The sequence below is a fragment of the Lolium perenne genome, chromosome 6, assembly GCF_019359855.2.
Source record: "Lolium perenne isolate Kyuss_39 chromosome 6, Kyuss_2.0, whole genome shotgun sequence".
NCBI classification, from domain to species: domain Eukaryota; kingdom Viridiplantae; phylum Streptophyta; class Magnoliopsida; order Poales; family Poaceae; genus Lolium; species Lolium perenne.
This window is the reverse complement of record NC_067249.2, coordinates 100,635,258-100,707,346: the sequence shown is the minus strand read 5'-3', so window position 1 is coordinate 100,707,346 and position 72,089 is coordinate 100,635,258. Positions and strand designations below refer to the sequence as shown.

At 44.9% G+C, this 72,089-nt stretch overlaps 3 protein-coding genes across 15 annotated transcripts; 1 reads left to right on the top strand and 2 right to left on the bottom strand.

Moving 5' to 3' along the window:
- Positions 1–37,743: 37,743 nt before the first annotated feature.
- Positions 37,744–43,040, bottom strand: LOC127310356 (uncharacterized). Of its 2 annotated transcripts, XM_071821967.1 has the most exons (3): positions 40,363–43,040; positions 39,435–39,505; positions 37,744–38,075 (listed from the first exon to the last, which is right to left on the bottom strand). In XM_071821967.1, the coding sequence occupies exon 1, from the start codon at positions 42,872–42,874 to the stop codon at positions 42,152–42,154; it is 723 nt and encodes a 240-aa protein (XP_071678068.1). In that variant the 5' UTR covers positions 42,875–43,040; the 3' UTR covers positions 37,744–38,075; positions 39,435–39,505; positions 40,363–42,151. The 2 variants fall into 2 exon arrangements, with proteins under 2 accessions (XP_071678068.1, XP_071678067.1); XM_071821966.1 differs by having other exon boundaries at positions 39,435–43,040.
- Positions 43,041–44,232: 1,192 nt separating this feature from the next.
- On the top strand, positions 44,233–50,627 carry LOC127307421 (uncharacterized). 9 transcript variants are annotated; one of them, XR_007855546.2, is made up of 9 exons: positions 44,233–44,319; positions 45,470–45,726; positions 45,825–46,054; positions 47,558–47,725; positions 48,233–48,360; positions 48,478–48,551; positions 48,746–49,180; positions 49,251–49,328; positions 50,178–50,627. XR_007855546.2 is itself a non-coding variant. In XM_071821965.1 (6 exons), exons 3-6 carry the CDS (start codon positions 48,246–48,248, stop codon positions 50,248–50,250), a joined length of 336 nt encoding a protein of 111 aa, XP_071678066.1. In that variant the 5' UTR covers positions 45,352–46,054; positions 47,558–47,725; positions 48,233–48,245; the 3' UTR covers positions 50,251–50,627. The 9 variants fall into 9 exon arrangements, 2 of the variants coding, with proteins under 2 accessions (XP_071678066.1, XP_051194108.1); XR_011747106.1 differs by having other exon boundaries at positions 45,470–46,054; XM_071821965.1 differs by lacking the exons at positions 44,233–44,319; positions 48,746–49,180 and having other exon boundaries at positions 45,352–46,054; positions 48,478–48,547.
- A 266-nt stretch (positions 50,628–50,893) lies between these two features.
- LOC127307420 (uncharacterized) lies at positions 50,894–54,706 on the bottom strand. 4 transcript variants are annotated; one of them, XM_051338143.2, is made up of 3 exons: positions 53,143–54,706; positions 52,881–53,004; positions 50,894–52,310 (listed from the first exon to the last, which is right to left on the bottom strand). In XM_051338143.2, exon 1 carries the CDS (start codon positions 54,432–54,434, stop codon positions 53,265–53,267), a length of 1,170 nt encoding a protein of 389 aa, XP_051194103.1. In that variant the 5' UTR covers positions 54,435–54,706; the 3' UTR covers positions 50,894–52,310; positions 52,881–53,004; positions 53,143–53,264. The 4 variants fall into 4 exon arrangements, with proteins under 4 accessions (XP_051194103.1, XP_051194104.1, XP_051194105.1 ...); XM_051338144.2 differs by having other exon boundaries at positions 52,946–53,004; XM_051338145.2 differs by having other exon boundaries at positions 52,881–52,981.
- Positions 54,707–72,089: the final 17,383 nt, after the last annotated feature.

Genomic DNA, 72,089 nt, shown 5'->3' with positions numbered 1-72,089 from the left:
ACTTTTCAAATCTTGCAACCTTTTGAACTCAATTGAATTTGAACAAAATTTGCAAATTCCAAATATGGAATCAATGCAACACTATTCCAAATAGTGATCTACTCACCCCTAACCTTGCCCATTTCACTCCCTCTAGTCCCCTTGTCCCCTCTCTCACTCATGCGCAGCTTGGAACCCTAGCATGCCAAGCATAGCTTGCATGCACACACCATGCCGGCCATGTCGCCACCGTGTCGAGCCCCCTCTCTTCTCCCTTCTTCTCCACACTGGCCCTGGTGCCAAAGCTTGCCACCGTGCTCTTCTACTTCACCTAGCAACGACAGCATCGAGGTAGACGCCGTAGCCACGCCGGAGAATGCGTGCCCGAAATGCGCCAGCATGCCGCTCACGTCGCGAGTGTGCATGCCGTGGATGTCGCTGGCCACGCGCCACCTCACCAGCACGCCATCGCTCTGGCCCCTCCAGCAATGAGTTGAGCACCGCAGCGCCACCTCAGACCCACCAGACACGCTCACAACCAGCCCCTGGACCGCCGCCGCCGGAGATGGTGAGCAAGATCCCGTAGACGCCGCCGCCAGACATGGAAGAAACGCGAGCTATCTAGCCGCCGCCTGTCACTACCGTTAGCCTCGCCTGGACACGTAGAACACTGCTGTGCCATCGCCTAGCCCCAACACTCGCCGGAGTCATCGCGAGCATGTCGACCTCGCCACTGCCCCGCAGCACCCAAGCTTCTCTATAAATAGAGTGTTCCCTGGACGCCATTGAGCACACCAATCTCTTCTCCTCCCATCTCTGCTTCTCCTCGCACCATTAGCTACCTCACTCGAAGCCGGAGCAGCTCCAATCGAGCGATCGGAGCCGTGGAAGCCCTGGTGAAATCGCCATCGATCCAGGCCTCCTCGAGCTGTGCCACTGCTACAGGCTTCTTCCCCTTCATCGACAACCTCGAACGGAACACCGCCGCCACTCGCCGGACCCACGGTTAACCCTCCGACCCCCTAGGCTTGCCGCCAGAGCGTTGGGCTCTCGCCGGAGAAGACGATGCACTGGCACCGTCCGATCTTGTTCTAATCCAACGCTTCTCGTTGATCCATACCGATTCGGCTTTGAAGAGTCGCTGACGAGTGGCCCCCACTCTGTCAGGTGGCCCACTCGCACGAGCTGCGTTGCTGGGCCGTTTCTCTCTTTTTCAAACGGTTTCGGCCCACCTCGTTTTCCCGCCGGCCTGTTAATTCAAATTTAGTTTAAATCAATTCAATTCAAAATCAATACTGGACCCAACTTAGAAATTAAATAGAATCTGTTTGGTTTGGCCAAATTTTGCAAATTTTATATTGTTGGAAAGCTAGTAAAAAGATCTACAACATGCCACTGGTCACATTTTGGGATCTGTGGTAGAATTAAACTGATAAAAAATGAAGGAAAGGACTTTTTCACATTCAAATAAATTTTAAAAATCAACCAAAAGTGATAATTAGTTAATTCCAACTCCAATAGCTCACATTTGACTTACACTAATTGTATCTGCAATAAAATGGTGTGGTCACTTTGCATGATCATGCCCTAGTTTAAATAATGGACAATATGGCTAGTTTACTTAAGTGATATTTTCCAAAACTATTATGCAAATTATATGAAGTGTTATACTTCATTTAAATCTTGTCTCAAATGCATTCATATGAAGTTGGACCCCTGGTCAATTAATCTCATATGAAATTCTTGGAGAAATTAAATCATAATAGGCCTTATTAAATAGTATGAGGTGGTCTACCTCATTTAAATCATTTTCTAAAATGATGATAATGAATGGTTGACGTAGGTCAACATAAATTCATGTATGATTGTTTGAGAAATTAAATCTTAAGAAGATTTCAATGAGAGGAAATTATTTCTCAAGAACCCTATGGAAACTATCATTTACATATTAAATGAGAGGAAATTATTTCTCCTCAAGCAACACAACCAATGCACCCTAATTATATTAAGTTTATGCTTAGAATAGTTTGTGTGAATATATGTGATGTTTGGAATAGCCATTAAATTAGTTGAGTGATTATACTCGTATTCAAATTTAGACGCTAGCACCGGAGAATACCCGGAGGAAGAAGGTTGCTACCAAGAAGAGGAGGAGGAGAACTTTGAGAACTACCAAGGCAAGCTAATATTCTTTCAAAGTGCAAAGCCCTTTGGGGAAAGGCACCATAGTCTTACCTTTTCTACCATAAGCCTATCCCAAGTTTCTACCTTACAAGTTTTACTTGTTTTTTCAAAGAGTTACTTTTATAGTTAACTTTGGTCTAAGTTAAAGAAGGTTACTAGAGTAGCAAAGTTAGTCCCAAGCTAGCCAAGCAAGATTAGCACCCCTCATGATTAGTGCTAGTGCTAAATATTAAAACTTGACTACTCTAGATGGGAACATGTGACTTGAACTGAATTTGAAACCTTGGAATGATGAAGCATTCCATTGAATGAATTTTCAAGGTGAATATGACCCAGAGAAGATGGTGATTTTTGATAAAACTGATATTGGTTTGAATGCGATACCTTTCCAATATTGAGTACCCCCACAATACCTGATTATGGGTAGGGCTTAACTGGAAGTTTATGCATCTTAGTATGGGTTCCCTCTGAACACACATCATAGGGGTTATGCTTGAGGCTGCCTCCGTTGTTGAGAAATGATGTGAAATTGAGGTGAATTGTACGGCCAAGCCCTGTGCAGTTCCCAGGTTGACAGTTGGTCTTCACTGGGAGGCCAAGCTCATGGGGAGAGGTGCTCATACTAGGGTTTGTAAGTGAAAGGTTATGGTTGATGATCCGCGTACTGTGTTATGATGATTCGGGGTAATCCCGACGGATGAAATCAAATGTTGTGGCACAAGTGTGCAACCTTTGCATAGTGTAAATCTATTCGAATAGCCGCATCCACGGTTACGGACGGTTGGAAAGGCCATACAGTTTCCGATGTCAAATTCTTGAAAATGATGGTGAAAGGAATGGTGAAGTGGTGAATTGAATTGAAATCACCACTTTAAGGGTGGGAATGACACTAATGTTCCCACTTGAGTTAGTTAGCACATGAATAAGGCTTTTCTCAAATACTTGTGAATTAAAATTGGCTTTATGGAAATAAACTAGAGCTTAGCACCCTTACTAGAATTGTCTAGCACTTACACTAGTATTAGTTTGCGAGTACTTGAAGTACTCACGGCTTTGTCCCTGGCTATTCAAATGGCCAGAGTATGAAGATGAACAAGGAGATGACCAGCAGGACGCCTACGACAACTAGGAGTCTTCCAACGTCAAGCGTTGGCCTGTGGACTAGAGAGTCCATTTATCTTTACGCTTCCGCTATGAACTTGTGTTTGTTCGATGATCATTAGATCATCTATTCGTGTAATATGGATCATGTGATTCCAATTGTAAGACAATATGGTTTGTAATGAATGATGATTGTGATACTTAACTATTATGCCTCGCAACAACAATATTCCTGGGATTGCGATGTATGACATAATAGGCATCCGGATTTAAAAATCCGGGTGTTGACAAGTTGGTATCAGAGCCATTGTTTGACCTTAGAAGACCCTAGTTAGAATGGACGTTCAGAAAAACTTAACTTTGAAATCAAATGAAGAGAATATTTGTGAAAATCTACTTACACTCTTGTCTTTGAGACTTTTTCCAAATTTGATGAATCATGTCTATCTTATTTTGAATCTACTTAAAAAATTTCCACACTTGTTCACTCTCTAACTTACTCATCCATTTAGCTTTCAGATGGAGCCGAATGAACCCATCAACACCAAGTTTTACCAGCTTGGGAATGGGGGAAGTCTGATCTTCGAGCACGACCTCAACGCCCTCTCGGACTTCCTCGAGCGCCCACACCCTGAGTTCCACGGAATTCAGGTGGACGACACTCCTGGAGGAGAGTTGCAGTGGATCATCACTGCCGACTTGAGGGGCAAGATGGAGCCTCCCACCTCGAAGAGGATCCTCTTCTCCTTCCGCGAGAGCAACTGGCTCGATGGACTCGCACGTGGCCTTCAGGAGGCACTTGCGCGTCTCTGTGGACAAAACGTGGTGCGCATCCTCGCCTCTCGCTTCACGCATCTCGTGAGGCGTGATGCCATGGGAGTGCCTATGGAGCTGCAGCCGCACCCGCAGTTGAGGCACCATGCTGAGCACCTGGACTTCATGCTCTACCAGACTCAGAAGGACCTCGACGCCACTCGCGTTTACGCGAACCAGACCCACGCTCACATCATCGAGCAGGGTGAGGCGATCAAGCTCCTCAACAACGACCGCAAGGCCCTTCGCCAGCAGCGTGCCAAGAAGGACGCTAAGATTGTGCGCCTTCGCGCCAAGATAGCATCACTTGAGGCCACTATCAAGGCCCAGGAGGATCAGCTTAGAGAGCTGGAGGACGACGACGGAGGTATCGACCTTCACGGAGGAGGAGCCTTCCTGAGCGACAACGACGAATTTGAGGAGGACGAGTTCACCGAGGAGGAGGACTACGAGTTCCTGGAGGCAGGACCTGACGACTTCGTCCCGATCGACGTCGAGGATGAGGAGTAGTTACACTAGTTTCACTTATGTAGGTGTGATTTGTATCCCGCCCCTTGTATCGTAGCATGAGAATGGTTCTTAAAACCATTGGAGTATGAGTGTGTTAAGTTTGTAATGTGTGTTGAAGGAATGAATGAATGTTGTGTTTGTCATGAAAAGACTTCAAGTTTCAAATGTTATGAACTTACTCAAAATAAACCATAGAAATTTCCCTCTTATCTCATGATCTTCTCTATATTCAGATGGCCCCTCCCAATCGCACCAACAACGATGCGATGATGCAACTGCTGCAAACCCTGCTTGCTGACAGGGAGACTGAAAGAGCTGAACGCCAAGCCAACATCGCAGCACTGCAAAACCTTGCAAACCAAGGCCATGGAAATCATGATCACCCTGGATCCAAGCTCAAGAACTTTCAGAACACCAATCCTCCGGTGTTTAGCAAGACTGAAGAACCACTCGACGCCGACGACTGGCTCGAGACCATGGAGAACAACTTGGAAGTAGCCGGAGTGGAAGCTAGTGAGATGGTCTTGTTTGCAACCCACTATCTTGCTGGACCAGCCCGCGCCTGGTGGACTAGCACCCGTGCCATAAACGGAGGACAATTCATGACTTGGGCAGAATTCAAGCTCAAGTTTAGCAAGTACCATGTACCCCCAGGTCTTATCAAGAAGATGAGGGATTAGTTCCGCGAACTGAAGCAAGGTCGCTTGACGGTGGTAGAATACCGTGATAGGTTCCTTACACTGTCAAGGTACGCCCCCGATGAGACCGACACTACTGAGAAGAGGCAGGAGAGATTCCTGAATGGACTGCATGATGAGATGCAGACTGTCCTCGTCAACATCCCCTTCGCCGACCTTGAAGCCCTTGTGGACTCCGCCATCCAGATGGAGGGCAAGTTGAACCAAGACAATGAGAACCGCAAATGTCGCATGATGCACAAGAGTGGGCCTAGCAATGCCCCGAAGTATCGCCCCAGCTCAAGCGGAGGTTTCACTCCGAGAAACAACAACAAGTCCCAGATGCAGAACTCGCGCCCCGGTTATCAGAACCGGAGTGGAGGAAACTCCAAGCCAGGAGGCTACAACAACAACAACAAATTCAACCGCGCTTTGCCCAGAGCCCCCAACAACAACAACAGCAACACCAACACCGCCCCCAGAACCGGAAGCAACGCCATCCCCTTTGCGACCAAGGACAAGGCCACCATCACTTGTTACGAGTGTGGTGTAGTGGGACATTACTCCAACGAGTGTCCCAAGAGGCTCGCCAAGCTCGCGGGCAACACCGCTGCACCTGCTCAGTAGCAACGCCGTGTCTCCACTGGCAAGAAGTTCGCCCCCAACAACCCCAATAGCCACAATGGTCGTCTCTTCCACATGAATGCCGAGGAAGCCCAGGAAGCACCAGATGTTGTACTGGGTATGTTTTCTGTCAACCACATCCCTGCCAGAGTATTGTTTGATTCCAGAGCATCTCATTCTTTTGTCACCGAAGACTTTGCATCAACAAGTAAAATTCAACCTCTCAGTTTGAAGCATGTTATGATAGTTCAAATTCCCGGATCAACCACCAAAGCCAGAAAATTTTGCAAAAATGTACCCATCAAAATCCATGATGTAGATTTCTATGCCAATCTGATAATTCTGGGAACCAAAGGTTTGGAAGTCGTACTAGGAATGGACTGGATGTCAAAACACCATGGTTTGATTGACTGTGCAAAGAAAGCCATCACCATGACTAGCAGCATCGGTATCCTAGTAGAACATGTCTCTGAAAGACTACCCAGAAAATTCACCTGCAACCAAAGTGTAGCCAAGCCAACTCTGGATCAAATTAGGGTCGTTTGTCGATACCCTGATGTGTTTCCGGATGATCTACCCGGTATGCCCCCGGATCGGGATATCAAATTTATCATCGAATTAATCCCCGGAACTGGACCTATAGCACAGAGAGCCTATAGCATGAACCCAACAGAGCTTGTGGAGCTGAAGAAACAGATAGATGATATGTTGGCCAAAGGTCTGATTAGACCTAGTGCATCCCCCTGGAGATCACCAGTTTTGTTTGCGGACAAGAAGGATGGTGCCACTCATTTATGTACGGACTATCGTAAGCTTAACGATGTCACCATCAAAAACAAATACCCCCTACCCAAGATAGAAGCTCTGTTTGATCAGTTGACAGGAGCCAAAGTTTTCTCAAAGATAGACCTTAGAACTGGTTATCATCAGCTGAAGATCCGAGCCACCAACATTCCAAAGACTGCCTTTACCACCAGATATGGGTTGTATGAGTACAACATCATGTCGTTTGGATTAACCAATGTCCCCTCTTATTTCATGAATCTCATGAATAAGATCTTCATGAACTTTTTGGACAAGTTTGTCGTTGTCTTCATCGACGACATTCTTATCTACTCCGAGTCCGAAGAGGAACATGAACAACATTTGGAGACTGTCCTAGAAACCCTTAGACACCACCAGTTGTATGCCAAGTTCAGCAAGTGTGAGTTTTGGTTGGAGGAAGTAGGATTCCTGGGACACATCTTATCTGCAGGAGGAATTGCCGTAGATCCCGCCAAGATCAAAACTGTTATGGAATGGCAAGCCCCAACCACCCAAACCGAGGTCCGCGCTTTTCTTGGATTAGCCGGATATTACCGTAGATTTGTAGAAGGCTTTTCGAGCATCGCTCGACCAATGACGCAACTGTTGAAGAAGGACAAGAAGTTCGAATGGACTAACAAGTGTGAAGAGAGTTTCCAACAACTCAAGAGTAGACTGACCTCAGCCCCAATCCTGATCATGCCGGACATCACCAAGCCCTTTGAAGTCTATTGCGACGCTTCCAAGATTGGTCTTGGATGTGTCTTGATGCAAGAAGGCAAAGTGATATCATACCTGTCAAGACAGCTGAAGCAACATGAGCAGAACTATCCAACCCATGACCTCGAGCTTGCAGCCGTTCTCCTAGCCTTGAAAGTTTGGCGTCATTACCCCATGGGTAATCGATGCGAGATCTACTCCGACCACAAGAGCCTGAAATATATCTTCACCCAGAAGGAGCTAAATATGAGGCAACACCGATGGATAGAATTGATCAGGGATTACGACATGGAGATTCACTACCACCCCGGCAAGGCCAATGCGGTAGCGGATGCTTTGAGTCGACTGCCATGTCAGTTGAACTCCATGATCGCAATCGAGCAGCCCAGCATGTTTCAAGAGTTTGAACAGTTTCGACTTGAACTTGTTAGTGAAGGATTCCTAGCCAGCATAGAGCTTCAACCCACCTTGGTTAGCCAAATCAAGGAAGCCCAGAAAGGAAACGCTAGCATCGACGGGATCAAGAAACAGATAGCCGCCGGAAAAGCCCCAGGATTCACCATAGATGAAGCCGGAGTTCTTTGGTACAAAGAACGCGTTTGTGTACAATCGGACTCAGACTTGAAGCAAGTCATCCTGAAAGAAGCCCATGACACCCTTTACTCAATCCACCCCGGAGGTAACAAGATGTATCAAGATCTGAAGGAGCAATTCTGGTGGCATGGAATGAAGAGAGAAATCGGCAGCTACATCGCCAAGTGTGACATCTGTCAGAGAGTCAAGGCGGAACATCAATGACCCGCAGGACTTTTGCAACCCCTACAGATTCCAGAATGGAAGTGGGACTCTGTAGGAATGGACTTTATCACAGGTCTGCCCAAATCCAGCAAAGGCAATGATTCAATATGGGTAGTTGTCGATAGACTGACCAAGGTAGCCCATTTCATCGCCGTCAAGACCACATACCAAGGCCCAAAGTTAGCTGAACTGTACATCTCCAGAATAGTCGCCCTGCACGGAACCCCAAAATCGATATTGTCAGATAGAGGATCACAATTCACCTCAAGATTCTGGCAGAAAATGCACGAAGGACTAGGAACCCGTCTGAATTTCAGCACCGCCTATCACCCTCAGACTGACGGACAGACTGAGAGAGTCAACCAGATATTGGAGGACATGCTGAGAGCATGTGTACTAGAATATGGATCCAAGTGGGAAGACTGCTTGCCTTACGCAGAATTCTCTTACAACAACAGTTATCAAGCCAGCCTATAGATGGCCCCCTTTGAAGCATTGTACGGAAGGAAATGCCGTACCCCCCTGAACTGGTCGAAAGTTGGAGAAAGCCAAGTCTTTGGTCCAGATGTTCTTCGTGAAGCCGAAGAGAAAGTGCACAAGATCCGCGAGTACCTCAAGACGGCGCAATCAAGACAGAAGAGCTACGCCGACAAGAGACGCCGGGAGATGACCTTCGAGATCGGAGACTTCGTCTATCTCAAGGTATCCCCCTTGAAAGGAATGCAGAGATTTCAGCTGAAAGGAAAGCGCGCACCCCGATATGTCAGACCCTTCAAAGTTCTCAGCCGCATCAACTGGAGCTACCTGAAGAGATGTCGGCTGTGCATGACGTGTTTCATATCTCACTCCTCCAGAAGTGCCTTGAAGTCCCTGAGAAGACCGAAGTGTTCAAGAACATCGATCACCGATCGATGGATATCAACAAGGACCTGACGTACCGCGAAGTGCCGATTCGCATCCTGGAGGAAGCTTACAGAACCACCAGCACCCGAAGCATCAAGTTCCTGAAGATTCAGTGGAGCAATCATACCGAAGATGAAGCCACTTGGGAACGTGAAGACTTCACGAAGAAGGAGTACCCAGATCTCTTTAGTACCTAACTTTCTTTTAGATCTCGGGACGAGATCTTTTGTAAGGGAGAAGGGTTTGTAACATCCCAAATTTCAATAAAAAGAAAGTTAGAAGAATTCCAGAATTCAAAATTTAGAGCCAACAAAAACTTTTCTTTGCATATAGTACCCTGCATAGGACTTGTGCATTTGAGTGATATGCCATGATGATTGTTATTATGTTTATGTGATAAACCCTAAAACCCTAATGTGATCAAGTGAAGATCACAAACCAAATAAATCAAAAAGAGAAAGAAATCAAATAAGAGAAAAACCCTAAAAACCCTCACATATGGCTTATGCCATTTTTTATAAACTTTTACCCTAGGCCATTTTGGTCTTCACCATTAGTTGAATAATGTTACTAAACACTTATTACAACTTTTGGAATCCAAGAAACACAAATCAAATAAATTTCAAACTCAAAATGGGATCACATATGATAATGGTCAAATCTGCCATTTATAGTATGATCCCTACTTTGAGCCTTTGCAATTCAAAATTTTCAAACTAGACTTGCTCAATTCTTTGCACCTCATCCAAGAGCACATCAAGGTGAACAACTTTGGTAAAGACCACCATGCCAAATTCACTTTAGATCAAATGCTATGCTCATGCAAAGTTGGAACTTTTTATTATGTGGAACAATCTCACACTTAGCAAATTTTGCAATTCTTTGAATTTGGAAATTCCACCACCACACATCATTCTCTTTGGTCATTTACAACTCAACCAAACACATACTTTTCAAATCTTGCAACCTTTTGAACTCATTTGAATTTGAACAAAATTTGCAAATTCCAAATATGGAATCAACGCAACACTATTCCAAATAGTGATCTACTCACCCTAACCTTGCCCATTTCACTCCCTCTGGTCCCCTCTCTCACTCATGCCCAGCTTGGAACCCTAGCATGCCAAGCATAGCTTGCATGCACACACCATGCCGGCCATGTCACCACCGTGTCGAGCCCCCTCTCTTCTCCCTTCTTCTCCACACTGGCCCTGGTGCCAAAGCTTGCCACCGTGCTCTTCTTCTTCACCTAGCAACGACAGCATCGAGGTAGACGCCGTAGCCACGCCGGAGAACGCGCGCCCGAAACGCGCCAGCATGCCGCTCACGTCGCGAGTGTGCATGCCGTGGACGTCGCTGGCCATGCGCCACCTCACCAGCACGCCATCGCTCTGGCCCCTCCAGCAACGAGTTGAGCACTGCAGCGCCACCTCAGACCCGCCAGACACGCTCACGACCAGCCCCTGGACCGCCGCCGCCGGAGATGGTGAGCAAGATCCCGTAGACGCCGCCGCCAGACATGGAAGAAACGCGAGATATCTAGCCGCCTCCCGACCGAGCTGTCGCTACCGTTAGCCTCGCCTGGACACGTAGAACACTGCTGCGCCATCGCCTAGCCCCAATACTCCCGAAGATGTCGCGAGCATGTCGACCTCGCCACTGCCCCGCAGCACCCAAGCTTCTCTATAAATAGAGCGTTCCCTGGACGCCATTGAGCACACCAATCCCTTCTCCTCCCATCTCTGCTTCTCCTCGCACCATTAGCTACCTCAATCGAAGCCGGAGCAGCGCCAATCGAGCGATCGGAGCCACAGAAGCCCTGGTGAAATCGCCATCGATCCAGGCCTCCTCGAGCTGCGCCACTGCTACATGCTTCTTTCCCTTCATCGACAACCTCAAACAGAACACCGCCGCCGCTCGCCGGACCCACGGTTAGCCCTCCGACCCTCTAGGCTCGCCGCCAGAGCGTCGGGCTATCGCCGGAGAAGACGATGCACTGGCACCGTCCGATCTTGTTCTAATCCAACGCTTCTCGTTGATCCATACCGATTCGGCTTTGAAGAGTCGCTAACGAGTGGCCCCCACTCTGTCAGGCGGCCCACTCGCACGATCTGCGTTGCTGGGCCGTTTCTCTCTTTTTCAAACGGTTTCGGCCCACCTCGTTTTCCCGCCGGCCTGTTAATTCAAATTTAGTTTAAATCAATTCAATTCAAAATCAATACTGGACCCAACTTAGAAATTAAATAGAATCTGTTTGGCTTGGCCAAATTTAGCAAATTTTATATTGTTGGAAAGCTAGTAAAAAGATCTACAACATGCCACTGGTCTCATCTTGAGATCTGTTGTAGAATTAAACTGATAAAAAATGAAGGCAAGGACTTTTTCACATTCAAATAAATTTTAAAAATCAACCAAAAGTGATAATTAGTTAATTCCAACTCCAATAGCTCACATTTGACTTACACTAATTGTATCTGCAATAAAATGGTGTGGTCACTTTGCATGATCATGCCCTAGTTTAAATAATGGACAATATGGCTAGTTTACGTAAGTGATATTGTCCAAAACTATTATGCAAATTATATGAAGTGTTATACTTCATTTAAATCTTGTCTCAAATGCATTCATATGAAGTTGGACCCCTGGTCAATTAATCTCATATGAAATGCTTGGAGAAATTAAATCATAATAGGCCTTATTAAATAGTATGAAGTGGTCTACCTCATTTAAATCATTTTCTCAAATGATGATAATGAATGGTTGACTTAGGTCAACATAAATTCATGTATGATTGTTTGAGAAATTAAATCTTAAGAAGATTTCAATGAGAGGAAATTATTTCTCAAGAACCCTATGGAAACTATCATTTACATATTAAATGAGAGGAAATTATTTCTCCTCAAGCAACACAACCAATGCATCCTAATTATATTAATTGTGTGCTTAGAATAGTTTGTGTGAATATATGTGATGTTTGGAATAGCCATTAAATTAGTTGAGTGATTATACTCGTATTCAAATTTAGACGCTAGCACCGGAGAATACCCGGAGAAAGAAGGTTGCTACCAAGAGGAGGAGGAGGAGAACTTTGAGAACTACCAAGGCAAGCTAATATTCTTGCAAAGTGCAAAGCCCTTTGGGTCAAGGCACCATAGTCCTACCTTTCCTACCATAAGCCTATCCCAAGTTTCTACCTTACAAGTTTTACTTGTTTTTTCAAAGAGTTACTTTTATAGTTAACTTTGGTCTAAGTTAAAGAAGATTACTAGAGTAGCAAAGTTAGTCTCAAACTAGCCAAGCAAGATTAGCACCCCTCATGATTAGTGCTAGTGCTAAATATTAAAACTTGACTACTCTAGATGGGAACATGTGACTTGAACTGAATTTGAAACCTTGGAATGATGAAGCATTCCATTGAATGAATTTTCAAGGTGAATATGACCCAGAGAAGATTGTGATTTTTGATAAAACTGATATTGGTTTGAATGCGATACCTTTCCAATATTGAGTACCCCCACAATACCTGATTATGGGTAGGGCTTAACTGGAAGTTTATGCATCTTAGTATGGGTTCCCTCTGAACACACATCATAGGGGTTATGCTTGAGGCTGCCTCCGTTGTTGAGAAATGATGTGAAATTGAGGTGAATTGTACGGCCAAGCCCTGTGCAGTTCCCAGGTTGACAGTTGGTCTTCACTGGGAGGCCAAGCTCATGGGGAGAGGTGCTCATACTAGGGTTTGTAAGTGAAAGGTTATGGTTGATGATCCGTGTACTGTGTTACGATGATTCGGGGTAATCCCGACGGATGAAATCAAATATTGTGGCACAAGTGTGCAACCTCTGCAGAGTGTAAATCTATTCAAATAGACGCGTCCACGGTTACGGACGGTTGGAAAGGCCATACAGTTTTCGATGTCAAATTCTTGAAAATGATGGTGAAAGGAATGGTGAAGTGGTGAATTGAATTGAAATCACCACTTGAATGGTGGGAATGACACTAATGTTCCCACTTGAGTTAGTTAGCACATGAATAAGGCTTTTCTCAAATACTTGTGAATTAAAATTGGCTTTATGCAAATAAACTAGAGCTTAGCACCCTTACTAGAATTGTCTAGCACTTACACTAGTATTAGTTTGCGAGTACTTGAAGTACTCACGGCTTTGTCCCTGGCTATTCAAATGGCCAGAGTATGAAGATGAACAAGGAGATGACCAGCAGGACGCCTACAAACACTAGGAGTCTTCCAACGTCAAGCGTTGGCCTGTGGACTAGAGAGTCCATTTATCTTTACTCTTTCGCTATGAACTTGTGTTTGTTCGATGATCATTAGATCATCTATTCGTGTAATATGGATCATGTGATTCCAATTGTAAGACAATATGGTTTGTAATGAATGATGACTGTGATACTTAACTATTATGCCTCGCAACAACAATATTCCTGGGATTGCGATGTATGACATAATAGGCATCCGGACTTAAAAATCCGGGTGTTGACATAATCCACCCTTTCTTAGGTGCTTTAATTTGCTCTACAACAGCTTGTAAGACATGCAATACAATATTGGTATTCACATGATGTTTTTCAGCAAGTTCATCCACTTTTCTTGTTGGTACAAAAAGCTTTAGTGAAGTAATGTTCAATTTTAGTTCCTTCTTCATCTCCTACATTACAAGACCAAGTTTCTCTACTGTGATGCACCGTATCTAGTGATTTTCATGCCCCGGTGATAGTATAATCTAGAAAAGATCCTCTAGAAGCAATGTCTATTTCATTTTTATTTGCGTCACTTAGTCCTCCATACAAAAAATATAAATCATACCAGTTAGGTAGATCATGATGGAGAAATTCACTAAGAAAATGGCTATATCTCACATACCATCTTAAAATAATTTCATCTAGTATATTTTAAAATAAGCAATAGTATGTCTTGCTCCATCCGTTTTACTCATAGGATAATAATACGACAAGAATGCATGTGATAAATTCTTCTAGGTGTCCTTAAATTTGTACACAAAGATGTATACCAAGCGAAGAGCCCTTTTTGAAAGTGTGTGATTAAATAAATTTAATTACATATCATCATAAGAGAAGGCTTTCTATTGAAATGCCTGACAAATACCATTAAAGTAATCAAGGTGTGCATATGGGTGATGCATGTAAAATGCGTACATGAACTTTTTAGTTTATTGATACATATTCCAACATATTTGCAACATATATGGTGGTATATACATGTTTTACATTGATTTATGGGGATTTACCAATGATCCCCTTTATTTAGGTTATAACTCTGCACGATAGGAAAACCCTGTTTTGTGTATTTTTTTACTTTCAGGGACCTAAATGGAGTCAAGTTGAGCTAAGACTTCGGGGATATCAATATTTCACCAAAAGAAGCATCTGCAACACTTGGATCTCACGAGAGGGGCCTAGCTAGAATGCCAAAAGGCATCAGGTGTCACGCCTAGGCAGGGTGGGTGCGCCACCCATGCTCTTTTGAGCCTCGGCCCTCCGATTGACCTGACTCTTTGGTCCAACGACTTGATTTGGCCTAAAACCCCTATACATATGACCCCCTAGGGTTCCCTCGAGGAGAGCACTGCACAAACACCAAAACACAAAAATAGAGGCTGAAGCAGCGAAGATTGGAGGGGGAAACTCCACCGGAGCTACCTCCGGGGGGATTTCCACCTTCTCCAATGTCTTAAACATTGTCACCATGATGAAGGGGAGTAGTCCACCTCTGAACTATGGGTTTGTGGCAGTAGCTTGATCTATTTCTCTCTTGTTCTTGATATATCTTGGTACCATATGAGCTGCATGCCCAACATAATTATTGTCATATATGTAATTCCTATGTTGTGGATCTTTATTCTATGATATTGAGATATGAGATTGGAATCTATTTTTGTGTAAGGAAGAAAATCATGTACCCTGTTCTTAAGTGCTTGTTCTGATCCAACTTGTGTGCAAGAACATTTGGAGGAAGAAGTGTGTATTAGATGGAGTAGCATGGTTTTAGTGATTGAATAGTGACAACAAATTCAAGATCTATTATAGTTTTACCTTTTTCGTTGATGCCTCACTAGGGATAAAGTGAATGCATGTGGTATGTTTATCATGTGACAATAGTGATAATTTTGTGTGCTCAAGGTTGCGTATTTGATATTTAAACATCATGTCAAAGTACACTACAAACAATTCGCAAGTCCATAACGAGTTTAGTTCGCAAGCGAATGTGCAAAAGCCGTCACGGAGACCTCATACTGACGGTTTAGAAGACCGTGGCGATCCTCGCGTCACAGATGGACCGGCTGGCAGTTAGATTTGGCCATCACGGATCCATGACGGATTTGTGCTAGCCCAGAGCCCGCCAAACCCAAGTCGTTGTGATGCAAATAACCATCATGTGCCGATTCCCCTCACCGGCAACCACCATGTCAGGTGTGTCAGGCCAATAATTACCATGTCGGGGAAATTATTGACTTGTGGAACTCTAAGATTTTTCATCTAGTCTGACATCAGCATCGTCGTGGCATGGGTAACGTGGCGCATTACAAAGCCAACACGTGTCGGTCTGATGACGAGAGGCTTACCAATTGAGGCATGTCACGTGGACAAATGGAATAAGGACACGTTAGCCAATAGCATCTCAATTCATGGACAAATAGTAATAGGGCAAGAGGACCAGTAGTATTTTGACACCTGTCAGTTTATAGAACGATATATTTTATTTCCAATGACACGTGGACATCCCCGTGACTAACATGTGTCGGTACTGACATTGCGCTTTCCACCAGGTGGATGAATAAGAAATAGCCACGTGTTTGAAGCCCGCAATGCGAGGCCTGCTTATAGCTGGGCCGGATTTGTAGTTCAGCCTAGTTAAAAATATGGCACGTCCCTTTATGAGATGAAACATTTATATGTTCATGGCTGGATTATATTCGGTCTAGTTTGCCAGTTTAGTACATGACACGGCATGCCCATGGCCCATCATATAAAGGATATCAGCCTGCTATGATAAATTATAGACCCAGGAATACGCATTGTACATGATATAAAACGGCCAAAGGGACTTGTTGCAGAAACCGAAGCCACAAAAGTAATAGGAATAATTACAGGCATATAATATGTACATTAAATGAGAATTATTACACGCATACACAGATCACGGTTAAACAAGTACAGTTGAAGGAACATTAGTTTAATGTGGACCATAACCATCAAACCATCTAAACCAACAGTTCAACATCGCACCACCAAAATAACAGTTCAGCCAATAACCAACCAACCATCAAAAGCAACCGTTGAACATCGCACCACCAGTCCACCATAGCCATTATATGGGTTAGGAAGTCTACCTTTACTCGTGAATGAACCTGAGCAAATCCTCCATCTTTGCATATATCCTAGAGTGCAGTTCTTCATTTTCCTTTATCTTGCTAGCCAACTGATCTATTTGATTGCGTTGGGTGTTGACAACATCCTTCATTTCTGCAGTTATCATCTTATCTTTCTTGAGCTCAAATTCAATTTTGCTACTGCTACGTCGAGAGGGCTGCTGATGCATGATCCCTGCAGTGTGCAGAAAACTAGGTTGGAAATTTCTCTTGGACAGGACATCATGTAAGCACTGGGCCTCATTCTTGCTTCCTCCATTTGATGTAGCTTGATACAGCTCATGTTCCATCTCGGTCTTGTTTTGCGATGAAAAAACATGGTTATTAGATACAACAAGATATAAACTTCGCCACATCAATGGGGACTCTTTGATAGAGAACTTACAATTACATCTTGTACAATAGGGGAGAAGCGCCTTTCACGGTTAATGTGGCACTCCTTGAACATATCCAATGGATTGAGTTCTTGATTGTTGGACTTGGCCTTATCAAAAGAAAAACATACGTGCAGCCAGCTTAAAAATTCTATGAGGGGAGTGTGGAAAGAGTTTATATAACTGTCATCAGTTAAATGTTGGTTTGCATTTGGATAAAAATTGAAAGCAATCTGGGCAGAGCATGTTGCTCGTAGACCAGATCAATGTGCTCAAAACTAATATAAAACAGCTAATCATCAAAACAGATTTATTTAATTTGCATGGACCTGTCCATCACATACATAAAAAAATTTATGTAGATGGCAAAGTTGGAATCATAAAATATGGTACACTGTCTGTATAGTAAGTGGCGTGGTTGACCCCAATAATTATTATGGATTAGAGATTCAGAGGGAGTACCTCGAATTGGATACACTACCACGAAATTCTTGAATACATATGAATACACTCAAGTTATCAAACTAGAATCATGCAGAACCGGCATTGAGAAAGAAAAAAACTAAATATCCATCAAACGTGAAACATCTGTCAAGCTTAATGCACTAGCCTACGCAACCAAAACACCAAACTAATCGAAAGGGCTAGTACAATCGACTTATACATACATCAAAAACATCCACTGGCGTTTATGTTGAGTATGCATCCTTACCAAGTTTCCCAAGTGACTTTCATAGCTCCTCGACCCAGTGGTTTGATGGAACAGAGCCTTAGAACGGTTCCTTCTGTTCATATCGTAGACCGCCTGCAAACATTGTCGACTCAGTAATGCAAAATCATACAAAATATAGCAGCTTTGATTTCTGAAAGGAACCAACCTTTGTCTTGGGATCCATCGAATGCTGCACAAGCTCATTCCACTCGGAGTTGTTCATAGAATGGACAGAACTTGTTTTCGGCACTTCATCAGAAAGATGGCAATCAAAATACATGACTTTCAACAGGTGCCGATGTTGCTGAATGCCTTTTAAAGATGCTTTCTACATGCTGCTTTACTAGTGAAACAGTTATGTCCATCTCAGGATCCCCGAGTCCTGCACCTCTGTTGGCCTGATGGGTTTGGTCATCAGGCTGAGGGTTCACATGATCTTCATCATTCATGTGGTTGTTGGCATCCATCTGGTCAGTGCACTTCACGAAGACATGCCATGTTGCATCATTGACTGTGATCAAGAGAGTAAGCCAGCTTATGTGGTCATTTTGAAACAAAAGCTAAACTAAATGCATGTAAGAACTTGACAACGCTACTTGATAGATGCAGTGTGCATTATGTGGTACAACTTGCCTTCAACAAGAGAAGGGTTCAGACGCAGGGATATCCATGGGGCTGAGATTGGACTTCCTTTGTGTCTAGGAGCTGGTGGGTCCGGTGATGATCTTTTCATGCCTAACTGCATCAAGGTTCTATCTGGAGGGGTTAGGTTTACCTTGTTGCTGGCCGTAGGAATCTTCTTGCGCTGGTAAGAAGCATGACATTGATTATTGTATAAAGGAACAATTGATTGGCATTCAGAATCAAACATTTATAGATGTGATAAGGCAAGATGAGATGGAGGAACTAGCACCTTAGCTGCCCGAGAGAGCATGAAAGCTCTCAAGCATATCATGTAATAAGACTGCAGGCTCATAGTCTCCTTCAGGTGGCTGAGATGCTGATATTCTATTGTTTCCCTTAGCAGTTGAGCCTCCCCTTTTACTCTTATTTTCCCCATTGAAGCATGTGATGCTAGCATCATCTCAATAGGAGAAGCTCCGGGAAGTTTTGCAATGGTCCTCGTCTTTTTATTGTGTTTTCCTTCCGCTACTAAAATAGCAAGGACAGACATTAAGGCTCAGTTTGGTAGCTTGGTATTATCTAAACCGAACTAATACTGATATATATATTTTTGAAACAAGACGCCCAACCATTGGGAGGCATAACTTATATTGAAATCTCACATGTTTTTACATACACACTGACGGAAGGAAAAAAATCCAGTAGCAGAGAACAAAGACCACTCACAAGTCACAACAGAGAAAGTAATATTGATAATTTAGTTTGCCGAAATGGTTTACATTGTGGAACACATGCCACACGGCTATATTTTATAACCAAAATATTCCAACGCATGCCTAATAAACACCAGAGTTTTCATTGTTTCTTAGTTTTACATAAATAATGTTAGAATTCTTTCTTGAATACTTAAAAAAACACAGTTATCAAGAATATTTTGGTTTTTGAATCAAATTATTTACAGGATCAAAACATCCGAAACATAGTTTAAGATGTGCAGATGTGTGGTATGTGTGTGTAACATGATGAAATATAGCAAAAATACTTGTATTTATAAGCCAGTAACAAACGAAATAATTCGGTATTCTCTTAGCAATCGATCGAACATTCGAGCACAGGCAAAACAATTGAACTAACTGGCTGCGAAAAAACAAGTATACCCATTCCTAGCCTCATATTGAGGGAGATGATTTGTCTCAATTGGCGTAGATGTGGCCCAAGACGATGGATCACTACGGTATGGTTGGAGCGCGGCGACGATGTGCAGGGCGAACTCCGGAGGGAGAAGTAGCCAGCGGGAGGGGGTGGATGTGGCCCGAGGTGTATCTAGGGTTTGTTGGGATAAGAAAACTGGATGCGAGACTCCCATGGTTGATCGGCTGTATGTGTTGCACTCCATCCGGTTCAAAATATTTGCCAAAATAATTCCATATGGGGACTAGTTATGGCGCCATTGAGTCACAGTTATTTAACTACCCCTGCCCTCACGCAGGCATCCGGCGTTATAGTTCCGCTTTACTAATGGGTAGAAGGGCCTTCACTGGTTGAAATTCTTTTGAGTGGGGTCAAATTTTGCTCTAGCGCCAATTAGAAATTTTCAGACGTGTGGGTCCGAAATCATGAAAGTGGGCTGAAGTTGGACTGCCAACGATCGTTATTGTTGATCGATAGACATAGCCCAACAAGTATTTGCTTCTTGGGTATATCAATTTCCTGTCCATTAATGAATCCTCTGTCATTCCGCTAACAAAAAGAGAGCGACCACAGAGAGAATTCACAGGCAAATCTCCAAGGGACAAATATTCATGTTATTATTAGTTAAAAGATGCAACACTTCACGCGAGCTGGTACGGCCTTGGCATCCGTTGTGTGGACTTGCGGATATATGAACAAACCCATGAAAAAGAACTTAGAACTAGATGCACTCCAATGCTCTCGTAACCTCAAAGAAAAAGGAAACAAGCAGCCATGTACCGTATTGGTTCTTACAAAATTAGAGCACAACCTGTTCGATACGTTGTTCGATACACCCAGCTAGCAAAGGGGTGTGCATACACGCTGCTCGATACGCCCAGTGATGGCGTGAAGTTGTACACCGTTGGGGAACCCCAAGAGGAAGGTGTGATGAGCACAACATCAAGTTTTTACTCAGTAAGAAACCAAGGTTTAATCGAGCAGTAGGACAAAAGCGTGACTTCTAAAGGTGTTGCTAGCTGACTATTGGCAGGGCGCACTGATATGTCTCAAACGTATCTATAGTTTCTTATGTTCCATGCTAGTTTTATGACAATACTCACATGTTTTATACACACTTTACATCATTTATATGCATTTTCTGGCACTAACCTATTAACAAGATGTCAAAGCGCCAGTTCCTGTTTTGTGTTGTTTTTGGTTTCGGAAATCCTACAAAGGAAATATTCTCGGAATTGGACGAAACAAACGCCCAGGGTCTTATTTTTCCACGGAGCTTCCAGAAGACCGAAGAGGATACGAAGTGGGGCCACGAGGCACCCTAACCATAGGGCGGCGCGGCCAGCATGGGGCCCGCGCCGGCCTATGGTGTGGGGCCCTTGTGCCGCCTCCGACTCTGCCCTTCCGCCTATTTATACTCTCCGTCGCGAAAACCCTATTACCGAGAGCCACGATACGGAAAAAGTTCCAGAGACACTGCCGCCACCAATCCCATCTCGGGGGATTTAGGAGATCGCCTCCGGCACCCTACCGGAGAGGAGAATCATCTCCCGGAGGACTCTACATCACCATGATCGCCTCCGGACTGATGTGTGAGTAGTTCATCCTTGGACTATGGGTCCATAGCAGTAGATATATGGTTGTCTTCTCCTCATTGTGCTATCATGTTAGATCTTGTGAGCTGCCTATCATGATCAAGATCATCTATTTGTAATGCTACATGTTGTGTTTGTTAGGATCCGATGAATATGGAATACTATGTCAAGTTGATTATCAATCTATCATATATGTGTTGTTTATGATCTTGCATGCTCTCCGTTGCTAGTAGAGGCTCTGGCCAAGTTGATACTTGTAACTCCAAGAGGGAGTATTTATGCTCGATAGTGGGTTCATGCCTCCATTGAATGCAGGACGGTGTGACAGAAAGTTCTAAGGTTGTGGATGTGTTGTTGCCACTAGGGATAAAACAGCAATGCTTTGTCTAAGGATATTTGTGTTGATTACATTACGCACCATACTTAATGCAATTGTCTGTTGTTTGCAACTTAATACTGGAAGGGGTGCGGATGCTAACCCGAAGGTGGACTTTTTAGGCATAGATGCATGCTGGATAGCGGTCTATGTACTTTGTCGTAATGCCCTAAGTAAATCTCATATTACTCATCATGATATGTATGTGCATTGTTATGCCCTCTCTATTTGTCAATTGCCCAACAGTAATTTGTTCACCCAACATGCTATTTCTTATTGGAGAGACACCACTAGTGAACTGTGGACCCCGGTCCATTCTTTTACATCTGAATACAATCTACTGCAATCATTGTTCTCTACTGTTCTTTGCAAACAAACATCATTTTCCACACCATATGTTTAATCCTTTGTTTACAGCAAGCCGGTGAGATTGACAACCTCACTGTTAAGTTGGGGCAAAGTATTTTGATTGTGTTGTGCAGGTTCCACGCTGGCGCCGGAATCCCTGGTGTTGCGCCGCACTACACTCCGTCACCCACAACCTTCACGTGGCCCTTGACTCCTACTGGTTCGATAAACCTTGGTTTCTTACTGAGGGAAACTTGCTGTTGTACGCATCACACCTTCCACTTGGGGTTCCCAACGGGCGTGTGCTTTACGCGTCAACACGCACTACCGGTGTCAGCAACAATGTGGAACCTGCACACAACACAACCAAAATAATTTATCCCAACTTACAGTGAGGTTGTCAATCTCACTGGTTTTGCTGAACACAAAGAATTAAATGTATCGAGTGGAAGGAGATGTTTGTAGTAATTAAAGAGAATAGAGCTTGCAGTAAGTGAACAGAACATGATTGCAGTAGACAAATTTATCAGTGTAAAGAAAAGGACCGGGGTCCACAGTTCACTAGAGGTGTCTCTCCATAAATATAAATAACATGCTGGGTGAACAAATTACAGCTGGGCAATTGACAGAATATCGACCATACATGAAAAGATGATTACTATGACATTTGTTTGGGCATTACAACATAATACATAGACCGTAATCCAACTGCATCTATGACTAATAATCCACCTTCTGGTTATGGTCCGAACCACTTCCCGTATTAAGTTGCTAGCAACAGATTATCGCATTAAGCTACGTGTGTAAAGTAAACAATAGAATTACCCTTGGATAAAACATTGTTGTTTTCTCCCTAGTAGCAACAACACATCTAAAATCTTAGAAGTTATTGTCACTCTTCCAGAAAACTAGAGGCATGAACCTACTGTCGAGTATAAATACCCCCTCTTGGAGTCACAAACATCTACTTGGCCAGAGTATCTACTAGCAACGGAGATCATGCAAGATCACAAATAACATATGATATGAATATATAATCGACCTCAAAATAGTATATAATATTCATCGGATCCTAGCACAAACAACATGTAGCATTACATAAAGATGATCTTGATCATGTAGGGCAGCTAACAAGTTCTAAACATGAGGCACAAATTGGAGAAGACAACCATCTAGCTACAGCTATGGACCCATAGTCCAGGGATGAACTACTCACGCATCACTTCGGAGGCGGGCATGGCGATGTACATGCCTTCGGCGATAATTTCCCCCTCCAGTAGGGTGCCGGGAAGAGCTTCAGAACCCTCCCAAGATGAGTTCTGCAATGGCAGCTACGACGGAACTTTTCGTTGATGGAGGCTTGGTATTCAGGGTTTTCCCGAGATCGTGAATAAATAGGCAGAGGGGCGATGTCGGTGGAGGACAGGGTGGCCCACACCACCCCTAGGCGCGGGCCAGGGCCAGGCCGCGCCTAGGGCTGGCGTGGCCGCCCTGCTGCCCCCCTTTGACTCCCCTCTGGACTCTATCTTCGTTACGGTAAAATATTGACTTCGGCTTTTGTTTCATCCAATTCCGAGAATATTTCTTGTACAACTTTTCTAAAATACAAAACAGCAGAAAATAGGGACCTGGCACTATGGCATCTTGTTAATAGGTTAGTGCCGCAAAATGTATAAAAGTGCAACGAAGTATGAGAAAAACATGCATAAATTGGTTTAAAATAAGCATGGAGCATCAAAAATTATAGATACGTTTGAGACGTATCACCCAGCTAGCAAGCTAGCCCAGGATCAATAATCCCTTATACGAACAAAAATCAGATGCCATGCCCTTGGATTGAACACCCCCCAAACACGACCTCAGTCGATGTGTCGAACTTGAACACCAACACATTGAACAACAGCTTGGAGACATCGTTATCTAACTTGAAAATGAGGGTGTCACCGCGCTGCAAGCTCTGCCTCCGAGCGTAGCGGTTCCAGACACTAAAGAAAACAAGTTCATCATCCATCCACTGGAGCTGAACATAGTAATCACACCATTTGGTCATCTTCAGTCACATTCTCCTTGGCTTCTTGTCAATTACTCGGATAGCCAAGAGGATAGCCTTAAACGCCGTAGGTATGACCAGAATGAACATGTCATCATTATCCAGCTGGACGTAGAAGCGTTGTGGCACGAGCTCGGTGCGCTTGTGCCCAATTATAGGAGGTCTACCAACAACGGAGTTCATCATCGACAACAACTCTACTGCCTCCCTCCAGCCATGCACCACAGTCTTTTTATGAGGTTATTGTAGGGGATAAAGTCTTCCATACCGGTGGGAGGTGGAAGAAAATTTGTTACGCACATCCTCGTGTTGATGCCAGGCTTCGGTCCCTTTAGAATTACAACACCCTGACATAACAATGAGGCAATAACGAAGGGAATTATTCAGTTAGCTAGCACTTCAATAGCATACAAAATACTAGTGCAATGCAGGCCCTGTGCGCAGTGGTGAGCAAGTGTCAATGCAAACAAGTGATGAGTATTGCAATGACATGCTGACCCCACACCCCAGCATTATTGCAGTGACATACACATAAATCAACAGATCTACGTGTCTATCGGCTAATAAGCAGTTGCTAGACCAGGCACATCAGTGATATTTCCCAAATGAGCCGATGATGAATAAACGGATCTACACGTGCCTCGAAAAGCCCTAACTGTCAAAATCAGTAGTCTAGTTTGATACCAGAGGCATAGTGGGGATAATACCCACCAAACTTTAAATCCCTACTCATTTCTAAAACCATGTTTGCTACTAGAGTATTGAGCGAGTTTAATCAGAAAGTGCTTTTAGCTCTTGAGCTCCAGGTGTGCCTATCATATAAAATGTATTTTTGCAAATTATAAAAAAATCTGAAAATAATTATGGAAATTGGCAGTAATATATCTCACAGTCCTGGAAAATCGCAACCCAAAATTATTTTTATTTTGTGCTACATAAAAAAGACAATTCTGATATGTTTTAGAGATTTGAAAATGTACTACTCAGATAAAAAAAGACAAAATCTGATAAAGTATTTGGACTTGATGTTTTGCGTGTTTGTGGGATATATCATTCACTACATACTTATTTTTTCCAGAATTTTTTGAAACTCTAGAATATATTTTCTATTTTTTAACCGAGATCACTGGTGCTCATGTGCACCAAATCTCTATCCGAGTTTAATCCCTGCTTATCCTCAGTTTTTTCCCAAATCTTAGTGTATTTTTCTCAATCCTCAATAATCTACCTCTACCTAGTGAATTGGGGATGGTGTTTGTGGGTATTGGGGGTTCACCCAATACTGTAGAGTAATATCTCTACTAATCCCCAAAAAAACTCTAGTACCAAACAAGGCCAGTGAGCTAGCATGTTTACTCACAGTGGAGGTCGATGCAGATGTTCTGGCCATCGCTGGAGTAGAAGAACGTGCAGGACAAGAAGCATCAGCTGCAGGAGATTCCATAGATGAAGACATTGGTTGATGTAGCCCCGCTCACCGACGACGCTACACCAAGACCAACAAGTCCCCCAAGTGGACCAATGACGCGAGCTCGAGTTAAAGCTCTACATGATGAGGTGAACTCGCTCCTCACCACCCTTGATCTTAGCACCCCTTTGGATGGAATACTACCTCATGTCGATGTGCTATGTGTCATTAGGTACAAGGCGCATCAAGACCCCGGAGAGGAGGACACGCCATGGTCAAGGGAAGGAGAGGAGCAGCGGGACATGGAGATGATCACGAAGCTGGACACGACGTCGCTCGAAGTGCTAAAAGAAAGGGAAGAACGCTGGCCAGTCCAGGACCCGGTCAGACCGGCCCCACAACCGGACCATCCGGTCCCAGCCCCGGTCAACCGGGCGCCCGACCGGATTCCCCTGCATCGTACCGGAAGGCAACCGGACGGGAACTTGCGAAGTTTCCGGTTGGCGCCCAGTCGACCGGACCCAGGACCGGACCACCCGGTCACAGGCCCGGTCTGACCGGCCCCAAACCGGATTTGACGGGAATGACTCACCAAACTGCCTAAGTTATCCACTTGCGTACCTTTTCGCCTTGCTGGCCATGTATGCCTATATAAGTAGCCTGGACCCCTCCTTTACCCCTTAGACTTGAATTGAGCTTAAACACTACTTTGAGCTTTGTCTCCCTAGGGTTAGCATCCCTTTGTAATCAAGGCACTCTTGTTGTTGATCTTGACATTGTTGAGTGAGATTCTAGTGCAAGTCACTCTCTCTCCCTCACCAATCTCGTTTTCTCCAACACCAATCTCTCACCGGGAATTCTACCGCGTGCCTCTTCCGGGTGATTCTATTGGCGTGGTCCATCGAGCCACGGGGGTAAGTATCGGGTGTATCGGGTTGGTGTGCGTGCGTGAGTACCGGCGTTCTTCGTGTTCTTCGTGTTCCTCGCGTTCTCCCACCTTTTTCCCCTCGATTTTGGGTCAAATCGCGAGATCGGGCCAAACCCTAGATCTCAGATCTCATTATACTTTATCAGCAGCTCTTGGTTACCGCGATTTTGACCCTCCACCCACCCGATTTTGTTTCTAGAAAATTTTCCACAAAATCCCCAAAAATAGCCCCAAATTGCCTCTTGACCGATCTGTGATTTGGTTGCGTTTTGAGTGGTTTTGGTCCGTGGATTCGGTGTTGTTGTGCTTGATCTACTATTTCCCCAACTTTTAGCCTCCAATTTCATCGTTTCCCGTCGATTTGCTCTTTTGGTTTTGGTTTGGGGAAGAACAGGAGAGAGAAACCGCGAAACCCGGTTGAGAAACCCGGTCAACCGGACCCCAGACCGGACCGGCCGGCCCAGCACCCGGCCGACCGGGCGCCAACCGGATCATCCGGTCCACAGTCCGGTCAAACCGGATCCAAACCGGGCGCAGCTCCACGCCCTCCTCCGAGCTCGATTTCGGCTACCACCACCACCACCACCACCATCATCGCAGGTATAACTTGCAGTTTTCCCTTGTAACCCTCTTCCTTTTGCGATCTATCATATCGAGCATTGCTTGTTTAGTGTTGCGAGACATTGCACGTGGCCCCGATTGTGAGGTGTGTGTGTCGTGTGGAGTAAAGCATACAAGCAAACACTCGTGTGGCAAGATAGCAAAAGCGAGGCTAACGCTAACATAGTGCGTGAAAAAGCCCCAAAAACACAAAAAGAGTGCAAGTAGCACCATACATCCATACATACAAAAGAGTGAAAGTACCACCATAGATACAAACGAGTGCAAGTGCCACCGTGTACAAAAGAGTCATAAGCTTTTAAGCAAACGAGAGAAGAGAAGAGAAGAGAGGCTGCGTGTGAATCTTGTTGTCTCTTCCTTTGCAACCAAAGCTTTGGCTCTCCTTGTGTTAGTGTGACACCGGGCACCTTTACATACACTTTTCCTCTCACTTTTGGTTGCACTAACCCTGCTTATCCCGTGTGTGTGTTACACAACTTTTCCGTGTTTATAGTGATCTTCGCATTGACATTTGGATTTTTGGACCTCGCCCACTTTTAACAACATACTCGATCTTGGATTTCATCTTTTGGCTTTCCACAACACTCACCTAACACCATATTTGCTAGCTTTTGCGTGTGGTTTTGCGTGTGTCCCCGATACACTTGATCTTGCTTTTGGCTTGGTTGATTGCCTCAATACTATCTTACCTTGGTAAGAGTGCGAGGTAGTCTCCTTCCACTAACATACACAACATAGTTCTTGTCTTTCCATCATGGATAGGAATGGAGATGACCCAAGGGATGGAGAAGTCCTCCGCAACACCGAGAGGTTGGCTACTCAACACAACCTATGGACGCAACGACAAGAGTTCAAGGAGAAACTCGCCCTCTTCGAGACGCACATCGATGAGCAATACGATGAAGTGGCACACAACTTCTCCGCCGTGAACCAAGACTTGGCTCTTCTTCGTGAAGCTACGGACAACTTGAATGGCCAAATGGCGGCCAATGATGCGAACATGGAGCGGCGCATGGATAGCCTCGAGCGCGCCATCACCAACTTGGGTCGTCATCGCCGACACCGCTCTACTTCCTCATCATCAAGCTCGCCACAAGATTACTACTCTCATGGTGGCCTTTCGTCCTCAAGCTCTTCCTCAAGGCATGAAGACCATCATCGACCTCATCGCCCACATGCTCGTCATGAAGACTCTCGCTCCAACTCTAGGCGAGGAGAAATCCATCGCCATGCTTGTCTACATGAGCATCCTCCACAAGACCAAGTCCTACAACAAGATCGTCACCAAGCGGATCGCCATGCCCACCATGGGCGTGACGACCAACCCCAAGACCAAGGTCCTCAAGATCCACCTCGGCGAGATCTCCGACGTCACCCTCGCCATGACCAACGTGGAAGAGGAGACCCACAACATGATCAAGATGAAAGGGCCAACAATGAGCATCGTCAACAACCTCGACAAGATCTTCAACAACATCATCACCGTGAACCAAGTGAAGCTAGTGTCCACCTTCAACGCCAACCCAATGCTATGGTTGGCCGTGGAAGATCTCCTATCCCACCTCAAGCCGCAAGAGATGAAGGCATCCATCCTCGCCGAAGAAACTTGGAGGATGAAGAAAACATGTTTGGAAGGCTCAAGTTCACCATGCCGAAATTCAAGGGTGAAGAGGATGCTGAGGCTTACCTCTCATGGGCACTCAAGGTTGACAAGATATTCCGCATCCACAACTACTCCGGTGCCAAGAAAGTGGCTATGGCGTCTCTTGAGTTTGAGGATTATGCCAACACTTGGTGGGAGCAAGTTCTCACTCTAAGGGAAGAAAAGGCTGAACCTCCTATTGACACTTGGGAAGAGATGAAGGAAGAGATGCATGCTCGCTTTGTCCCAACACACTACATGACCGACCTCTTCAACAAGCTCCAAAAGTCGAAGCAAGGCACCAAGACCGTTGAGGAGTTCTTCAAGGAGATGGAGCTCACCATGATGCGAGCCAACATCCAAGAATCCGAGAACCAAACCATTGCTCGCTTCTTCAATGGCCTCAACTACCCCATCAAGAGAATTGTGGAGTTCCAACCATACTCCAACTTGGTTGAGTTGGTCCACCAAGCATCCAAGGCCGAGCGCCAAGTGAATGAGGACATCAAGTACTCCAAGTCCAAGCAATACTTCGCCTCCAAGCTAGCTACATCAACTCCTACAACAAGTGTCAAGCCCGCCGTGTCCTCTACACCATCCAAGCAAACGACTACCCAAAGTCACATGAAGCAAACGGTGTCCTCCACCGCCTCCTCTAAGGCATCTACGGGACCCTCTAATGTCACTTGCTTCAAGTGTGGCACCCAAGGCCACAAATCGTTTGAGTGCAAGAACACCAAGGTCATGATCACTATGGAGAACGGTGACGTAGAGACGCTAAGTGAGGATGAATATGAAGCCCTTGTGCAAGCCGCCGTTGCAAATGAAGAAGCTTATGAGGAAGAAAGTGGAGAAGACCCTCTCTTATGTGAGCATGACCCAAGTCCCTCACTTGTGGTCACAAGGGTGCTAACAACTCAACCTCAAGCTATGGAAGACCAACGGTGCAACATCTTCCAAACCCGTGCCGGTATTGGTGGCAAGTCGATCAAGGTCATCATCGATGGTGGAAGTTGCCATAACCTTGCAAGCACCGAATTGTGTGAGAAGCTCAACCTCACTCTCCGCAAGCATCCTCACCCTTACCATATCCAATGGTTGAGTGACAAGGGCAACGTCAAGATACAACATACCGTCAACTTCAAGATTGGACCTTATGAGGACACTATTGAGTGTGACGTGGTGCCCATGACGGTGTGCCACATGTTGCTTGGCCGCCCTTGGCAATTTGACAAGAAGGCTATACATGATGGACTCTCCAACACATACACCTTCAAGGTCAAGGACAATAAGTTCGAGTTGCGCCCGATGACTCCTAGCCAAATCATCGCGGATAATGCGAAGGCTTTAGCGAGGGCTCAACTCCGCACCCACCATAGTGAGATGAGAGGAGAGGGAGCGACCCACCAAAAAGATAGTGAGCGCCACGATCCATATATGAGTGAGACAAAGAGTGTCCTACTAGCCACCAAGAATGAGTGGAGAGAGGTCCAAGAGAACCCATCCACCATATTGCACTACGTGCTCATATGAAAGGGACCATCATCGGCGACTAACGACTTAACCAACATTCCTTCGTCTTTGTTGTCTCTTTTGCAGGAGTTTCAAGACGTCTTCCCCGACGAGCTCCCTCATGGACTACCACCACTTCGCGGCATAGAACACCGCATCGACCTCATACCCGACGCTCCGCTTCCAAACCGTGCCGCCTACCGCACCAACCCCGAAGACACAAAAGGGATACAACGCCAAATACAAGATCTCCTCGCCAAAGGGTACGTTCGCGAAAGCCTTAGCCCTTGTGCGGTTCCCGTGATTCTTGTGCCTAAACCGGATGAGACGCAACGGATGTGTATGGATTGTCGCCCCATCAATGCCATTACCGTCCGCTACCGCCATCCCATTCCGCGTTTAGATGACATGCTTGATGAGTTAAGTGGTGCCATGATTTTCTCTAAAGTCGATTTGCGTAGTGGCTACCACCAAATCCGCATGGCCATTGGTGATGAATGGAAAACGGCATTCAAGACCAAGCTTGGTCTCTATGAATGGCTCGTTATGCCTTTTGGTCTTTCCAATGCTCCATCCACTTTTATGCGTCTTATGAATCACATCTTGCGTCCTCTCATTGGCAAGAGTGTGGTTGTCTATTTTGATGATATTCTCATTTATAGCAAAAATCTCGAGGACCATGTGCAACATGTGAGAGAGGTCTTATGCATCTTGAGTCTTGAGAAGCTTTATGCCAACCTCCCCAAATGCACCTTTGCTCAAAACAAATTGGTTTTCCTTGGCTTTGTGGTTTCCGCTAATGGGATTGAAGTTGATTCTTCCAAGGTGGAGGCCATCCACAATTGGCCTACCCCTACAAATGTTGGTCAAGTCCGAAGTTTTCATGGACTTGCCGGTTTCTACCGCCGCTTTGTGAAAGATTTTAGCACCATTGCTTGCCCTTTGAATGAACTTACCAAGAAGAATGTTCCATTTGTTTGGGGCAAGGCCCAACAAAATGCTTTTGATGAGTTGAAGAAACGCCTTACCAAAGCTCCTCTTCTTGTCCTTCCAAATTTTGCAAAAACTTTTGAGATTGAGTGTGATGCAAGTGGACTCGGTATTGGTGGAGTTCTTATGCAAGAGGGCAAACCCGTGGCATATTATAGTGAGAAGTTGGATGGCGCACGCCTCAACTATCCTATATATGACAAGGAGCTCTACGCTTTGGTTCGTGTTCTTGAAGTTTGGCAGCACTATCTTTGGCCAAAAGAGTTTATCATTCATTCTGACCATGAGTCCTTGAAATATTTGAAAAGCCAACACAACTTGAACAAACGACATGCAAAATGGGTCGAGTTCATTGAGTCCTTCCCATATGTAATCAAATACAAGAAGGGCAAGGACAATGTTGTGGCGGATGCTCTTTCCCGCAAAAACACCCTTTTGCTTACTCGTTTGGATTTTCATGTCTTAGGACTTGAAGAGATCAAAGAACTCTATCCTTCCGATTCTTTCTTTGCTCCGATATTTGAGAAGTGCTCCGTTGAACGAGGAGTGGATGATTTCTATTTGCATGATGGCTACTTGTTTAAAGCTAACAAGATTTGCATTCCCGAGTCTTCCCTTCGAAAATTGCTTTTACAAGAGTCACATGGGGGTGGTCTTATGGGTCACTTTGGACGTGACAAGACACTCGCGATGTTATCCACTCATTACTATTGGCCAAAGATGAAGCGGGATGTGGCGCGCCTATGCAACCGTTGCACTACATGCCTTCAAGCTAAGTCCACCTCCAACCCTTATGGTCTTTACACACCATTGCCTATTCCATATGCACCATGGACCGATATTAGCATGGATTTCATCTTACGATTGCCTCGCACCAAGCATGGTCATGATTCTATATTTGTGGTAGTGGATAGATTCTCTAAGATGGCTCATTTCATACCTTGCCATAAGAGCGATGATGCTTCACACATTGCTTCATTGTTTTTCAGGGAAATTTTTCGCCTACACGAAATACCGGCAAGCATTGTGTCGGATCGAGACGTCAAGTTCATGAGCTATCTATGGAAGTCGCTCATGGCAAAGTTTGGAGTGAAGCTCTTGTTCTCATCATCCTCGCACCCGCAAACGGACGGCCAAACGGAAGTGTTCAATCGAAGCCTCTCCACTCTCCTACGCATCCTCGTGAAGAAGAACTTGAAGTCATGGGAGGAGTGCCTTCCTCACGCGGAGTTCGCCTACAATCGAGCTAAGCACAAGACAACATCAAGGAGCCCCTTCATGGTCGTCTACGGCTTCGAACCTTCCACGGCACTCGACATACTTCCACTTCCCCTTCATGAGAGGACGAACATGGACTTCGACAAGCGCACCGCCGCCATGAAGAAACTACATGAAGAAACAAGAGCGACCATACAAGAACATGTGATTCGTCAAGCCAACCGCCTCAACGCCAAGAAGAAGGAAAGAATATTTCAAGAAGGAGACCTCGTTTGGATCCACCTCCGGAAGGAAAGGTTCCCTCTTGAGCGCAACTCCAAGCTCAAGCCAAGAGGAGATGGCCCCTTCAAGGTCCTCAAGCGCATCAACAACAACGCTTACGTCATCGACATCCCGACCTCCAAGTACTTGGTGAGCAACACGTTCAACGTCTCGGACTTGTCACCCTATCATGGAGATGAGGAGGCGCACGAGTCGAGGACGACTCTTTCCCAAGGGGGGGAGATGATGTAGCCCCGCTCACCGACGACGCTACACCAAGACCAACAAGTCCCCCAAGTGGACCAATGACGCGAGCTCGAGTTAAAGCTCTACATGATGAGGTGAACTCGCTCCTCACCACCCTTGATCTTAGCACCCCTTTGGATGGAATACTACCTCATGCCGATGTGCTATGTGTCATTAGGTACAAGGCGCATCAAGACCCCGGAGAGGAGGACACGCCATGGTCAAGGGAATGAGAGGAGCAGCGGGACATGGAGATGATCACGAAGCTGGACACGACGTCGCTCGAAGCGCTCAAAGGAAGGGAAGAACGCTGGCCGGTCCAGGACCCGGTCAGACCGGCCCCACAGCCGGACCATCCGGTCCCAGGCCCGGTCAACCGGGCGCCCGACCGGATTCCCCTGCATCGTACCGGAAGGCAACCGGACGGGAACTTGCGAAGTTTCCGGTTGGCGCCCGGTCGACCGGACCCAGGACCGGACCACCCGGTCACAGGCCCGGTCTGACCGGCCCCAAACCGGATTTGACGGGAATGACTCACCAAACTGCCTAAGTTATCCACTTGCGTACCTTTTCGCCTTGCTGGCCGTGTATGCCTATATAAGTAGCCTGGACCCCTCCTTTACCCCTTAGACTTGAATTGAGCTTAAACACTACTTTGAGCTTTGTCTCCCTAGGGTTAGCATCCCTTTGTAATCAAGGCACTCTTGTTGTTGATCTTGACATTGTTGAGTGAGATTCTAGTGCAAGTCACTCTCTCTCCCTCACCAATCTCGTTTTCTCCAACACCAATCTCTCACCGGGAATTCTGCCGCGTGCCTCTTCCGGGTGATTCTATTGGCGTGGTCCATCGAGCCACGGGGGTAAGTATCAGGTGTATCGGGTTGGTGTGCGTGCGTGAGTACCGGCGTTCTTCGTGTTCTTCGTGTTCCTCGCGTTCTCCCACCTTTTTCCCCTCGATTTTGGGTCAAATCGCGAGATCGGGCCAAACCCTAGATCTCAGATCTCATCATTGGTGTTGTGGCCTGGGAAATCTGCGCCGCCAATCTGCCTTTCCACATCAGCTCGTACTATTGAATGGCGCTACGGGCCTTGTACCCATTCCACCTTGAGAGGAGGTGTACAGGAACCGAAGGCAGTTGCGGCGGAGGAGGAGGACAAGAATCCATCTGTCGCTCCGATGGATTATGCGGCAAGGAAGAGAGAGACAATGCACCGAGATGGATTTTGCGGCGGTGAGTGATTAGGGATTAGTGATTGCTCCCACAATTCTCCAGCGTGCGGGCATGTACACATTTCTGGGCTGTGGTTTGTCCTCTCGGGCTTGGTTAAGCGAAAATTACCGACTCGACGACTCGGCGAATTGCTATACTTCCTCCTGTCCATTTTATGTTGTGCATAATTTTCCGTGCAAGTCAAACTCTGCAAACTTTGACAAAGAATATAGATAATAATACAAAGATCTACCATGTCAAATGCATATAATATGAAAATATATTTCATAACAATTCTAAAAAATATTATTATTTTGTTGTATGTTTATATTTTTATCAATATAGATGATTAAAATTTACCAAGTTTGACTTTTACCAAAGCTTATATGCAACATATTTTGGGCAGGAGGGAGTATGTCTCATTGCTGATCAATATTCCCACCCTTCAATGAGCGGGGGATCCAGAGAAACCCTAACCCATGAGCGTACGGTTTACAACTTTCACTCGATCCCAGCGCGGCCGTGCCCCCAATGGACTTATGCCTTCATTTTGGTTTGGTTATTAGCTAGGTAGCGAAATGTGGTAACAAGGATAAGCCAAAAAGCTCTCAAGGTGGAAATTGCACATACCACTCTGAAAGAGAAAGATCTCTCCATGAGTGTTTTGTGTGTTTGATAACAACACTCGAATATATTTAACCGTGTGCATAGTTGCCTTGAAAGATTTGCAGGTGCATGGTGCCCTCACTGAACACCTCCGGATCAGAAGACTCAAGAGTAGTTGATAGGTTTTCTGGTTTTGTGTGTGTGTCGCGAGGTGACGTGGTTGGAGAGGAAAAGAAAATAAAACAGTTTTAGCGAAACCGGTAGTATCGGTGCTGAAAGCGGTAGTACCGCTACCGTCTTCAGCATCAGGTACACGTCAGCCTGGAACCTTGCGGCGGTACTACCGCTCCCTTACAGGACCGGTAGTACCGGTCAAGGTACCGTTGATAGTACCGTCTTTTGGGAAAGGCTTGCAGTGAGCATGCCGGTACCATGACCGGAAGTACCGCTTGAGTCACCAGCGATGGTGAAACGCGGTACTTTTGACCAGGTACGGGCATGGTACCGGTCGCGCAAACACGACGGTACTTTTGACCAGGTACGGGCATGGTACCGGTCGCGCAAACACGATGGTACTTCCGCCCCAGGGACCATGCCGGTACCATTATGGTACCGGTACCGGTAGTACCGGTTGAGCCCCACGTGTCACTCGCTAGAGGCCAATACTGGACCAAAAGTGGTAGTACCGCTCCCATAAGCGGTAGTACCGGTTGTGCGGGAACTGTGGGTAACGGTTGGATTCATGGACCTCTATAAAAGGGGGTCTTCTTCCAGCTCGACCCAAGTCTTTTCACTAGTAACATTTCGCTAATCCATAACGATTTTAGTTTGTCGGCGAATGTGCACTGGTGGACCCCATACATCAGAAAATACTAATTGTAGTGGAGCTGTAGATACACTGGTGGACACAGGGTAGGGAAGTTGATGACTCTTAGCTCGCTGACACGGATGACACACTAACTCTATGGTAGACACCTGGATACATGGAAGTTTATTTTTGCTAATAATTTTACTGACAATAGTAGACGAAGGATGACCAAGACAAATATGCCACTTCGCTTGAGAGGGCTTGGTGACGATAAAAGCATTCTTCTGGAACTGGTTGGATGAAATCAGGAACGATATAAGAGGGTAGAGCCCACCAACACACCTCCCTCTATGAATGGTTTTCCCCGTGAGCTGATCCTTAATCAAAAAAATAGAAGGGATGAACTTCTATGAAAACTCTATTATCATATGTAAACTTATGGACAGAGAAAAGACTTTTGGAGGCATTAGGTACATGAAGGATATTACGAAGGTGAAAATTCTGAATAGGGTGATGAATTATTGAATGACCAACATGAGTAATATCCATATCTTGCCCGCTAGCGGTGTTAACCTTGTAGTTGTCACGGATGGTCAAGTTGTTGAGCTCACTAGTGATGTGGTGTGTGGCACCGGTATCTCCATACCAGTTGGTATCAACACCATAGGAGGCTGCATTCACCTCCTTATCTTCATATGGTTCATAATCTTCATCAAAACGCCGCCAGCAAACTTTGGCGTGGTGGCCTTCTTTGCCGCAAAATTTGACATGTGACATCCACCCATGGGGTAGTGCGGCGGCGACCACGGCCACGTCCACGACCACCTCCTTGCGAGCGCCCGCCTCCTCTGTTTGGGCCATGGGGTCTCTCATTGCGACGGTCATCACGGCGATAATCATCACGGCGATCACTGCGGGGAGCACCACGCCAACTGCTGAAACCACGTTGTTGTTGGCAGGAGGCAAGATTTGCCGATGTTTCAAATTCTGTAGACGGCTGACCCTGGAGCATGAGCTAACGTTCATCATACGCATGAATATGGGCATACAAATCACTAAGGGAGATAGGTGTGGTAGCCACACCAAGGGCAGCAACCAGGGCGTTGTAACCAGCCCCCAAACCAGCAAGAACATATGAGACATGTTCATCTTCAGGGATGGGGCGGCCAGCGGAAGCGAGCTCATCGGCGATGCGCTGCATCTTTGTAAGGAATTCCAAAGTACTTAGGTTCAACTTCTTTGTGTTGGCAAGAGCAACCCGCAGATTCGTAATCTTGGATTGACTGACGGAGGCGAACATAGCTTTGATCGCTTTCCATTTAGGAGTTGTGTGCTCAAACCGGAGAACATGGGTCATGATCTCGGGAGACAGTCCGTTGAGGATATATGAGAGCACAATCTGATCCCTCGCGAGCCAGGTCGCATAGGCGGGATTGGGAACATCTTCTGGTTCCTTTTCTTTGTCCGCATGTGCCTGAGACAGCGTCTTCGCTAGAGCTGCGTCCGTGCCGTCAAGAAGGCCGACGAGCTGGGCGCCGCGGATGGCAGGGAGGATCTGAGCCCGCCAGATTGGATAGTTCGATCGCGTCAATTTCTCAAATGGCAGGGCACCGAGGTTGATCTGCCCGCTGGTGCTCGAGGAAGCCATCGTGACGCAGGGACGAGGGTGAGCGCGTGGCGGCGGCGATGGAAGAAGGGTGAGCGCGCGGCGGCGGCAGAACTTGGGGCGATGGCGATGGAGTCGCTAGATGCGATCAGGTAGACGTACCAAAGAGAGGGCTCTCGATACCATATCAGAATACGACGTAGGTTTGGTCTACTCGGATAATCCCGAGCGATCTGGATCTCATGTATATATATGCACTTTATGGTGCAGGCTACCCAACTCTAATACTCCACAAGTCGGTACAGGAACTATTGTATGTTTAACAGCAGCAACCTCAGCTCCCGTGCTAGTGCTGTCACGGGAACGGGAGAGATCGGCTCCGTTGCAGGCGGCAGCCAGGAGTGGCACTACAGACGTGGTCGCGGTGAAGGGGCGGCGCTCGCTCAGGAGGGACTTCAGATAGCATGGCACGATTCCTCGGCTTGGAAAATTCCTTCTTGTTTATTTCCCTGAGCCATTTTCCTGTTGGCGGATTCATCAGTAGGTACGAGTAGAGCACACTGATTGCACAAGAATGGATCCATTGATCCCAACTCCTGATGAGATTCTTCTTCCTACCATTTTCTTTTTTTGCCTTTAGTTCATTATTATTAGTTGGGCTGCGTCCAAGTAGAAATATAGTGGAGTAATGTTCGCAGCAGCACTGCCAATTCATGCTGTTTATTATAAAATTAAAAAATCTGAAGATTCATTACTCGGCAAAAATGGCACTGGGATCTCCTTATCTCCCAACCTGACACAACACCGGACATGAACAAACGCATAACGAAAAGATGCACAGAACCTCAGATAGAATCACGCAAATGCAAGCAAGACCAAGAGTGACAGAGTGTATACGATGCAGTGAGGCCTCAAGCCTTAAGCTGACTGAGCAGTAGTAATAGTTATCCTCAAATGTGTGGCGCCACAAGGTACGACCGACTCTGTCATCACGCCAACGGACTAATGGAAGTTACCAGATTACACGATTAATTCCTACATGGCCATGTTACAGCTGACCAGTACATGCTACTGAACACAGAGTCGATTTCCAGTTGATGTTCAAAAAAAAAAGAGTCGATTTCCAGTTGGAGCACATGACATGAGGCTGCCGCGTACAAAATGGATGAACCTACATCAGATAACAAATTTATGCATCAAGGCACCTGGGACATAACTCTAGATACCTGTGAAACAATCAACAGCATCAGTGAAACCAAATTGTGCTATCCATTTGTGCAGAAAAAAAATTTGAAACACAAGGTTATATACTTATATACCACAACTTCTTATGAATCAAACAGTGAGTATATATTAACCTCAAGAGTAGAATCAAAGCATTATCAAATAGGCAACGTTACAAACAGAGAAAGGCAAAAGAAAAACAGTTAGTTTGCTGTGGCAGACCTTCAACTTCACAAGTGTTTTTGTTAATTTAGTCATTGATCTCGGTAGGAGTTAGAAGATTAAGGGTTCAAATACATCCATTAAAGCTAATGATTAAACTAGCTACCTTACTGTAAGGGACTCGCTGTTAGAAAGACAGAAACAGACTGGTTTTCTAGTTCGTATGTTGTTTCATGTTTTTAGTTCTTAGGCATACTTTTTAGAAATGTAGAAAACTGGCCAGTCACAAGCTGAGATCAATCCGAATCATAAAGTAGAAGCCACAAGCAAAGGGTCATGCATAATACTGATGGATATTTCCTTTCAGTCCAAAACAGACACCACTTTCCTTATATTCTTTTTAACCTGGATTTCCCTATATTATGCAGCATGCACAGTATCAAGAACCAAACTTTCGTGGCTTCTAATGGTAATATGTTACCAAAAGACAAAAGTAGACAAAAATGTTGTTCGCGATGAAGCATTTTTTTTAATCCAGCCATATCATCTGATCAAGTTTGACTAACTGCAATATAAACTAACAAAGAACTATATTCACCAAAACTAAAGATATTACACTGCACGCAAACCATAACATATAGTAACCAGACAACCTATTGAAGCTAATGGGAAGCTACATTTGAAAGTTAGACTGACAAAGAGAGATATCCTGAGGAAGTATTTAAGTAAACAGCATAACACTAGAATAATTGCCCAAAAGACTGCAATAGTGGCAAGCAAATGAATTATCAGTATACGATTTAAAGATGACATGCCCTTCAAGTACTGTAACAACCACTTGTTTACTAGGTATCGCAACAATCCAAAATGAGCATTGTTGTGAAATAGTAATAGCTATAAACCGGTCTACATACATAAATGAAGTTTGAAGACAAATGCTCAGGTATCTTAGTTATCAATTAATTCCGCAAAGGGGAGGACATACAAATTATAATAGGATAACAAATCCATACCAACAAAAAACAATCAATGCCAATGTAGAAACATGCAATACTAAATCAGATAAATATCCATGAAAAAAAGGGGAAGTATTTCATTCTGCTGCTACTTAGCATGACGCAGCTTCATCTATGAGCAACCACAGCTTTCATCTATGAGTAAGCACAGACACATGTACAAGTAGGGAAAGGGGAAGGCACCTAATTATCAGTTATCCTGGGAGGTACAGAGATAAGTTCATCTCCATCACGTTGAGTACCAATGCCTGTTTCTGCAAGCATGACAAGTCAAATAGCAATGGAACTCCAATGAGAGACAAATAGATACAAAGGGCATCAAAAAGATATTAAGAATAACTCTCGGAAATTATTTAAGAGAACAATTGAACTGAATTTTGATAAAATATTATAAATAAATAAACAAACCGACATCTACTGTCAACTTTTCAGCAGGCGACAACAGTATGCCAATTAATCTGTTAAAAACGAGGAAGAAGGAAACCCGGACTATATGGTGAGCAGATAAAGAAGTTGCTTTGAATTTCCCTGAAGGTTATTCGATATCATTTCAGGAGGATAAAACATACTCAAAATAACAATAAAACAAGGTTGATTATGACTATTAAAACATTTTTTAAAAACAGGGCACTCAAACTATTTTTTTGCTAGTAAAAGTGGATTTGCAGCAAGACTTCTACAAAGATTTACTTTATTTCTTAGAAATCAAATCAAGTCCGTACTATTATGTACTTATGATTTAAGTAAGATCACGGAGATAGAAATATCGAACGGAAGAATATATCCAGCTATTATCTCACAAATGTGCCAGCCAAACTACCAATTTGACAGTTTATTTGGTTCAAACATTCATGTAGTTCTTTTCAATTTCCATCTACTACATATCTGACGTGAGGAAAATCTAGACTTCAGTTATTCAAAAATTGATGTTAAACAATGGAACCGCAAGATACAATGTTACACTTTGCTACCCTCACTTGAACCACATAGTCCAACAACAATGACAACAACAGAATGAAACCTATTTATACAGCTCATTTGAAAATGTCAGTTTATTGCCCAAGGATTTGAAAGGCATGGTAATACTCATGGTGTAGTGGCATGCTATTACCTGCAGTATAGACGCTTGCGAATGGATGATGGACACACAAGAACTGTGTTTCGAGAAGTTTCCTTAACTGCAATGAGTCAAGCTGGACCGTGAAGAGGCCAATAGGTGTCCCTAGGAACACCACATTACTGTGTTCAGTAAACCCCAGTATACTTAAGGATGACTCTGAATCCAGGGATAGTAGCTTGTTAAGTTCAATAGTTCTTCCAAGTTCCCATGCAGCAACACCGTCAGAGCCGATCTTCCTCTTCCATAGTTGGGCGCTGAATGCCGACAAAAAGAAGAGGCCAAGCCCACCACCTTCCGCCGGCATAACCCAACAGGAAGCTCTGTGATCGGCATATGTGTCCACTGGCATCGGTACTGCAGAAAGGCACTCTCTATCCAAGTCGAACTCATGGATGCCCCGAAAATTAATAAGGTTCCAGTAAGAGCATCTCCACTGGTAGCCCTTAAATAGGCGCTGGCAGGGGCGCTGGCACCTCCGTTTGCGGGGCGCCGGCACTGCATCCTATATTTGGGGAGCTATTCCCACACCGGCGCCCCCAAACAGGCGGCCCCGATAGAAATTTAAATTTAAATTGACATTAAAGAAATTCATACGAAATTTATACAAAAGTACATCGAATTGATACAAAGCGAAATTTAAGCGACATTTAAAAACCGAATTTAAAAACGCAAACTTAATCAATCTACTACGGGGGCGCGGCGGACCTGCCTCGTCGTCGTTCTTCGCCTTTGCCGCCTGCATCCGTGCCCGCCTCTTGGCCCTTCCTTCGCGCATCTGGCTGTGGAGCATGGCGGCTGGCGTCGCAGGAGCTTGCCGGCGGCGCCGTCCCCGTGCTACCCGCCTTTGCTCGTTGTCGGCGCGCCTCGCTTGCTCGCGGGCGAACGCGTCGTAGTGGCGATGAGCGATCAGGGAGGCGAGCTTTTGTCGCTCCGCCTCCATCAGTAGGCGTCCCGCCTCCTCCGTGGCCGCTCGCTGGCGCGAGATCTCGAGGGCGTGCTCGAGATTAGCGTCGTTGATGAACTCCCGCTGCTCGTCCTTCAACGTCCGAAACCGCTGCCCGTTCAACGACGTCAGGATCGCTGCCTGCTCCAGGTCGGGGGTGCCTGCGGCTGCTCACCCCACTGTGCTGCCTCCTCCGCCGCCTTAGCTTCCGCATCAGCATAGTAGGCCTCGCGCCACACCACGAACCTTGGGTCTATGTCGTCGTTGGAGCTGTTGTCCGCGTCGGGCTCCGGCTCCGACTGCGGTGGAGGTGGTGGTGGCAGCGCATGGCCGTTGAGGCCCAGCATTGAGTACGTCGTCTTCAGATGGCGTGGCATTTTGAGGTGGAGAGAATAGCGCCGGTGGCGGTGGTGGAGATGAGAGGATAGCACCGCGGTGGTGGACGGCGTGTATACTATATAGCGGTCACAACTGCCAGCATTAACGGCGACGTACGCGACTGGACGCCGCGTGGCCAGTCGCTGCCTTCGTGACCGCTTCGGTTTGCGCGCGACAGACCATTAAACGCCGACGACCAACCTTCCCGCGTCACGGCCGATGCGAACCGCCGCGTCCTGTCACTGGCAAGGCGCCCCCACCCGCGAAAACCGTCGTTCCACGACGCGCCGGCGCGTCCGATTCGCGCCCTTGGTCAAGGGGCCAACACGGGGTTGCCGGCAATTCTATTGGACTCGAAAATTGGGCAGCGCCATTTGGGGCGCGCTGGTACGAGCCCAGTTTCGCCCCCGGCCCCAAAAAGCTATCGGAGCCGCTATCAGGGCTGCCGGTGGAGATGCTCTAAAGGGAATTCCCAACCAGGACACTGGGAGTGGTCATTGAAATTAAACTAGGAATGCTCATTGGAATCACATGAATATCCTTGGATGGAAGAAATGTTGAGATGAGATTGCCCCATGAGGCTGTCTCATATGAGTAAACACAAGCGAACGCTCTTGTATGTTGTGTGTATTGGCCTACCAAGACCACCTTGAAAGGGCTCGAATTGTGACCAGTGTGGACAGATCCGGCAGCGCGAAGCACCGCCCCATTCATGATGAGCATGTTCCCTTTGTTGCCCAACTCCCTGGGAACAGCTAGGCGGTGGTGGTCACCGGTTACGGGATCCCACACCTGGACCTGGAGCCGCGTCGAATTGAAGACAAGTACCAGCCCATGGCGGCAGCCCATGATACAGCACTGGTCGCCGTCGTCGAACTGGAAGGAGAAGCGCCCGCTCGGGATACGGTTGGGGCTCTCCAGGGTGGGTATGAAGGAGATTCTGCTCGCATCGTCGAACATGAGACCAAGGAGAGGGGGATTGCGGTGGTGGTGGGAGCGGAAGCGGCGTACGAAACCAGCGTCAGAGACGAGGCCGAGCCAGCGGTTGCATACGAGGGAGGCGCGAGGGAGGGAGGAAGGAAGCGGGAGGAGGCGCAGGAGGATCTCGGAGAGTAGGTTGTCGTCCTCCAGCGGGGTCGCTGGTGCCGGTGCCGGCGATTTGAGGCGGCGGAGGCCGGTCATGTGGGAAGTGAAGCCGAACTGTGCGGAGAAGGCCGTCTTCTCCAGCAATTTGTGAGCCCTTAGGCCGAAAAGGCAAAGTTGGGCTCACAGGCCCAAACAAGGCCCAATAATTATCTCAGTTACCCCTCCCTTCTATTCTTCTTCACAAATCACAACCATCTGGGCATCCAATTCTCAAAAGAAAAAGAAAAACATCAACATCTTCCACAAAATTTAGAGTTCGAATGCACAAACTTATGTAGAAATTCAATGTATTCAGCTGAAGAAAAAATAAATTCGGAGTACTGGGATAGTTTGTATCATTGTGTTGAACTAGAGAAAACCCTTGAAATGCAAAATTATACTATAGTAGTATAGTGAAAACACTACCGCTGTATCTTCAAAAATCTACACTACTTAAAAAGAAGGAACATGTTCCTTATTCTGCCAATACGTCAAAGATTTTGGTCGTCAACCCGGTTCGTCGAACGTTCCGTCGCCCCGCACGCCGCCAACTGGGCCAAGCCCAACTAATCGTCGGAATGGAAAAGGGAACCCAACAGCCGAAACCCTCGCCTTCGAAGTCGACATCCTCCTCCGCCCTCTCCCCGAAACCCTTGTTCCTTTCCTCTCCCCGCGTCCATGCCGGCGCCCTCCCTCTCCAAGCTCGCATCACAGCACCGTACGAAACCAGCGGCTTGGAGGAGCGCGCGAGCCATGGCAGGCCGATGCGGAGATCGGTCACTGGAGCTCGCCCCGCAAACTCGTCTCCTCGCATCGCCGGGAGGAGCAGCAGGTTCAGCGCCGGCTGATGCGGGAGAGAGGCTGCCTCCTTCCTTCCTACTATCAACCCTCTTCCAACTTCTGCACAAGAAACACGGATGCCCGTCGCCGCACCTCGCGAGAGGAGGCAGTAGGACGCCGGCGGCAGCAGTCTGCTCCCTCCTGGTGGCTGGCGGGGGAGAGAAAAGAGGCGACATAGGAAGTAGGAGCAATCAGAAGAGCTAGAGCGGCAGCGGTATGAAGAGGTGATGTGGAAGATTGCCTCCTTGAAGCCCCTCTCCATCATCCTCTAGCTTGAGGACGCCAATGTCATTCTTGACCAGTACAATCTAGGCAAGGGCAGTCATAATCTCCTCCCCTCTCTCATCCCCTACCCATAATTTCTCATATTGCTTTCTGTTGATGTTTTGTATCTATGCATATAAGGTGTTTGAGGAAAATCCAAACATGCTGCAGTACAAGCTAGAACATGCATGTGGCTATTCACTGGCGTTTTGTGTGCGTGCAGGTTATAGATCGGAGGAACGCGCGTCCGTAGTCACTAGCACCGTGAAATTTTCCACAACGGCGGGCGGGCTTCATTATCCAACTCTCCTGTAATGATGAATTTTTTGTTGTTGTTAGGATCACGGTCTTGGAAGCATACACATCTGGAGGTGGAAATGAAGCACAAACTCCTCAAGGTACTCCGCTCACACTGTTTTAAATTACGCGTTCATACTGGATTAGAACTTAGTCTTATGCCAACATTTGGGGTATTGTGTTTTGGATTTTCTGAGTTTCGTGCCGACATTTGGGGGTGATTCTTCCTGGTGATTTCCTAAAATAAATACGTACTTAATTAGAGAGTTCAGTCATGCCTGCTTGTTGGACGGTTTCGTGGGGGAGGATAGGCCGGTCGGTTGCTGCATGTTTTCTGTCTCCTCTACGGATTACCGAACATGTGTTATTCACACTTCCAAAGTTGAAAATTTGGTGTGGAGTGCTAATGCGATCACCGGTGTTGTAATCCACAGCTTATCAATGCACTATCTATTTGGACTTTGGTATTGCTTTTGCCGAATTGATGTTTGATGTTATCTCAATTTTGATTACTGCATAAAGATTTCATGTTTTTTTCCTCTCTATTCTTTGTATGCATATGATGTCTCTCCTTGCAATGCAAGATTGTCAATACCTATAATAGGTTTTATTTTTTATGTAAGCTATTTTTTGTGATAACTCCAATGTTTATCTCTGCTCCAGCTTTAGTTGTTTCTGACGCAGCCCAATTTAAGCTCGTTTTTTTTTATAGCAGCACATAATTTTGCTTCTGAATGTTAGGCATGAATGAGTGTCATCTAAATAGAATAGCACTGCTACAAGGTCTTATCAGGCATCATGCTCTACTCTCTTTCAATGCAAGTCTGCCCGTAGTTTTATAACATCTGAAGATTTGCCAAAGAAGTGTCATACCAAGTTTTATCATATCTGAAGATTTGAAAACACGATAGAAAATAGTATGCTATAAGTGGTCAGATACTTAATCAAGGCGTCAAAATTTGAAAACACGATAGAAAATAGTATGCTATAATTGGTAGTGTTACAGTTTAACAAACAATATTGGAGCACATGAAAATAGGTCATCTTTGTCTGCCATTCACGTCATAGCGAGTTGCCTTTTTTGCTTTACTTAAATAATCGGGAGGGTCATTTATTTTTCAAAACAAATAATCAGGGAGATGCGATGTGATGACTACCTTTTATCATTCTTGTCTATGAAAAGACTATTGTGGTTGCATTATTTTTTTGGTCCTCATATATCTGCATTGTCTTGAATTTATCATCTTTCAGGCAAAGAAATTGATTTTCTTTAGAACCAAAGAGAGAGAGAGAGAGAGAGATGGGCCAACAGAGATAGAGAAATTGATAGAGAGAGAGAGATTCAGCTAGAGGGATGCTTCGCCAAGACCTCCATCGACAGCAGTCTCTCCCCTGCATGCCTTCCCCAAGCTGCGCGCTCCACCACCCAACGGGCAACGGCTAGCGCGTCTACCAGGCCAACGAGATCATTGCCGCCTCCAACAACAAAATCAACCGTAGATCATCAGGTGTATGTCTGCACGCAACCCTCGAGTGCTAAGTTTCGTAATTTTACATGTGCAACCTGGTGGATTGGTGAATCTATACTGAAATTCTTGGCCAATAGTGGCTTGCTGTACTACAATACTGTACCGAATGACAAGCTGTAGCGACCTAGAGCTGGATTGGTCTTCAAGCACCTGCAAGAGCCAATGGGGTGACCACCTACCTGTTTACACTCAATTGGTGATTCCAAAGGGAGAGGATTTGGTTGCTTCATGTTCTTTGTACTAAATAGCACATAAACTTCAGATTATCTACATTGTCTATAATATTTTCTTCAAAGATTTAGAAAAGGTATGATTCCTGAACTTTGAATACTTCAATATAAATTTGGCATTACCAACTTCCCAGATTGTGTAGATCTATATAGCAATATTTTTTTTGTTCCCCATGTAAAATTCAAGTTACATGTATCGTATACTTTGTTGTACAAGTAGCTTACTTATATCTATATAGATTTAGTAGCACATCAGACTGATCACGTAGCAGGTAAAAGCTGATTTCTGATGGGTTTGAGCAATTACAGTTTGTTATTGCTCTGTTCTTGATGGATAGTTAAATTTAAGGCTATAAATTAATTGTTATAGATTGTTTGTATCGAGAGAGTTTGTACTCTTCGAATATCCAGATATTTCATTGTTAATGTGCTACGATATTTGAGCAACCATATTAACAAGAGTAACAACAATTTTTAGGAGTAGTTGATCCGGCTTCAGGTAACAACCATGTTAACAAGAGTAGCGGCTCCCATTGCATGCATATCCATCTCCTCATTGATGCTAGAGGTGAAAGGCTGGGATGCAGCCAGGTTGTTTCATCGATACAACGGTCTCCCTTGTGAGCCATGTCTTGCTGGTATTTTCCTAGGTTTCCACGAGTCAGAGAAATTTTTGTTTCCTGTAATACGAAGGTCTGCCTTGATTGCTGATCTGACGTGGAAGAATATTTACCATAGAGGTGTCTTGTTTGCTTACATTTTCCGTGTTCATATTGGCTTGAACCATATGAGAGAGATTGGCACCTGGTTAGAAATCTAGCGAAGAGAGATGTCTCACAAAATTCCTGTACGGAGTGTATGTGAAAACATGGTTTCAGAATAGATTAGGACAAATGTCATGTTTGAGCTACTTCATTGGAATAAAAAGTAGCAGCTGGCAGTTCTCAAGTACCTTATGTTTTGAGCTTGACTCGCTCACACAATTGTAGGTTCCTTTCATAGGCTAAGCTTGCATTATATGTTTTCTTTTCTACCTCTTGCGAAATCTTTCTTTGCTGCAAATATTGGCACTGTCCTCTCCATTTGCCAGGTACAGCTCTAGGCCAATTCTGTAGCCTAGAGTAGGCGTGGTGTAGAATTTTAAAGCATAAGGAGCCAGCTTGCACTACGGGTTTATGACAGTATCGCAGGTTAACATGATCTGTTAATCACAACACATGCAATTTTAGCTATAGCAGACGTTGTTGTTGTTCTATATATGTAGGTTCTTATAAGTGCATTTATCTTTGGACCATACACACCATCTAATATCTATATACTTGAAAAGTAAGGGTAACTACATACATTAGAGCAAGGGAAACCGTATACTAAATGCCTTCTTGAAATAATGGTGCTTTGTCTGTGCCTTCCGAACAAAAACATAACAATCAACATAACAAGGTATGAAATCTTATGTCCTCTTTGTTTTAGCTCTACAACTTACTGATTTGAAAGAGTTGTGTTCATGATGTAGTATGTCGATGTGTGAAATATCATGTCCTCCTAATTTTAACTGTTGGCAATCTTTCAAACATTTTCAGCAATAGCTTATTGTTATCATCCGGCTACTTGGCATCAGATGGTGCAAAATTTTCAAAGATTAGGGAAGTGTAAGATCTTGGGTGGTCAACAATCACACCCAATTTTAGCTAACATGTGGAAGATTGCGTTTCATGGGACAAGCATAAGAATCGCCGACATGAGCCGAGGTATTTTCACAAGAACTTCATATGCACCAGGAAGAACTACATGTACCTGATTCAATGTATTTAACATTCACCCTGAAAGATTTTCCCTTTTTATTTGCATTCTGTTTTTATATGGCAGCCTCCAGTGAGATTTAAATTATTGGTCATCATTGGAAGTAGTATCATACCTGCTATCAGAATCTTGATAGTATAGTCTAGCTGTATTTTTCGTGAAGTTTTTGTCCTACTTCCTGTTAAAATGCTATTCTATTTGGATCGATGCAGTTCAGTGAGTCCAATTGTAGTACTAACTATAATTAGTGAAACAAAGCCATAGTAGCCATCACTCACAGTCACTGAGTCATTAATTTGTTAGTTTTACCTAGAATTCTAGGTACTGTTCAAGCCTTCAATGTTTCTTCCTTGGAGTGGTTCAATTTTCTAAAAGGTTCAAATGATCGAAAGACGTTCTGAGTGCGTGAGTATTTCTGTTGTTTATAGTTCTCTTAATTTATGATTGCGATGCAGACGAATACAGTTTATGGAGGCGATGCAGACGAATACAGTTGACATTGTCGACAGGATGAAGGAGATCGCCCAGGTGATGAAAACCCCTGATGATGTGCCGCACTATCATGGTGTGCCTCCAACAGCAGGTGACCGACGCGCGCCGATCTAGGCTCTCCATGTGGTCCAAAATCGCCGGTCTCCTTTGCGTGCCTTGTTGGCTACCGGAATCAGTGGTTGTTGATCTCAGAATTTTTCGTTTTCAGGCCACGGCGGGGCTTGCAACGTGCCCAAGCCCAGGGCGTGGAACTCCGTGGATCAGAGAAAATGGACCTGGTAGGTAATTTGATGCCTCCACCCTATCCCCAACCTTCTATTCATGTCTGGAGTTCTCGAGATTAATTTTGTACGAGTCTCCTAGCTCATTCCAATACAAGAACAAAGGCAAAGGCATAGGTTAGAAGCGAATTTGGTAGTCTAGATGTTGGCAGTTATTCCTAGATATATGCTAGCTTAGACTGGTTGCGTTTTCAGCTGGCATGGGCTCGGGAGCATGCCATCGGCAGAGGCAATGCGCCTGTTTGGGGAAATATTAGAGGTATAACTAATTACAGGTGGTATTCCTCAGCTAGTTGTAGATATTGAAATGCATGTAAGCCAAGGTTTTCTGCGAAAGTATACCGTTTCTCTGCTTTCCTGAGATTTCACAATTCACTTAATGTCCTTTAGGTTATTGGTTTATGGATGGATTGTTTACATGTATTCTGTTTTGCAAGAAACCAAAGGAAGAGGCAAACATTGTATCAGCTTTGACAAATGGAAAATCATCAATTCCTAAAAACTATTTCTGACACAAGATAAAGTTGTTATTCTGGAAGGTCTCAGTATTATCAGTGCTCATAACGAATGGACTACTACCCTAAACCATGTTATGAGATGTGTCATATGTTCCCTCGCCTCTTCTGATTTGTAAGTCTACTATCCTATGTGTTAACCCTATTTGCTTTGGTAGCATTGATTTGAATTTTGGTTACTGCAGCGTGGAGCAACTATATTGCAAGACAAAATATATATGTTTGGTGGAAACCACAATGGCCGTCATCTTAGTGACCTTCAGGTTTGTGACGCTAAATTTGATTATGTAGCATGTCATATGTATTCGTCCTACTTTATTGTTGGCTCGGACATGAAGGCATCTGAGCAAATGTTGTTCCATTGTGTGTCACTAAATAATCCTTAACCATTTTTTTAATCAGTACATGCTGGCTAGATTAAAGTTTCAATTTATTAATACTCCCTAAGCCGATTTTTTTGTAATATTAGTGCCATGTGGAAGCATGTCCTATATGCAAAGATTATAGCTAGAAACTTAGATTATTATTGCCGAATTGAGTATGTTGTCAAGACACAGGGGGATAACGATTTTTTTCCCTGAAATAGTCTGCAAATTATCATTTTTTTGGTTTATTCATTTGGGCCGTATAATACTTTAGTAGTACAACATAGATTTTTTTGCATATGGAGATGTAAAACCACCAAATCTGAATCTGGCTGTGAATGAGAAGAAATTATTTCATGAAATCGAGTAGAGTTACACCACACAACTTACCATTGCACTTGCTAATAAACTCAGGTCCTACTTTTTTTTGTGGGTCTACTGAAATTTTATAACCTCTAGGAGCACGGTTTGGTGCTTCATGCTCGGGCTGTAGTAGTTATTCAAGAACTGCCTATTTTGAATTGAAAGAGTGTGTGGACACTTCTGGCTCATTTTGTGTAGTCTTTGAGCTCTCTTTAAATGTATCTTAATATGGCTTATAGGAGAGAAACCATTTATCCTCCAGTCGATTGATTTAGGGTGGTACATTATATATGCTTTTTGGGTTACTCTTTGGTTACACTGGAATTTTGTTTGTGCACACAGCACACATTGTCTGTTCATAGTGATGCACTTCTTGTTTTCCAGGCCTTGTAACATTAGCAGGCCAGTGAACTCTGAGGCGTTGACAAGGCAGATCTGGCTCTTGGAAAAAAGCTAAACTCTGAGGCGTTGGGGAAGGAGATTGAGGTCACTTCTCTACAACCAGGGAGAGACAAACACTTGGTGCAGTCAGCAATCCCTTTCTCTACAACCAGGGAGAGACAAACACTTGGTGTAGTCAGCAATCGCTCGCTGGAGGCAGAAGATGGGATGCATGCGATTCACTGTCTGTTTTAAAAAAAACATTCTAAAACCTTCTACATTGGATTTCCAATATGTGGTGCTTGTGATTAATCATATACCAAACACACCATTTTTGAAGATTACGACTTTTTGCCTTTTCCATTTTTATCTGAGAAAATGTACTATGCAGAACAAGAGTCATCTAAAATAATCATATGGGAGAGAGATTTTGAAGAAGTGAATCTTATTCCATCCATTATATTTTCTCTTTCAGCACAAAGCCAGAAGCTAATCTTTAAATTAAAAAAGCCGTTGAATATGCAGTGGAGAATGTTCCTTCATTAACCATACTAGCTATGGCTGGCGCGGCGGCACGCCGCGCCTGTGCCGTGGCTAACTGATGCAAAATGCGTGAGATCGCATGAATATGTCACTTAGATTGTGGTACAACTTGCTGATGGATTGAAATTGCTAGCAGAGGTACAATATCGTCGAGACTTCTATTATTGTGTGGTAATTATAATCATTGCAAGATCAGAGACTAATTGACAATATGGAAAAACATAGTCGATAATTTGTATAATGAACCTGACCAACCAAAACAGTCTGGCTACCATACTTGGAAGTTTTATGACGAAACTTAGTGAGAGAGAGAGAGAGAAAAGATAGATATATGCATTGGTTCACAACCACAGATCTACCCTACAGAAAAACCGGGGACCATGTATGCAAGATATCTCATTTTATAGAGAACCAAATAAAACAAAATAAAAGAATGGAGGAGTAATTGAAAGGGAGTAACATGTCAAGTTGAAATAGACTACATGTTCACCACCTACAAATTTGATATCAAATATATTGATTCGTATCAATGAACGAACTGAATAATAGTTCCAAGCTTAGTTACCAGAATCTCGTATCAACTAAAGCATGTAGTTGTTCCACTATATTCTTTATATAAACCAAAGATGACAAAAAATACTGCAACCTTCAATGTTCGTAGAAACTAAGCAATGAGATGTGTCGAAAAGGAGGAATATGATTATATACATGGGTAACATGCTCGAAATTCCGAAATGGTATTTAGCAATTAGTTAAGGGAGTTGCTAGATTTGGTGTTGTCATAATGAAATGTTGTTGTGGGTGCCATGCATCTATACGACGAACCACAAACCCTGAGAACAATTTAGGATCAGATAAATATAAGAGAAATAAGCTATTCATGTTAATAAACAGTATATAATATATATAAAAGAAGATTATGTTGGCTCTGGTGCTATATTTGGACACCAATACCAGTGTCAATTATATGCATCACCATGAACAAGTTTTATTCCAACATCCTTTTCATGCTAGAAATCAGTTTGCTCACCTCACCGCCATCATAGAACACTGCATTTCAATTATTGTGGATGGCTCCTACTGCTGAATTAGAATACCAGCCACTTAGAAAATAATATGTCCTGGTATCGAATTACTCTAGTCCTGAGTAATAGTTAGATAGTAAATGCAAGATTGATGTGTGATCTAACTCTTCCTTTTGAAATAAATTATACCACATCCAGAATGTAAGAGGATAGCTCACCTCATGAGCATTGGATGTTAGCAAAGAAAAACAAAGCTCTTAGCCTAGGAAGATAAGGAAAAAAGTATGCAGATTAAGAACCGTAATAAGGGCAATATGATAATCAATAATCCACTAATCGTGAAAAAAAGAATGTTCTCTCTTACACTATCCTATGAGCTGATTTTTAGAGCTACCAAATTAACCAATAGACTGGAAAAGGAAGTCAACAAAATTTCAGCATGCAAAGAAGTTATTTCATATTATAAAAAACTGGAACCCATATGAGAGCAGTAAAGCTTAGCCAGATCCGATTGCTATCTGACATTTTCAAACTTTGCAGATCCATGTCGAAAAAGGTATTTTGTGGCCTGCCAGGAACAAACGTGCACGGGGTCATTTAAGAGCAAACCGATTTGTAATCTGTAATATGCAGAAGTAAGTTATTTCACATTACAGAAAACATAACCCATACATGAACACTAAACCTAAGCAAGATCTGATTGCTATCAAGAAGAATCATGCATGCCAACATGTAAAATGGAAAACAATTACTGCCAAGATGGTGAAGAAGCAACATCCCACAAAATAATTGCATTAGTAGAATTGCCATTATTATGATCTTATCCATTTTGACATTTGTAGTATTGAAAATGTAGCATTGGCCAGCTTCAATAAATATTTTTCTCCAAGCAGTTATAGTTTGAATAAAGAAATAAACACCTTGATATTAATCACCATCTTAGTTTTTTTTTGTGCAACAAAGAAAATCCACAAACCCAGACCAGGGAACACCTGCCTATATATTGTATCTAGGCATGCTAAAAATGTTGTATCATTTACCAAGAAAATGTAACAACCACTGATCATTCCACAAAAATGAATTGTTTTGCTAAAAATTATACCATTGAATGCGTTGTAGAATAGCTAGACAAAATTACTTGTTTTCTGCAGGAAGGAGAAAAAGAAACTTCTTCTCTTCCGGGACTGCTCCCGCGAAACTCACCTCCCTCTGCTCCATGGCAACGGCCATCCTCGAGTCCTATTACAACAGTGAATAGTCAACTGAAAGAGAAAAACTAAGGATCAACAATCATATTGCTAGATGGCCTTCTAGAACAGGAGTACAGGGCGACCTAAATGGCCACCATTATTGTTTTCCGTAGAAAGGAAAGCAGCATGATGCATTATCATCTAGTATACCTTAGGATGGAGAGTGCGACTGGCACCATGACAGTGGGCAGACAAAGTCAATGACGATGAGGTTGTCGCCTGTGTTGCGGAGGGAACCGGCGAGGTCTGATGAAGAAGGTAAGGCTGGACCTCTAGGTCGCCCGCCGCTGCCTCTCTCTACAGGACGGTTCCTGCTTGTAGTGGCGGATGGACGCCTTGCCTGTAATCGAGTCGACGCGGAGGATGGCGCTGGAGATCTTCGGATGGCACCCTCCATGATAGCGAGCTCGTCGGTGACGCCGTGCGTAGCGCTCTGGCACGGCGACCAGTACCTCTTCGAAGAGCCAAGACGTGCATACGCCAGAGGATGCGGGAATCACGATGGCGAGGCAACCGCTCGGCCGCCGAGCACAGCCCCCAATCTGCGCATCTCCAATCCAATCTGGCCGCTCGGCCGCCGAGCACCAGGAGTTGGCGTGGGCAAGACTGGACCGCACCGCACAAGGACACTCCTCAATGGATTGGCCGCTGCAAACCCTGTCGGCCCAGCCCCGCTCCGTCTCCACCGGTCGTAGAGAGCTGTGCAGGGTTGGCGTGGCCCAGAGCAAAGACCGCACCCAGAACAGAGCGATCTTCAGCTGTAGCGCGTCGATGGCGGCATGCACGACTGTCATAGGCACGCAAAACTTAGCCGCCCACACTGCCGCTGCATTATCCGCCATGGTAAACACATTCGTCATGCGGCTCGATCGCGGCGACACGGCTCGCCGCCGCCGAACTCGGCCAATACACAGGGACCTCCGGCCGGGCACGCGGCGACAATGAACCGACGGAGGCGTGGGACCTTTACCCAAAAAGCTCATGGGGACATAAAGCGGCGAATCAAGGGCGTCGTTGAGAGCCACTCCTCCAAGATACAGACCACCCACAGTCAAGCAAACCAAGAAGCGCACCAGCCTTTGGGTCCGAGAACCGCTTCCAGGTGAGGAACTGCGTCGGGGAGCTGCAGCACCTCGTCGACGGTCGCTACACCGGAGGAGGAATCGAGCCTCACCATCGCCACCGGCCACGGAGGAGCTCTGACAGGGGGATCTCGCGGCAGGGTAGAGCCTGGGCGGGGGGAAATTCCTGCTCGCGGTCACCGTGGCTAGAGCAGCACCGACGGGGCAGCGGGCCGCTACACGGGAGCAGGAGCCGAGCCTCACCATGGCCGCCGGCCACAGAGGAGCTCTGCCAGGGGCATCTCGTGGCAGGGGAAGCCCTAGCGGGGGGATATTCCTGCTCGCAGTTGTCGTCGCCCGGAGCAGCGCCAAGGGGTACATCGGAGCAGGAGCCGAGCCTCACCATGGACGCCGGCCACGGAGGAGCTCTACCAGGGGGATCTCGCCGCAGCGGAGAGTCCAGGCAATGAAATCCATGCTCGAAGTCTCCGTCAAGCAGAGCAGCGCCGAGGGGGCAGCCGGCGAAGCAGAGTAAGAAATCTGGAATTTTGGATAGCGAAGAGATGCAACAGAGGGAGTCCAATGGGTTCATTGGAAAATAATGGGACTGTCCAAAATATTGAGGGATGGAGAGGGGAGGTAAAGAGAAGACACTGGAAAGTTAGCACGTGTCGAGGCACAAAAAAGCCCACGCGTGAGGAACATGGGCAGAACGCCGCTTTGACCATCCCGTAACGCTCCAAAAGGCAAACACTGCTACGTCCACACGACGAAGAAAAAAAAGAAAACTCCACCACCGCAGATGAAACAGATGTGGCAACACCACAAGAAACAATCCAAATGCTAAAGAGCACCAAACCTGCACACCGGAGAATCCTACGAAAATCAAGCCATTCAATACAGTCTCAGAACCAGATTAATTCATAGGAGGCCTCAAAATTCTGTCAAAAATCGAAGCTGTTCAGCTTTAATATAGTAGTTATTACTGTAATGCACTTCCATGTGTCGCTTAATCTCTACATGTGGATTCGGTGAAGCTAAGAAGGCACTCGGCTATGCAGCGGGTAGAAAATGAAACACAATAGGGAAGCAATAGAGTCGGAGACTCAGAGTGGTACAAAAATTGGTATTTCAAGCCGTGGTCTTTTGACATATGTTGAAATATAGAAAGAACCACTAATTTTATGGTATGAAGTTTAGGTTGCAACTTGAAGTGTATATATACTGCTACTATATATTTATGGTTAGTATAATTTAGAATGGCTCTTAATTTAAATCTGTGATCTCGAGTTCTTAATTTAAATTTATATTTGGTTAGTATAATTCAGAATGGTTAGTATAATTTAGAATGGCTTTTAATTTAAATATGTGACAACTCAGTGGTTTTTTTAGCCATTATTTTTTTTGTTCGTGGCAACGCACGGGCATTTGTACTAGTCAATGTTAAGGAAATCGGTAATCGTTAACTGCTCGGTCGGCTTGGGAGTAGCGATTAATCAGAATTCGGACGATTAACTGATTTAATCGGTCGGCTATTAATCGGTGCAACCTACACAAATGTGCACTTAAAAAATAGTTTATATAAGAAAAAATAATAGTATATGAGCATCTATATGTCTATCCCAACTTCTCTAGAGCCTAAAATCCTAGAAAAACATGTATGCTTCTCCTCCATGACCAAATCTTCAAGGTCACGAGCGAATCAGGATCCACTAGCCGAAGTTACGTTCCTTCCTTCCACTTCTTCTCCTCTCACCTCTAAAGTTTAACTTCTCCCACCACCTACCTAGGGTACGACCCATCTTACACCACAACCACCTAACCTATTGAAGGCATCCTTGAGCTCCTGCACTAGCTCCTCAAGGTGGTCGAGATCCTGTATCTTAGGTCTGAGAAAATGTGAGTAATTGGTCTGTGAGGGCAAGGAACTAGTTGGCGACAGTGGAAATCGAGCTATTGGAGGCTGCTATCAAGCGGGAGATTCACAAAACCTACTTTATTGGGGAGGGTTAGCGCCTGTAATAGCGATATGCATTGAAAATTTTGTAACTACTTTGACCAAGTGCAGTAGTTAATCGGGAACATACCTAGTAATCGGACTTTCAATATGATTAATCGGGCTAAAGGATTAACAAAAACAATTAATGGTAATCGACACGGTCATGCCCCTAGTAGGGATTAATCGGCCTAGTAATCTCTGAATCGGCCTAGTTTTTGAACAATGTCAAAAATAAAGCATAAAGTTTCTTTCATCCATACTCACATTGGTATAAAAGAAATAATGGTCAATTATGCATGTTGGATGTTGTGTCCGAGATGCATATTTGATGATTATTATTTTCTTGTGAATAGTGGTTAGTTTTCCAACAAAAGACAACCAAAAGGTGACTTGGTCGATCCAGTCTTCAGTGGACAGTGTGTGATATGCTTATCTGTGTTTTACTCACTACAGCTCCTTCATGCACGCTCCATCCAATGAATCGACACGCCGACGAGGTTACAATATATTTCCATTATTGAGGTAAGACATATACTAATGCAGAATGACACGCAGCTGCACAACTGAATCGCTAGGTGCATTCTCACTAGAGTAGCATTATAAATGACGTACATGCTTACCTCTAAAGATCACTTGAATATAAGTGAACAATGTGATCATCCATGGGGCATGGCCCCAACATTGGCCCCTTGTTAGGTTCAACGTCAGTTTTGGCAGGTATGTCTCACTCTTGGCTCCCGAGTAGTGCCACTGCCATCACTGTCGTTTCGATGAAAACAAGCCAGTGATCAATCCGAGCCTTGGCTATTGGTTGAATGCAGTTATCATTATCATGTTTTCAGGCTGGTTGTCTCGGTACTTTTCTCATCACATCTGCTTGATGAATAATCATCTAATCCAGATTTTTTTCGATAAAGGATGCTTTATTACTTTGATAAGCAATTATATCCCGCATCTGCATAACCAGGATGCACACAGCTGTTTATAGGTCCAAGAGAACAATCTGATAAAACAAAAACTAGGCGAGATACATATCGAGACGATGAAATATAAAACGCCTAAGGTGTGGATGGAGGTGCAATCCGTAGACTATGCTGCCACCCATGTTGGGAAAAAGTATCTCTCGCCGTAGCGTCCAACCGTGTACAGACCTCCGTAAACAGGTCTGGTTCTCCACTCGCTGAAGAGGTAACCACGAACGGAGAATAGCCGTGCATCTGTATATAACCTGCAAAAGGGAACAATTTTTTTCATTAAAAATCTTGTCATTTCTACTTAGCCATAGCGCCCAGATGACTGCCAGCGCCCCCACCCTAAGAAGCAACTTGAACCTTATATCGACACCATGTAGCCAATTGCCAAAAACATTGGCCACACTAGTCGGGGGAAACAGGGTAGACGCTACTTGGATGACTGACCATATAGATTTCGCAAATTGGCACTTGAAGAAAAGGTGTTTAATAATCCAGATATAATAGGAGTAGTTAATCCGAGAGTAAATAATATTGAATTCAGGTACAATTGCAAATCCCATAGAAAAACGAACTTAAGCTGGTACGCGCTCCACCGAAATGACATGTCGTCCTGTTCCTAAAATCTGCATGCTTTTCACTTTGACCTTTCACGTTGTCAAACACTATCGATGTCGAAAAGCACGTCTGCGATATTTCAAATCGAAAATGCATGGTCAAGAGGCAAAGGTCAGCTAGTGCATCAGTGGAGCTTGTCAGGTAGCTCATGATATATGAGCAAATCCCATCAAACCGATAGGATAATGCATCAGATCAACAATACAATTCTTTAAGAAAAGTGTATATTTTTTGGCAGCCCGGCACCGCCTGCAGTTTAGCCTATATAAGTACATCTAGCCTCTGGCTAACTTGCAAATGCATTCAGCAGTGTACGTAGGCAACGTAGCTACCATTTGCAAACTCACTAATCAAGATCAGAGCGTGCTTAATGATGAGGCTAGTCCTGTGTTTCTGCATCTGCGTCGTCCTCCTCGTCGTCTCCTCCACTGACCCCCTCTCGGACCACTGCCTCCTACACCACCGTCGCCAGCTCGACGACGATGTCAGCAGCTCGCCGGCAGCGAGCGTGAGCACCAGGGCTGCAATACGGCCACGTCAAGTGATCACGATCACGGAGAATGTCTACGGGAGCTCGAAGAGGCTCAGTCCTGGAGGACCTAACCCGCAGCACCATCACTGATCAAGCGATCACCGCATGTCTCATCGCTGGCTTCGTCAAGCAGCACCCGCATATCAGATCCCCCAATAATATTGGTGATCTCTCGCTTAGTGTCAATACGCGACTGGGCGTAGAGTGATAACCGATACTCCCTATGTTCCACAGTATAAGCCGTTTACTACTAGAGAGTTCGCTGTTGTACTGTCGATATGTTCCAACGACCAATCGATCCCCTCCGAAGGAACATGACAACCTTTGTGTATCCGGTTAGGGCGTTTGGAACACAGGAAATACTGCCTCGTGGGATGCAGCTTGTAATGCTTTTGAGAACAAATTCTCGCATACTCAATATTTTTGTTTGGTAGGTTCTTCCTCAAGAGAGAGAGAAACATGCCATGGAATGTAACCATTTAGAACTCAGGCGACAAAGGCTACCGCAAGGACAAAAGCACGGGAAAGAGTTTGAATAGAAATAACCAAGGTATGTGTGGACGGAGATATATCCGGATGTTCAATTTCTCGAGCCAAGCTAATTACTCTTACAAGTGTGGGTTAGTAGCTCGATCACTAGTGGTAGGCATCTCTAAGGGTGATTTCTTTTGGGCTTCTGCTTATGCATAAGCTGGCTTCTCTGTTTCGGTGGGAAGAAATTGTGGTGGCTAGAAGCTCCTAGAAGCTAGTTACCTCAATTCTTTTGGGCTTTTGGAATTATATCAGAAAATGTTGGAAGGAAAGATGGTTACCGGTGGCTCTAGTGAAACTATATTTTTATTCCGTCACATCTTATGTACTTTACTTGGAGCATCTGTGTGCTTTTATTTTCGTTTTGTTATTTTTCATTCTCTTATTTTTCATTCTCTGAATAAATTCATGCTTATGTGGGAGAGAGACACGCTCCGCTTGTTCATATGAACACTGGTGTTCTTAGCTTTACTCTTAATGTTCATGGCGAAGGTTGAAACTGCTTCGTTAATTGTTATATGGTTGGAAACAGAAAATGTTTCATGTGGTAATTGGTATAATGTCTTGAATAATTTGATACTTGGCAATTTTTGTGCTCATATAGATCATGTTTAAGCTCTTGCATCATGTACTTTGCACCTATTAATGAAGAAATACTGTAGAGCTTGTTGACATTTGGTTTGCATGATTGGTCTCTCTAAAGTCTAGATATTTTCTGGTGAGGGTTTGCACAACAAGGAAGACAGTGTAGAGTCTTATAATACTTGTAATATGTTCTTATGTAAGTTTTGCTGTACCGGTTCATACTTGTATTTGCTTCAAACAACCTTGCTAGCCTAAGCCTTGTATTGAGAGGGAATACTTCTCGTGCATCTAAATCCTTGAGCCAAAAACTATGTCATTTGTGTCCACCATACCTACCTACTACATGGTATTTTCTGTCATTCCAAGTAAATACTTCGTGTGCTACCTTTAAACAATTTAAAATTTATTATCTCTTATTTGTGTCAATGTTTTATAGCTCATGAGGAAGTATGTGGTGTTTATCTTTCAATCTTGTTGGGCAACTTTCACCAATGGACTAGTGGCTTCATCCGCTTATCCAATAATTTTGCAAAAAGAGCTGGCAATGGGGTTCCCAGCCCCAATTAATTAACCTTCATAATTTTACAAAAAGACACTCCTCCATGGTATGTGATTGTTGGAAGGCACCCGAGGATTCGGTTAGCCATGGCTTGAGAAAGCAAAGGTGGGGAGGAGTGTCATCTAAATAAAACTAAAATAAAAAGACACTCCTTCATGGTATGAGATTGTTGGAAGGCACCCAAGGATTCGGTTAGCCATGGTTTGTGAAAGCAAAGGTTGGAAGGAGTGTCACCCAAAAATAAAAATTTCATGGGAGCCGCTCTTTGAAGGTCTGTCTGGCAAGGGGGTTAGAGTGCCCACTACCATTCGTTGACAACAACAAACACCTCTCAAAATTTTACTTTTATGCTCTCTTTATGATTTCAAAACTTGAAAAGCTCTAGCACATGATTTATCCCTGCTTCCCTTTACGAAGGGCCTTTCTTTTACTTTTATGTTGAGTCAGTTTACCTACTTCTTTCTATCTTAGAAGCAAACACTTGTGTCAACTGTGCATTGATTCTTACATGCTTGCTTATTGCACTTATTATTCTACTTTATGTTGACAATTATCCATGAGATATACATGTTGAAGTTGAAAGCAACCGCTGAAACTTATATCTTCCTTTGTGTTGCTTCAAAACTTTCTACTATGAATCTATTGCTTTATGAGTTAACTTCTATGCAAGACTTATTGATGCTTGTCTTGAAAGTACTATTCATAAAAAGTCTTTGCTATATGATTCAGTTGTTTAGTCATTGTCTTTACCATTGCTTTGAATCACTTCATTCATCTCATATGCTTACAATAGTATTGATCAAGATTATGATAGCATGTCACTTCAGAAATTATCTTTGTTATCATTTACCTACTCGAGGACGAGTAGGAACTAAGCTTGGGGATACTGATACGTCTCTAACGTATCTATAATTTCCGATGTTCCATGCTAGTTTTATGACAATACCTACATGTTTTGTTCACACTTTATATCGTTTTGATGCATTTTCCGGAACTAACCTATTAACAAGATGCCAAGTGTCAGTTCCTGTTTTCTGCTGTTTTTGGTTTCAGAAATCTTACAAAGGAAATATTCTCGGAATTGGACGAAATCAAGGCCCACGATCTTATATTTCCACGAAGCTTCCAGAACACCAAGAGAGACCAGAGGGGAGCCAGGGGACCCACACGCCAGGGCGGCGCGGCCAAGGGGGTGGACGCGCCCCCTATGGTGTGGCTCCACCAGGGCCCCTCCGAGGCTGCCCTTCCGCCTACTTAAGGACTCCGTCGCGAAAACCCTAAAGGAATAAGCCCCGATACGAGAAAAGTTCCAGAGCCGCCGCCATCGCGAAGCCAAGATTTGGGGGACAGAAGTCTCTGTTCTGGCACGCCGCCGGGACGGGGAATTGCCCCCGGAAGGCATCTCCATCGACACCACCGCCATCTTCTTCACCGCCATCGCTGCTCCCATGATGAGGAGGGAGTAATTCTCCCCCGAGGCTGAGGGCTCTACCGTAGCTATGTGGTTCATCTCTCTCTTTGTGATCTAGTTGAATATCATCTATGTGCTACTCTAGTGATGTTATTAAAGTAGTCTATTCCTCCTCCATGATGTAATGTTGACAGTGTGTGCATCATGTAGTACTTGGTATAAGCTATGATTGTGATCTCTTGTAGATTATGAAGTTAACTATTACTATGATAGTATTGATGCGATCTATTCCCCCTTTCATAGCTGATGTTGACAGTGTGCATGCTATGTTAGTACTCGGTATAATTGCGTTGGTCTATCATGCACTCTAAGGTTATTTAAATATGAACATCGAATGTTGTGGAGTTTGTTAACTCCGGCATTGAGGTGCTCTTGTAGCCCTACACAATGAATGGTGTTTGTCATCCAACAAGAGAGTGTAGAGTAGTTTCAGTTATGTGATCAATGTTGAGAGTGTCCACTAGTGAAAGTATGATCCCTAGGCCTTATTTCTAAGCATCGAATCTCCATTTATTTACTGTTCTGTTGCATGTTTACTCGCTGCCATATTTATTTCAGATTGCTATTACCACTCATATACATCCATACCACTTGTATTTCACTATCTCTTCGCCGAACTAGTGCACCTATACATCTGACAAGTGTATTAGGTGTGTTGGGGACACAAGAGACTTCTTGTATCATAATTGCAGGGTTGCTTGAGAGGGATATCTTTGACCTCTTCCTCCCTGAGTTCGATAAACCTTGGGTGATTCACTTAAGGGAAACTTGCTGCTGTTCTACAAACCTCTGCTCTTAGAGGCCCAACACTGTCTACAGGAAAAGAAGCGTGAGTAGACATCAAGGTGTGAGACCGGTTTATAGGATAAGTGGTTGTACTATCAAGGGGCTCTCGAGTGCGTAACTCGATCGTATCGTTCGGAGTGCGGTCAAAACTTTGTATCCTTTCATCATCCTTTCTTGGTTGTATCTTATCCATGTGGTGTTTTAGAGCTTGTGGTTATCTCCATGACAAGCTCTAGTTCATCGAAACCGGATTTCGACTTGTTGTGTTTTCGATATTGAAGTCTTTCTCAGTTTTCCGAGTTTAGAGGTATCACTCTAAAAATCATATAAAATCACCCCCACTAGTTTCCTTATTTTGTGGGGGTATCTCTTGTCGTCCTCTTTCCAACAAAATTGGTTTCGTCTCTTTTGGATTTTTCAATCTCAAGTTATTTGCATTTCAAGTTTGAGTTTAAAAGAAAAAAGGGAGAACGTTTTTTTGGCCGGTACTACTTCCCGTGCTACCGGGCTAGCTACCGCTCAGCTTGCCTTGCTCTCTGTAAACTTAGGGTCTTTTTCCGGTACCAAAACCGGTACCAGGCCTAGAGGTACCGGCCTCCACGCACGCCCGCACGCCCTGCTCCTGGCCCTTTCCGTGATGGGCCCCGCCCCACGTGGCTTGCCCAACCACCGCTCGCCTGCATGCTGCCTCGAGCCGCCCCGCTCGCTGGATCGAGCCGCGCTGCGCGCGTGGATCGCCCGCGATGCTGCCCCGCGCTGCACCCGCTCGCCCTGCTCCCTCCTAGCCCCATGCTCGCGCGGGTCCCGCTCGCCTTGCTAGCCACGAGCGGATCTCCCGCTCTCGCTCGACCACGGCCCCCGGCCATCCCAGCTTCCTTTGGTTGCTATTTCTAGACGTTTTTATCAGGCCAACGGGCAGATTTTTGGTACTCCTATAAAAAGCCTTTTTCTCTCTCTTTGGCATCACTTCTTCTTCAACCTCTTGCTCTTCACCATTGTTGCATCTTGAGAGCTCTTCCTCTCCCTCAATCCCTCCATGATTCTTGCTCAGATTTGAGGAAAAGAGAGAGGAGATCTAGATCTATATTTACACCAATCAAATCCCCCTCTTTGTGAGGGAATCTCTAGATCTAGATCTTGGAGAGAAATTTTGTTTTACTCTTCTTATTTTGTTCTTCCTATCTTATTCCCCCAATAGCTTTAGTAGCTTTGTTGGAATTTGAGAGTAAAGGATTTGGGCATCTTTGTGGTGTTCTAGCCATTGCATTTGGTGCATCGGTTTGACTTCTCCGCGGTGATACGTGGAGGTGAAAGTTCGTGAGATATTCACTTCGGGAGCTTGTTCTCAAAGCTTGTTCCTCTTGGGACTTTGGACCCTACACGGCTTAGTGGTCTTTGTGGTGTTCTTGAGGACTCCAATTAAGTTGTGGAGATTCTTCAAGGGCAAGGCCTTTATGGTAATTTATTGGGAGCCTCCAATTAAGTTGTGGAGATAGCCCCAAGCTTTTGTACAGGTTCGGTGACCACCCTAAGGTTCCAGAGTGGTTCGAGGACATCCCTTTTGGTTGGAATTCTCGAGGAGAATACGATGGCCTTCGAGCATTTGGAGTGACTTGTCCTCCACACTGCTCCAACGGAGAGTAGCACTCGCAAGAGTGTGAACTTCGGGATACATCGTTGTCTCCACGTCACTTCGGTTATTCCTATACCCGAGCTCTTTACTTGTGCACTTTACTTTTGTGATAGCCTTCGTGCTTGAAGTTATATATCTTGCTATCACATAGTTGCTTGAATTGCTTAGCATAAGTTGTTGGTGCACATAGGTGAACCCTAGTTATACATGTTTTGTGCTTGACAAATTAAACGCTAGTTTTATTCCGCATTTGTTAAGCCATATTCGTAAAAGTTTTAAACCACCTATTCACCCCCTCTAGGCGGCATCGGTGTCCTTTCACTTCCGCCTATGTAAGGCCTTTGACGCAAAACCCCTAAATATACAAGCCTGCATCCACGAAAAGTTCCGTAGCTCCGCCGCCATCGCAGAAAAGATCTGGGGGACAAAAGTCTCTGTTCCGGCACCCTGCTGGGACGAGGAATTGCCCCCGGAGCCATCTCCATCGACTCCACCGCCATCTCCATCGTCGTTGCTAACTCCCATGATGGGGAGGGAGTAGTTCTCCCCCGGGGCCGAGGGCTCTACCGGTAGCTATGTGGTTATCTCTCTCTCCCATGGTGTGATCTTTATGTGACCATGAGCTTTGTAATCTAGATGTCGTTATGCTATTCAAGTGAATTTTACTTATGTGATCTCCGGAGACTCCTTGTCCCACGTGTGTAAAGGTGGAGTGTGTGCACCGTGTGGGTCTCTTAGGCTATATTTCACAGAATACTTGTTCACTGAATTATGATTTGAGTTGGATGTCTTTATGAAATTTTGGTGTGTTAGTACCGCCTATGAATGCTCAAAGTGCAGCGCGGGGTGTTCATTAGTACTTGCGAATACATTTCTAAGGTTTGCTTTTGCATACCTACACAGTGGATTAGTGTTTGTTATCCAGCCGGAGAGTCTTTCAGAGTAGCATAATGAAGTGCTTATAATTATATACCTTTATGATATCATTGTTGAAAGTGACCACTAGTGAAAGTATGATCCCTTGGTCTTGTTTCCAAGCATCGAATCACAATTTACTTACTGTTTTACTGCATGTCTACTTACTGCCATATTTATTTCAGATTGTTATCACCACTCATATCCATCCATATCACTTGCATTTTACTATCTCTTCACCGAACTAGTGCACCTATACATCTGACAAGTGTATTGGGTGTGTTGGGGACATAAGAGACTTCTTGTATCGTAATTGCAGGGTTGCTTGAGAGGAATATCTTTGACCACTACCTCCCTGAGTTCGATAAACCTTGGGTGATCCACTTAAGGAAAACTTGCTGCTGTTTTACAAACCTCTGCACTTGGAGGCCCAACACTGTCTACAAGAATAGAAGCGTGCGTAGACATCACGTACACACACACTTGAGCTTATCCTCTTGCTGCATACATGATTGGGCTTTCTCTCATTAAGAGCATTTACATTTCTCTATTTACTTTCAGTACTTTATTCTATTGCAAACTATACACCCTAAACACCAAAACTACTGCATTCTTGTTATTGTTTACTTGTCAAATGTTCTAACCAATACCTTCAGCTTATTGTGGGTTCGACAAACTTTTTATTGAAAAGTACTACAATTTATCTCCTGCACTTGGGAGCCATCAATAGGCCATCCGGGACAACAAGCCCACACGCATGCACCCTCACTTGTACTAGACGGTCTTGGACATTGTTGGCTTCACAAAAGAGGATCTCATGGCGGTGCTGAGCCACATCGTCGATCACAAGGCCCATGGTTCCATCTTTGTGGGCATGAACGACCGACACCGCATCCTCTAGCTAAGGAACTACCTTGTCAGGTACCACTACAACCTGTAGTGGTGCTCTTGAGGGTGTGAGTGAGGGGATGCATGCATGGAGGTGATGGACTTGATGATGATAATGATGATGTACATTTTGGTTGTAGGTAGGAATGAAAAACTTCTGATTGCCCCCTTTTGTAACTATGATGAGGTGGTATATACGAACCCCTCATGTGACGGTGAACTTGCGGTGTTAGGATGACATCCACTTTTGTTTTTGTGGTAGGATGACACCATAATAGTGTAGGATGAACTTGTGATCCACTTTTGCAATGATCATGCATGTCCCTGTTAGTTTATCATTTGTTGTCAACATTTGTGATGTTCTCTTATGACCTGGTTTGTAGTTGTGTTGCTCTGTTATGACTTTGTTCATGCATGCGACCAATCAACAACCTTACTTGTTCTACTTTTGCCGTGCTAGCGGTATGTGGTGTTCTGAGGAAGGATTCCAGGAATCAACAACTCATGGAGGATCTGTAAGACCAAGTCAGTGGCTACTTCAACAACAACTATAGAGGGTATGTGTGGTGACCCTGCATACCACTGCATGTTGTAGTATGCCAGTCGTTGATATAACATTCACGAAGTACCAATCCGCAAATATTACATCCCTCAGAGTAGTACAACAGAACATAGCAGGTCCATAACTCATTCATTTATTATTACAAGCAACATGTACATATCATCTCGGAGCTCCCCTTGGGTCCTAAGAGGGATGCTCCTAGGTTCGAGGCGAACCCAACTTAACTTACAATATAAGAGCCTTACTAGGTTATACATTTATTCTCCTCGAGCAGTTAAGTACTAAGAGTTCGTACTGCTCGGGTACTACTACTACTTGGTAGGTCTAAACTTGCTCTCCTCCGGAACCCTCCCCGGTTCCGTAGACTATGAGGTAGTCTACACCTTCAACACCTCCAGAGAGGTCTGGTTCTTCATAGTCGATGATTTCGGCTCCTTCAGGGTCGTCGTTGTCCTCCTCCAGTCGATTCAGACAATCTAAGCAGGGGGTTTAAGAGTGGTATGAGTACGAGCGTACTCAACAAGTTCATTATAGAAAAGAGGTGTTTAATGCACTAGCTACGATATTAGACCAGAACGTCTAATATCAATGCAGGTTTTGATAAACATTTCTTCAAGAGGTTGCTTTTATTCCAAAGAACTATGTCCGTCAGCCTTCACCGGTTTACTAGAACTTCATGGAGTTCCTTTCCGGCAGTGTTCGCAGTTCCAAATCCTGGAACAGGGAGTGACATGTCACGATTCATTACACTCTGCAGATGTGTGTTGCTTTACCCATAAGAGATCTTAACCTTGGTGCCAACCGGGTAGCTTTCCTGTCCACACTTCCTTCGGTGTGAGGCCCGGTATAAGGTCTAGCCAATCATGTTCCTCCGCTACCTCGCACACCCACCCGTTGTTGCAAATCCGACCTTGGGTCCTCGTCGGGCTATATCACTATGATATCTTCCGACCTCGACAACTACCAGGTCGCAACCATGGTCCTTCGCCGGCCAATGCAACCCATCATAGACCGCATTACCGTGGGGAATTAGAATGGGATCCCCACCCCACTGCTTGTCCCTTGAGATCAAGTGTCTACGGTAAGCGCATCCATTGATGTACGAGAGATGGAAACACTTTTGACTACTCTGTCCCACTCCGGATCTTATGGTTAATACGGGTATTACGGCACAAGAATCACTGGACGACATTTGTTGTTTAATCCTAGATGGATATAAACCCTTGCAATGGAACCTCCACCATATCAACACAATCCATGGTTCCATTGCCCACCACTTAGTCATATTCATAGTTATGAAATTAGTGGTTTTGCTTTTTATGCAATAGTGATAAACATAGTACTTTGCAAGTAATTTGGTAAAAATACTCGAATGACATGAGCAAGTGATGAACTTGCCTGAACACTGCAAAGTGTTGCAGTTGGATGGTGTGGACTGACCCTTGTCCTCTGTTGCTGAAAAATAGCATCATTGTCCGATAAGGGCAATGGTTAAAGAAGCAATTATGCATGATTCAGCTTTTAGGGTTGTTTCCCCCCTTCCGGTGTTTTTATCATTTTATGTAAGAGGTTAATACTAAGAATGATTTAGGGATACGCTGTTTAGGGTAAAATACAACCTTGAAATGTTGTCAAGGTGTTTTTAAAGTCCAAAAGCATTTATGGACTAATTTTCATTATTGAAAATATAAGGTGTGATTTAAATGATTATTTTAATCATCAAATTTGGACTTAATCTTGTTTGTCTTAAAAAATTCCTTTTCATATTTTTTTATGATAGAGAATTTTATTCTGAGCGGTTTTCATATTTTTAATTATTTTTTTAGATATATTTATCATTTTCTATGCATTTCCAGAGTTTCTATTTTAATTGGAATGATGAAATGTCTAAAACGCCCCTGGGCCCACATGTCAGGGTGGCCCAGTGGGTTAACCCTAACCCGAGCCGCACGTCGGGCTCGGTCGGACGCACCCGTCCCCTTCCCCTTCTTTCTCGCGAACCCTAGCCCCTCGAGCTCTAGCGATTCCCGCGTCGCCGCCGCCTTCGCCGATTTACTCCGGCCAACTCCGGCCATCGCCGGCGGTGAGATGTGGCGCATCTGAACCGCCGTTCGACGGTGCTTCAGATCCACCGCGTCGATCTGTGTTTCGCCGCCTCCTCGTCTCGCCCTCATCGCCTCTGCTCGCCTGCCGTGGTGTTCCGCGGCGATTTCGTCGCCGCCGACGCTGCTGGCGCCGTGGCGCGGCCGTGTGCCTCGCCGTGGTTGCGCTGGCGTTGCGGCGAGGTGGTGCCTGGCTTGGCTTGGCCTGGCGCCGCCGTTCGCCCGGCGTGTGCCGCCGTGCCGCCATGGCCGAGCTCCTCTCCGCTTCACCTGTAAGTTCACTCCTCCTCCTTCCTCCTCTGCTACCTGTTCTACTCTCTTCTCTCCTCCTCCTCTTCGTCTAGTTCGGCCACTGGCCTGCTTCTCCTTGTGGAGATGCTGGCCATGCCAATGTGCTGCTGCTGCTTCGCCTATGTGTGCCTTGCGCCATGCCAGCCCTGGGCCCCTGGTGTTGTGCTAGCTGCTGCGCCGTGCTAGGCTAGGCTTGTTGCTGCGCTACTGCTGCTGTGCTTGTGCTGCTGGGATGCTGTCATGGTTCCTAGCTACTGTGTTGTGATGTTCTTCTTTCTCACCTGCTGTTGTAACTCATGAGCTCTTGCTCATGAGCGTACTGTGATGCTTTGCTTAATCTATTGGCTCCTGATGTTGCCATGTATACCATGCCTCTCCTGTGTATGCAATTGCTTGCCCCAAGCTTGATCATGTTGCATGATCCTTGCCTTTGGCAAGTGTTAGTGCTCCTGATGTGCTATTATTTGTGCTCTAATTCATGGACATGCTCAATTGAGCATTGTTGTTGGCTAAACAGCACCATCCAGTGATGAGTGTTGTGTGCTATCCTTGTATAACTTGATCCAGTGGTACATCATGCCTTTGATGTGCTTCTGGATACAATTATAAAGTCATTAATTCAGTTTCTGTTTATTTAGTTATGGCTTGGGTGTATTTCTTCAGTAGCTGGCTAATTACTGATGCCATGCTTGGCTATAGCAGTCTGTAACAAGTGCTAGCAAGCTCTGATGATCATAGGATCATCAGTTGATTGATGATTAACTGTTGTGCTTCTGTCTGTGCCTTATTGATGCTCAATCTATGAGGTGTGTGTGTCACAGACATGTGCTGGTGTGAGCTGGTGCTTTCTCAAGCATCAGTTGATGCTTGCAGTGATCCTCTGGATCATGTGCAAGTGTTCTAGTTACTGGTGACTGATACGTCTCCGACGTATCGATAATTTCTTATGTTCCATGCCACATTATTGATGATATCTACATGTTTTATACATACTTTATGTCATATTTATGCATTTTCTGGCACTAACCTATTAACAAGATGCCGAAGAGCCAGTTGCTGTTTTCTGCTGTTTTTGGTTTCAGAAATCCTAGTAAGGAAATATTCTCGGAATTGGACGAAATCAACGCCCAGGGGCCTATTTTCACACGAAGCTTCCAGAAGACCGAAGGAGTCACGAAGTGGGGCCACGGGGCGCCGCCACAGTAGGGCGGCGCGCGGCCTCTGAGGGGCCGCGTGGCCTCTTGTGTGGGGCCCCCGTGACGCCTCTTGACCTGCCCTTCCGCCTACTTAAAGCCTTCGTCGCGAAAACCCCAGTACCGAGAGCCACGATACGGAAAACCTTCCAGAGACGCCGCCGCCAATCCCATCACGGGGGATTCAGGAGATCGCCTCCGGCACCCTGCCGGAGAGGGGAATCATCTCCCGGAGGACTCTTCACCGCCATGGTCGCCTCGGGAGTGATGAGTGAGTAGTTCACCCCTGGACTATGGGTCCATAGCAGTAGCTAGATGGTTGTCTTCTCCTAATTGTGCTTCATTGTTGGATCTTGTGAGCTGCCTAACATGATCAAGATCATCTATCTGTAATGCTATATGTTGTGTTTGTTGGGATCCAATGAATAGAGAATACTATGCTATGTTGATTATCAATCTATTATCTATGTGTTGTGTATGATCTTGCATGCTCTCCGTTATTAGTAGAGGCTCTGGCCAAGTTTTTACTCTTAACTCCAAGAGGGAGTATTTATGCTCGATAGTGGGTTCATGCCTCCATTAAATCTGGGACAGTGATAGAAAGTTCTAAGGTTGTGGATGTGCTGTTGCCACTAGGGATAAAACATCGATGCTATGTCGAAGGATGTAGTTGTTGATTACATTACGCACCATACTTAATGCAATTGTGCTGTTGTTTGCAACTTAATCTTGGAAGGGTTCGGATGATAACCTGAAGGTGGACTTTTTAGGCATAGATGCATGCTGGATAGCGGTCTATGTACTTTGTCGTAATGCCCAATTAAATCTCACAATACTCATCATAACATGTATGTGCATGGTCATGCCCTCTTTATTTGTCAATTGCCCAACTGTAATTTATTCACCCAACATGCTTATTCTTATGGGAGAGACACCTCTAGTGAACTATGGACCCCGGTCCATTCTTTTAATTGAATACAATCTACTGCAATACTTGTTCTACTATTTTCTGCAAACAATCATCATCCACACTATACATCTAATCCTTTGTTACAGCAAGCCGGTGAGATTGACAACCTCACTGTCACGTTGAGGCAAAGTAATTTGGTTGTGTTGTGCAGGTTCCACGTTGGCGCCGGAATCCCTGGTTTTGCGCCGCACTACACTCCGCCGCCATCAACCTTCAACGTGCTTCTTGGCTCCTACTGGTTCGATAAACCTTGGTTTCTTACTGAGGGAAAACTTGCCGCTGTACGTGATACGCGTACAGCACGCGACCGTTGGGAACCCCAAGAGGAAGGTGTGATGCGTACAGCGGCAAGTTTTCCCTCAGTAAGAAACCAAGGTTTATCGAACCAGTAGGAGCCAAGAAGCACGTTGAAGGTTGATGGCGGCGAGATGTAGTGCGGCGCAACACCAGGGATTCCGGCGCCAATGTGGAACCTGCACAACACAACCAAAGTACTTTGCCCCAACAAAACAGTGAGGTTGTCAATCTCACCGGCTTGCTGTAACAAAGGATTAGATGTATAGTGTGGATGATGATTGTTTGCAGAAAACAGTAGAACAAGTATTGCAGTAGATTGTATTCGATGTAAAAGAATGGACCGGGGTCCACAGTTCACTAGAGGTGTCTCTCCCATAAGATAAATAGCATGTTGGGTGAACAAATTACAGTTGGGCAATTGACAAATAGAGAGGGCATGACAATGCACATACATGATATGATGAATATTGTGAGATTTAATTGGGCATTACGACAAAGTACATAGACCGCTATCCAGCATGCATCTATGCCTAAAAAGTCCACCTTCAGGTTATCATCCGAACCCTTTCCAGTATTAAGTTGCAAACAACAGACAATTGCATTAAGTATGGTGCGTAATGTAATCAATAACTACATCCTCGGACATAGCATCGATGTTTTATCCCTAGTGGCAACAGCACATCCACAACCTTAGAACTTTCTCACAATCCCGATTTAATGGAGGCATGAACCCACTATCGAGCATAAATACTCCCTCTTGGAGTTAAGAGTAAAAACTTGGCCAGAGCCTCTACTAATAACGGAGAGCATGCAAGATCATAAACAACACATAGGTAATAGATTGATAATCAACATAGCATAGTATTCTCTATCCATCGGATCCCAACAAACACAACATATAGCATTACAGATAGATGATCTTCATCATGTTAGGCAGCTCACAAGATCTGACAATGAAGCACAATTAGGAGAAGACGACCATCTAGCTACTGCTATGGACCCATAGTCCAGGGGTGAACTACTCACTCATCACTCCGGAGGCGACCATGGCGGTGAAGAGTCCTCCGGGAGATGATTCCCCTCTCCAGCAGGGTGCCGGAGGCGATCTCCTGAATCCCCCGAGATGGGATTGG

Coding starts and splice junctions, on each gene's coding strand:
- LOC127310356 (XM_071821966.1), bottom strand. CDS start 42,874: ATGACCGGCCTCCGCCGCCTCAAATCGCCGGCACCGGCACCAGCGACC.
- LOC127307421 (XM_071821965.1), top strand. CDS start 48,246: ATGGAGGCGATGCAGACGAATACAGTTGACATTGTCGACAGGATGAAG. Junction 48,361..48,477: donor TGGTGTGCCTCCAACAGCAG/GTGACCGACGCG, acceptor TTTCGTTTTCAG/GCCACGGCGGGGCTTGCAAC. Junction 49,329..50,177: donor GTCATCTTAGTGACCTTCAG/GTTTGTGACGCT, acceptor CTTGTTTTCCAG/GCCTTGTAACATTAGCAGGC.
- LOC127307420 (XM_051338143.2), bottom strand. CDS start 54,434: ATGTACCCCTTGGCGCTGCTCCGGGCGACGACAACTGCGAGCAGGAAT.